This window comes from Mobula hypostoma, unplaced genomic scaffold (genome assembly GCF_963921235.1).
Source record: "Mobula hypostoma unplaced genomic scaffold, sMobHyp1.1 scaffold_36, whole genome shotgun sequence".
In the NCBI taxonomy this organism is placed as follows: Eukaryota; Metazoa; Chordata; class Chondrichthyes; order Myliobatiformes; family Myliobatidae; genus Mobula; species Mobula hypostoma.
In genome coordinates, this window is record NW_026948187.1 from 5,763,748 (window position 1) to 5,832,905 (window position 69,158).

A 69,158-nucleotide genomic window follows, 5' to 3' on the forward strand; every position below is an offset into this window, starting at 1 on the left:
GTCCTCGATGGAGGAGAGGGTTGTGCCCGTGATGGAGCTGGCTGAGTCTAGAACCTTCTATGGTCCATGGCGACCCTCTGCGTTGCAGCCCCCACACCAGGCGACCATGCGACAAGCCAGAATGATCGACACCGTACATCCCGAGAAATGTGCGAGTCTGGTTTTGATGTTAAAAACACTATCTTTACTAGTAACTACTTATAATATAGTAATTTTAACAAGATAAACAGAAGTTAACGGTGTTATGTGTAGATATGTGTGTAAATATAACTATTGAGCCTGGGGGCGGGCGGGGGAGGGCTTATTGTCTTGAGACGGTAAAGTGGGAATGTTCAGTGATCTACGAAATAGATTACGGGAGACAGACATTTGTAATCCAGGGTAAGACGTAGAGAAAAGGTAAGTACAAAATATTCCACAGGGTTCACACTGTTAAAACGAGATCACAGTGGCCTTATGTCTTGTCTGAAGTTTAATTCCAAATGCGCATACGAATTATCACCGAAAGTCACCTTTCACGGGAATATCGTCTTCCAACGGTTACCACAAAGCATATCCAGGCAAGGGCTACAAAAGCGGTCCCACAGGATACTCCAAAATCCACTACTATGGATTGTACGAAGTGACAGTCACACATTCGTTGTGCACTGTGTGCCGATGTTTAAAACACACTTCTGGGCACAGGAGATTTCCAAGCCTCAGCTGCGACAAGCTGAAGGTACCGGGGTCCCCACCCTTCCCCTCTCTCTACTACGACTGAAGGTCTCTCTCTCTCTCACTGTGTTTAATCTGCACAAACCACGGCAGCCAGTGACTGACGTCATAGTCCCGCCTCCCTCAGGCGCTCTTAAAGCGACAGTCCACAGTAAACGAAACCTGCGGGTTCGGAACAACACCGACCTACCACCCACGCCCGGGGTCAGACACAGGGTGAATCTCACTCCACACCGTCCGATCACACACATCCGGGGTCAGACACAGGGTGAATCTCACTCCACACCGTCCCATCACACACATCCGGGGTCAAACACAGAGTAAATCTCACTCCACACCGTCCCATCACACACTCCCGGGGTCAGACACAGAGTGAATTTCCCCCCATGCGGTTCCCTCACACAGTCATGGGGTCAAACACAGAGTGAAGCTCCCTCCACACCGATCCATTACACACTCCAGGTGTCAGACACACACAGCGAAGCTCCCTCCACACCGTCTCATCGCACACTCCCAGGGTCATACGCAGAGTGACTGTCCCTCCACACCGTCCCATCTCACAATAGCGTGATCCGACATCCAGTGAAGCTGCCTCCGCACCGTCCCATCACACACGCCCGGGGTCAGACACAGGGTGAAACTTTCTCCACCCAGTATCATCATACAATCCCGCGTTCCGACACAGAATGAAGGCGCCTCCAGACCGTCCTTTTACACAATTTGGTGGTCAAACACAAAGGGTGCAGCTCCCTCCGCACTCTCCCTTCACACACTCCTGTTGTAATAATCCGAGAGAGGCTCCGTAAATTGTTTTCCATTCTCGGCATTAATCAAAGGAATTTAATTTCACAGAGTTTTGTTAGCACGCTCATGTCATCCTTACTCCTGCCTACTGGATTGGAAAATGCGAAAAAGGGTAAGATTTGGACTGATCTGTGGGGTTAGAATTAGGGAATGACACAATACTGACGGGAGAAAATTGGATTAGTTTACGGACTGAAATATGTTTGTGGGAAGAAGTGGACCATCGGGATTGTTTGTAGTCTGTACGAGATTGTCGGGGGAGGGTGGCACAATGGGAATATTTTGGGGAACGATACGTGTCTGTCGAGGAAGGGTAGGGCTGTGGGAATATCTTGAGGACTGGCAGGAACTCTGGGGAGAGATCAGTACCCTGGGATTATTTTGCTGACTGACGCAGGGCTGTAGGAATGCAAGATGCGGCGGAATTAGTTTAGAGAGGGACACGAAGTTATGGGGAGATGGATGGAACGTGGGACTGAACTGATTTGTGAGGAAAACGTTGGGCAGCTGGACCTCTTTGGCGCAGGTGTGACCTGTACCAAAACGACGGGTTTCACTTGAATCCTAGGGGGACCAATATCCTGGCGGGGAGATTTGCGAAGGCTACTGCGGAGACTTTAAGCTAGAATCGTTAGCGGGTGGGAGTCGAATTGAAGAGACTGGGAGAGAGGAGGTTAGTTCACAATTAGAGAAAGCTAGTAGACAGTGTGTGAGGGAGGATAGACAGGGGACAGCGAAGGGGAGCACACAGACCGAAGATGTAGGGGAGAAGGAAGAAAAAGATAACAAAGTTGTTTTGGACAATTAGGGATAAACAGAGAGTAAGAGGTGGAGAGTTTCTTAAATGCATCTATCTTAATGCTAGGAGCATTGTGAAAAAAGGTGGATAGTTTAGAGCATGGATTGATACCTGGAAATATGATGTTGTAGCTATTAGTGAAACATGTTGCAGGAGGGGTGTGATTGGCAACTGAATATTCCTGGATTTCGTTGCTTCAGGTGTGATAGAATCGCAGAGACAAGAGGGGGAGGTGTTGCATTGCTTGTCAGAGAAAATATTACAGCGGTTCTTTGGCAGGATAGATTAGAGATAGAACATGATTTACTCGTCGGCAGCTACAAGATAGAAACTACAGGATAGAAACATGCACTGAGCTCATCTGCCTTTCGTACAATACTTCCTGCATTGAAACGCACTCAGCTCGTAACATGAGACCCAGCAGGCTCAACCTTTTACTTCCTGACTCTGTCTGAGATCTTAACAACATCTGTCCCAATAACCACTCCACCATCAGTTTTTGCATTCTACTTTACATCTCTCTGCATCTCCAGTTTAAACCGTTTCACTCCCCCTCTTATATGAAAACTTCCCGCTGGGTTATTGGTTCCCGTCCAGTTCAGGTGTGAACTGAGAGAGTTGCTCGGGGCAGAGAAAATGAAGGAGCTGCGCAATGTGGGGCGGTGTGACGTGGCCTCCAGGCAGGAGTATGTGCTGCCCCCTAGTGTTCGCTCGGCAGATGACAAGCTCTGTTCTGGTCTTCTGCGGATTTCAGTGGCAGTCAGTGGACCCAGAGCTGCAGGCTGCGTTGTCGCCTATTTTTATATACGACCCCACAGAACCTCTTTTCTGTCCTATAACATGAATCTGCTATCATCACAGCTGACCTCATCTCGTTCGTCCCTTTCTCTTCTGAATCACCAGAGCCAACCTCAGAGACGTCATCTGTCAAACTTGCATCTACCCGGTCATTTGGACCCCTCTCCCCCGCCCAGAAGTATACAAAGTATTATACCTGTTAATGAGGAGTTTGACCCGGGGCACTCTACACTGGGACTGGCTGTTTAACCCCTTTCATCCTCCTGACTGTTACCCAGTTCCCTGTGAACCTTGGTCTAACTTCCTCCCTATCACCCCCTCAGCTTCCCGCATGATCCTGAGTTCATCAAGTTCCATTTCCTTAACTCTGAGTGTTGGAAGCAGCATCCGGAAGCATTTCTCACAGGTGAAGTCGTCAGAGACACTGGAGGTCTCCCTGCCGTCCCAAGTCCTGCAAGAGGAGCGTTCAAATCTCACTCCAGACATGCCTACTGCTCTTACTGTGTTCTTACTAAATCAAACCTACAAACGTTTGCCCCTGTCTTATCTTTATTTGCCTCCGCTTGGGAATCTGCTTCACCGATTGGTTGTTGTTCAGAAAAACAACGCGAGACGCTGATTTTTAATGCACATACAGTGGTATGCAAAAGTTTGGACACCCCGGTCAAAATTTATTTTACTGTGAAAAGATAAGCGAGTAAAAGATCACCTGATTTCCAAAAGGCATAAAGTGAAACATTACACAGTTGGTTAATAGTTTAAGCGGATTACTTTTTCTTTATTTCCATCTTGTACAATTTAAAAATAACAAAAAAGGAAAAGGGCCCGAAGCTACAGTTTAGGCAGCCTGCTTGGCCAGTACTTAGAAACACCCCCTGTGGCAAGTATCACAGCTTGTAAACGCTTCTTATAGCCTGCTCAGAAACTTTCAATTCTTCTTCAGGAATATTCGCCCATTCTTCCTGCAAATCGCTTCTAGTTCTCAGAGTTGCTGGTGAACGCAGCAGGCCAAGCAGCATCTATAAGAAGAGGCGCAGTCGACGTTTCAGGCCGAGACCCTTCGTCAGGACGCCTGAAACATCGACCGCGCCTCTTCCTATAGATGCTGCTTGGCCTGCTGCGTTCACCAGCAACTTGGATGTATGTTGCTTGAATTTCCAGCATCTGCAGAATTCCTGTTGTTTTTGTTCTAGTTCTGGGAGATTCTTGGGCCATCTTGCATGTCTTTTCAGGTCTTCCACAGATTGTCCATGATGCTTGGGTCGGGGGACTGGGAGAGCCATGGCAAAATCTTCAGGTTGCGCCCCTTCAGGTAGACTATTGTGGATTTTGAGGTGTGTTTAAGATAATTATCCTGTTGTAGAAGCCATCCTCTTTTCATCTTCAGCTTTTTTACAGACAGTGTGCTGTTTTTTTTTCCTCCAGAATTTGCTGGTATTCAATTGAATTCATTCTTCCCTCTACCAGTGAAATGTTCCCAGTGCCATTGGATGCAACACAATCTCAAAGCATTGTCGATCCACCCCCGTGCTTAACAGTTGGAGATGTGTTCTCTTCATGAAATTCTGCACCTTTTTTTCTCTAAACATACCGTTGCTCATTGCGGACAATAAGTTCTGTTTTCACTTCATTAGTCCACGGGACTTGTTTGCAAAATGCATCAGGCTTCGTTAGATGTTCCTTTGCAAACTTCTGACCCTGAATTGTCTAGTGAGGACGCAGGAAAGGTTTTCTTCAGATGACTCTTCCATGAAGGTCATATTTGTGCAGGTGTCGCTGCACAGTAGAACCGTGCACCAGTACTCCAGAGTCAGCTAAATCTTCCTGAAGGTCTTTTGCAGTCAAACGGGGGTATTGATTTGCCTAACCTACGAGTAGATCTCTCGGAAAATTCTCTTTGTCTTCCAGCTCTCAACTTGACCTCCCCGTTCCCTTTAACTGCCATTTCTTAATTACATTACAAACTGAGGAAACGGCTTCCTGAAAATGATTTGCTATCTTCTTATAGCCTTATCTTGCTTTGTGGGCATGAATTATTTTAATTCTCAGAGGGCTAGGCAGCTGCCTACAGGAGCCCATGGCTGCTGATGGTTGGGACAAGGTTTGAGGAGTCAGAGTATTTATAAAGCTTTCAAAGTTGGATCAACTGGCTTTTCCTAACGATGATTGTGAACAAACCAGAACCCTAACAAGCTAATTAAGGTCCGAGACTTTGGTAAAAGTTATCTGAGAGCTGAAATGTCCTGGGGTGCCAAACCTTTGCATGGTCACCCTTTCCCTTTTTTTTCGCTCTAAAATTGTACAAAACAAAACAAATGCACTAATCTTGATTAAAATGTTGAAAAGATTGTTTAAACTTTAACTTAATGACTTTTGGAAATCAGGACGATTTCTTTTCTTGTACCCACACATTGCATGCCACTCTACTGGTCCCGCTCCTGATCTCTGTCTGGAGGCTGTCCCGTCACCAAAGTTATAAGAATCTATCACATATTCTTCAAATCATAGAGTGGAACTCCCAACGGAGCGTCCCATCACACAGTCCTTGGATCAGACACAGTGTGAAACTTCCTCCACACCGTCTCATCATACAGTACTGGGATCAGACACAGAGTGAAGCTCCATTCATACCGTCCCATCACACACTCCAGTGGTCAGACACAATGTTAAGCTCCATCCACACCATCTCATCAGACTTTGTCTGTCACAGACACAGAGCGATAATTCTTCTTCACTGTCCCGTTACTCACTTGCCGCCGTTCAAACTCTATGTGTGGCTCCCCTCCACCCATTAATTTCGAGAGGACTGTGATGTAAAAACAAGGATGGAATTTTACTGACCTGTGAGGTCATATTTGCATCATTGTGATCTCAGTGACCTGTACTCGCTGGGATTGAGAAGAATGAGGGCTGACTTTATGGAAAGTTCTCGGATGGTGAAAGGCTATGACAGAGTGGATGTGCACAGAATGTTCCCTATTGTAGGGGATTCCTGGACCAGAGGACACAGCCTGAGAATAGAAAAATATCTTTTGGAAAGGAGATGAGGAGGAATTTCCTCAACCAGAGTGTGGGGAATCTGCGGAATTCATTGTCTCAGGCAGCCGTGGAGGCTCGGCCATTTGGGTATATTTAAGGCAGAGTTTGATAGATTCTTGATTAGTCAGGGCATGAAAGGTAACAGGGAGAAGGTGGGAGAATTGGGGCTGAGAGGGAAATGGATCAGCCGTCATGAAATGGCGAGCGGACTCGATGGCCTAATTCTGCTCCTACGTCGCATGGACTTATTTGAAGTTCCTGGGTTCCAGGCTGTCAGTAACTCAGAGGATCTATAGTGGGCCCAACACGTTCATGCAAACACGAAGGTGTCATGTGTCTGACTGAACAGGACAGACATGGGGGTTTCCGCTACTCCTTAAACCAGAGTACGGTGAAGTCACTGTCCCTTTAAGACTCAGACTTGCAATTATTCCCTGCCACATTCCTGCAGGGGAAGTCTGTACTTAAAGGCCTCTTGCTGAGCACTCAGTGCTCAACCGTAAGAGTTACGATTCCAGTCCGACTGTTTGTGATGTCTTTCGATTGGTTTCGTGCCGTCGAGTTTATTTCGAGTCGATGCATTTGTTAATTCGAGACGTTACTATGTCAGTCTGTCGTTAAAGGACTCCAGCTGAGCACTCGGTGCTCAATCGTAAGAGTTACATTTCCAGTACTACTGTTTGTGATGGTTTTCGATTGGTTTCTTGCCGTCTCGTTTATTTCGAGTCTGAGTCTGAGTTAATTCTAGACCTCACTCTGCATTTGGGTACAACACCATCCATAGCTGTCTTGTTACAGAAGGGATCACAACTTTAGGAGTGTGAGCAGATGTGGGCTGTCATTGAAGATGAGGAAATTCCAATGGATGCACGTTGGGGATCATGTCGGATAGCCTCCTGGTGTGGAGGCTGCAACGCACAGAATCGCCAGAGGCTCCAGAGCGTTACAAGCTCAGCCAGCCGACACTATGATAGTCACACACCCCCCAACCACAGACAAAGCAGCTCAGCAGACAACCGAAGACCCTCGCGAAACTAATCTCATTATACAGCGCTCTCCTCACAGCCCTGATACCGTCCCCAAACAAATCACACTGACCCACTTGGTCTGGACAGCCCTGTGTCAGTCTCCAAACTAATGTCACAACACCGTGGACTCCTCACAGCCTCCGGTCCGTCGCCAGACTGATCCTACTGACCCACTTTCCCTTCACAATCCCACAAGAATCCAACAGACGAACTCTACCTGGCCCACAAATCTGTTTCAGTCCCCAAACAAATACCCCTGTCCCACCCTCTCTCCGCAGACTGATGACAGTCCCGAAATGAATCGCTCAGCCCTGCTCTCTTCCCGCAAAACTTTAGCGTTCCGCTAATTAATTCTATGGACCCTACCTCTCCCAACATTATCGTGTCAGTCTCCAAACTAATCCAGCTATACGGCGGTCAAACCACAAACACGGGTCCGTCGCTAAATTTGTACCACTGAAAAACCCTCTCCCACTTCCCTGCTTCAGTCCGCAAACTAACCCCACTGACGCACTCTTTACACACAGTCTCTAAGCTAATTCATTTGTCCCACTCTCTCCCCTCAGATCTCTGTCAGTCCCCAAAGTAATCCCGCTTCCGAATTTCTTTTTTCTCACAAATCATTTCTGTCCCACGTTCCCTCCATCTCCCCATAACTTCGTGTCACTCTCTAAATTAATTCCGCTGCATCTTGCATTCCCACAGCGCTGCGTCAGTCAGCAAAATAATCCCAGGATACTGATCTCTCCCGGGAGTTTCTGCGAGTCCTCAAGATATCTCCATTCCCCCACCCTTCCTCCACAGACACGCATCGCTCCCCAAAATATTCCCATTGTGCCACCCTCTCCCGACAACCTCGTACAGACTTCAAACAATCCCGATGGCCCCCTTCTTCCCACAAACCTATTTCAGTCCGTAAACTAATCCATATTTCTCCTCTCAGCACAGTGTCATACCCAAATTCTCACCCCACAGATCAGTCCAAATCTTACACTTTTTTCGCATTTTCCAATCCATTATGCGGGGATACGGGTGACATGAGTGTGCTGACAAAACTCAATGAAATTAAAATCCTTTGATTAATGCCGAGAATGGAAAACTATTTACGGAGCCTCTATCGAATTATAACAACCGAAGAATGTGAAGGGAAAGTGCTGAGGGAGCTTCACTGAGTGTCTGACTACCAAACTGTGTGATGGAACGGTCTGGAGGAGTCTTCATTCTGTGTCTGACTGCGGGACTGTGTGATGAGAGTGGGTGGAGGAAGTTTCACTCTGTGTCTGAACCCGGTAGTCTGTGATGGGACGATGTGGAGGGAGCTTCACTCTGTGTCCGATCGCGGGACTCTGTCATGCGACGGTGTGGAGGAAGCTTCACTCAGTGACTTACCCTGTCGGTGTTTTTACGAACCCACAGGTTTCTTTTACTGTGGACTGTCGCTTTAAGAGCGCCTGACTGAGGGGGGACTATGACGTCAGTCACTGGCTGCGGTGGCTTGTGCAGATTAACCACAGTGAGAGTGTGTGTGTGTGTGTGTGTGTGTGTTTCAGTGTGTGTGTGTGTGTGTGTGTGAGTGTGTGTGTGTGAGTGTGTGTGTGTGTGAGTGTGTGTGTGTGTGTGTGTGTGTGTTTCAGTGTGTGTGTGTGTGTGTGTGTGTGTGTGTGTGTGTGTGTGTGTGTGTGTGTGTGTGTGTGTGTGTGTGTGTGTGTTTCAGTGTGCGGTGTGTTTCAGTGTGCGTGTGTGTGTGTGTGTGTGTGTGTGTGTGTGTGTGTGTGTGTGTGTGTGTGTGTGTGTGTGTGTTTCAGTGTGTGTGTGTGTGTGTGTGTGTGTGTGTGTGTGTGTGTGTGTGTGTGTGTGAGTGTGTGTGTGTGTGAGTGTGTGTGTGTGTGTGTGTGTGTGTTTCAGTGTGTGTGTGTGTGTGTGTGTCTGTGTGTGTGTGTGTGTGTGTGTGTGTGTGTCTGTGTGTGTGTGTGGTGTGTGTATGTGTGTGTGTGTTTGTGTGTGTGTGTGTATGTGTGTGTGTGTGAGTGTGTGTGTGTGTGTGTGTGTGTGTGTGAGAGTGTGTGTGTGTGTGTCTGTGGGTGTGTGTGTGTCTGTGTGTGTGTGTGTGTGTGTGTGTGTGTGTGTGTGTGTGTGTGTGTGTGTGTGTGTGTGTGTGTGTGTGTATGTGTGTGTGTATGTGTGTGTGTGTGTTTGTGTGTGTGTGTGAGTGTGTGTGTGTGTGTGTGTGTGTGTGTGTGTGTGTGTGTGTGTGTGTGTGTGTGTGTGTGTGTGTGAGTGTGTGTGTGTGTCTGTGTGTGTGTGTGAGTGTGTGTGTGTGTGTCTGTGGGTGTGTGTGTCTGTGTGTGTATGTGTGAGTGTGTGTGTGTATGTGTGTGTGTTGTGTGTGTGTGTGTATGTGTGTGTGTTTGTGTGTGTGAGAGTGTGTGTGTGTGTGCGTGTGAGTGTGTGTGTGTGTGAGAGTGTGTGTGTGTTTGTGTGTGTGTGTGTATGTGTGTGTGTGTTTGTGTGTGTGTGTGTATGTGTGTGTGTGTGTGTTTGTGTGTGTGTGTGTGTTTCAGTGTGTGTGTGTGTAAGTGTGTGTGTGTGTGTGTGTGTGTGTGTGTGTGTGTGTGTGTGTGTGTGTGTGTGTGTGTGTGTGTGTGAGAGAGAGAGGGAGAGAGAGAGAGAGAGAGAGAGAGACGTTCAAAGTAGTAGAGAGAGTGAGAGACTGGGGAAGCCGATAACTTCACCTTGTCGCAGCTAATCATTGGAACTCTCCAATACCCACAGGGGTGGGTGAAACATCGGTACACGGTGCACAACGAATGTGTGACTGTCACTTGCAAAGATCCATAGGGTGGATTTTAGGTTGCCTGGGTATGCTGTGTGGTAACCTCTGGAAGACGATATTCCCGTGACAGGTCACTTTCGGTGATAATTCGTATGTGCATTTGAAACGACACGTCGGACAAGACCTACGGCGACTGTCATCTCGTTTTACCAGCGTGAACCCTGTGGAATATTTTGTACTTACCTTTTCTCTACGTTTTACCTTGGATTACAAATGTCTCTCTCACATGATTTACTTCGTGGATTACTGAACTTTTCAACTTTACTGTCTCAAGACGCTGAGCCTCCCCCGCCCCCAAGCTCAAAGGTTATATTTACACACATATCTACACATAACACCGTTAACTTTTGTTTATCTTGGTTAAGTTACTATATTATAAGTAGTTACTAATAAAGATAGTGGTTTTAACATCAAAACCGGACTCGCACATTTCTAGGGATGTACGGTGTCGATCATTCTGGCTTGTCGCATGGTCGCCTGGTGTGGGGGCTGCAACGCAGAGGGTCGCCATGGACCATAGAAGGTTCTAGACTCAGCCAGCTCCATCACGGGCACAACCCTCCCCTCCATCGAGGACATGTTCAAGAAGGAATGTCTCGGGAAGACCGCATCCATCAGCGAGGACCCTCTCCCGCCGGGAAATGCCCTGTGCTCATCGGTACCATCGGGGAGCGGGTACAGGAGCCGGGAAACACGACAATTTACAAACAGATGCCTCCTCTCCGCCATCAATTGCGAACGCTCCCTGAACACTTAAACACTCCCTCGGTATTCACGTTTTTTGTAGTATTTATTAATTTTCCCAATTGCCGTGAATTTTCTATTCTTTGCACAGCACTGAAGCCACGTTGTAGTTGTACAAATGGTCGGTGAGGCCGCGCTGGGAGTTCGGTGTTCAGTTCTGGTCGCGCTGCTGTAGGAAAGATGTCACTGAGCTGGAAAGAGTGCAGAGGGAGATTCACGAAGCTGTTGCCGGGACTAGAGGGTCTGATTTATGGAGAGAAGGCAAGAAGGCTGGGACTTTATCCTTGGAGAGTAGGTATGAAGCCAGGAGAGGCACAGATAGGATGAATGTGCACAGTCTTTGTCCCCTTGTTTGGGGTATCTAGAGCCAGTGCGCACAGAATTGAGGTGAGAGTGGGTGGACAGAACGGAGAAAGGAGAGCAGAGAATGAGTTCCGAGGGGGAGAAGGAGAGGGTGAAAGGGAAAAAAGTTAGAGAGAAGAAGGGGAAGAAGAGAAGAGAAGTGGAAAGGGGGAGTAAATAGGGGGAGCGAGGGAGAGCTGGGCAGGGAGGGGAGAAGTGTGGACTAGATGATGGAGAGGGAGAGCAGTGGAGGAGAATGGGGATGATAGTAGAGGAGGAGAATAGGTATGAGGGAGGGGCAGAGCCGGTAGGAGGGGATGAAAATATGGAGGAGTGAGAGTGGGTTAGATTGAATGGGGTGATGTGGGGTGTAGTCACTTGATTGAAGTCAGCCCGACAGGCTGTTGACAGAGACCTTGTATCTCTTCAGGGATATCCGGGTATAAATATGCAGACTTCTCGCAGATGAATCTGTATTTACTTTTGCAATTGTAACTCCATCTGTTCAGTGTCCCTTTGAAGAACATCTCCGTATCACAGTGAGGGCAGTCTGTCTCGTTCGCAGCTAATGCAAACGGTACTGTCCCTTCTGCAGTCAAGTTTCACTCATCTGCCCTTCGAACAAATCTTCCTGCATTGAAACGTACACCGCTCAGAACATTAGTCCCAGAAGACTCAACGTTTTGCTTCCTGACTTTGTCTGAGGTCTTAAAAGCATCTGTCCCAACAACCACTCAACTATCTGTAATGACCTTCTTGTTTATATCCTCCAGCAACTCCAGTTTATACCACCGCTCAACACTTTTAATGGCAAACCTGACCGCTGGGATATTAGTTCCAGCCCAGTTCAGGTGTAAACTGAGAGAGTGGCTCAGGAAAGAGGGAATGAAGGAGCTAAGCAACGTGGGGCCGGTGTGGAGCGGCCTCCAGGCAAGAATCTCTGCTGCCCCCCAGTGTTCGCTCGGCAGAAGACAATCTCTGTTGTGAACAATCGTCTATTACGGTTTCATTCAATGTGCCCTCAAGCTGCATAAATGTGTGTGTGTGTGTGTGTGTGTGTGTGTGTGTGTCTGTCTGTGTGTGTGTGTGTGTGTGTGGGCTTGTATTGTGCTTAGTAGCTTGGTCTTTGGCTGTATTCATGGGCTTTCATGTATGATGGTATTACAATTAAACTTAAGTTGAACTGAATTGAAATGAAATGAAACCGTCTCGTCTGTAGAGGTCGCACCTTCCGTGGAAGAGAGTCCAGCGATACGCATATCTGAGGATATTGATCCAACCCTAACTCTTCAACCACAATTGATTGAACGTTCTTTTTAATTTTGGCCACACCTGAAAATACATATGTTTGCAGAACCGGCTCCCTCTCCCTACCTATATACAGGTGTCTATAACGACCGCATACATCGAGAAATCTTGTTCTCGTCCACAGTACCACTTTTCTGTTCCCCATCAAATCCCTATCTATACAGCTCGCTACATCTAACCCCCTTCCCTTCTGAGCAACAACCACATTCTGTGCAGAGACATGACCGATGAGACATTGCTCTGATTAGTGATTTGCATCTCCCTCCTCCCATCCAGAAATATCCGAAGTGGTGTACCTGTTATACAGCGGGTTGGCCACAAGGGGTCTCTGCACTGGCTCTACCTTTTTAGCCCCTTTCACCTTCCTGAATGACACTCAATTTTCTGTGTCCTGCACTCAGCGTGTAAATATCTCTTGTATGTCCTCCCTATAAACCCCTCAGTTACTCGAACGGTCCCACGTTCATCCAGTTCCAGCTCCAACTCTGCAACACAGTGTAAGGCGCAGCTCTATGGCCATCTTACACGTGAAGTTATCAGGAACCCTGTAGAACCTCCGCCTCACCACATCCCGCATGGGGAGCATTCAACTGTCCTGCCATGCACTGCTACCGCTCCAGCTGTGCAATTATAAAGAAAGAAATGATAAATATACTGAAAACAAATCAATCAGCAGTTTTGTGCCTTCTCTCACTCGGGGCTCTCCTATATGAGTGAACCTAACCTGCTCTTCTCTGCAGCTCCATCCCGAGCTTCAACCCCTCACTCCCTATGTCTTTCTATCTCACTGTCCTTCTAGCTCAGCCCTCTCTTTTTCTCTTCCATTTCCCTTTCTCCACCACCCTGACGCTCATCATTTTTTTTCTCAGAGAGATATATATAGAGAGAGAGAGAGAAAGAGAGAGAGAGAGAGAGAGAGAGAGAGAGAGAGAGAGAGAGAGAGAGAGAGAGAGAGAGAGAGAGAGAGTTGGGGGAGTTGCGGGGTGGGGACCTCAGCACTGTCCAAACGCACGATCGGGGGTCAGACACAGAGTGAAGCTTCCTCCGCATTGTCGCATAGCAGACTTGTAGATCGAGAAACAGAGCGGATCTCCCTCTCTGGCCACTCTCCCTTCTCACCAATCACCTGCACTTCGGCGATCCCTGTAGTCTCGAATTCTGTGTCTGTCTCAGATTTAGCATGTGTTTGTGGCCAGATGTGGAGCAGAGGGAAGAGGAGGTTAGAGGAGGAGAGCGGAGGGCAGTGAAGGGATGTTGAGTTTGCAGTCCGTTGGACTAAGTAATGAGGAAACACACGACAACCCTACCAACAGAGGGAGGTAGAGAGGCTCAGAACCGAGAGATCGGTACACGGTGGAAAGGGAACTGGATATTACCAGACGTTAAAATCCCTCTTTATCCACGTAATTCACTGTGAACACAGACAGAGAGCCGTTTGAGCTGTGTGTACTGGAACCGGGATGCTGTTGGGGATGAGGCGCCGCACGGGGAATGAGGATCCGGAAGGGAGGGGGTGACGGAGAATGGTAGGGGTGTACGGCATTCAGGTGCTGACGGAGACGGGGAGGGGTGTAGATGAGGGATAACGTGACGGAGATGAGGAGGACTGTGAGGAAGGCCGAGTGTCGGAGTCGGATTTTCCGACCTGCTTCAAAAGGGCGACAATCACACCAGTGCCTGGGAAGCGTAGGGTGAGCTACCTCAACAACAATCGCCCAGTGACCCTCACAGCTACTGTGATTAAGTGCTTTGAGAGGCTGGTCATACCCGGAGTCAACTCCTTCTCCAGAAAGGACGTGGACCAGCCGTAATTTGGCGATCTGCACAAAAGGTCCACAGCGAATGCAATCTCATTTGCTGTCCCCTGGGCCCTGGACGACCTGGACAATACAACACCAACGCCAGGCTGCTTTTGACTGAAAAACAGCTCTGAATTCTGCATAATGAGACCCGCAGTTCTAATACATAAGCTCCAGGTCATGGGCTAGTGTACTCCCTCTGTCACTAGTTGATGGACATCCTGATCGGGCAATCTCAGTCACTGCAGATCGGCACTAACCTCACCGATCTACAGGTAGAGTTGAGGAAACACCGACGCTAGAGCGGGGTTCAGAGAGATTGGGAGAAAGAAGCGGCGGGTGGATTATAGAGCCGGTATGTCTGTGGTCATGCACTTCTGTGCAACAAAATAAAGGCGTGCACTATTTTCTGAATGGAGAGAAAATTCAGAGATTTGAGGTTCAAAGGGACTTGGGAGACAACGTACAGAATTCCCTAAAGATTAATTTATAGGTGGACTGGGTGGCGAGGAAGACAACCACGATGTTAGCATACTTGTCAAGAGGATTACAATATGAAGACAAGGAGGCAGTTTTGAAACTTTATAAAGCACTGGTGAAGCTGCACTTGGAGTATTGTGAGCGGATCTGTCTCCCTTATCTAATCCGGCCAGATGTGCTTGCAGTGGGAAGGGTTGAAAGGAAGCTCACGGAAATGATTCCGGGAATGAAACTCTTATCAAATCACGAGCTTTTGATGGCTGCAACTCAGAAGAATGATGGTGTGAGTGTGTGTGTGTTGGGGGGGGGGGGGGCGGTGGTGAAGTCGATTGCTGCAGTTGAAACCGATTGAAATTTTAGAGGCCACCGTAAAGTAGATGTCGAGAGAAATTTCCCCATGGAGGGAGAGTCGAAGACGAGTGGACCCATATCAGTCCTTTTAGAACGGAGTTTGGGAGGAATTTATTTAGCCGGAGTCTGGCAAGTCTGTGGAATATGTTACACAGGCGGGTGTGGAGGCCAATATTAGCTATATTGAAGTCATAGGTTGACAGATTCTTGATTAGTCTGGGCATGAAGGAATATGGTGAAAAGGCAGGAGATTGTGGCCTGGAGGGAAATGGATCAGAGTAGATGAAATGGCGCAGCAGCCTGAATGGGTCAAATGGCCTATCACTTCTCCCATATCTTACGGACTTATTTTAAGTTGTTGCGTTGCTGGGTGTCACTATCTCAGTGGAGCTATTCTGGGCCAAACAATTTCATTCAAACACATAGAAGGTGTCATGTTGCCGACAGAACAGCGGTGGGAATCAAGTGCCGGTGCGCCCATTCTGAGTAGAGTAGTTAGCTGTCACTTTCCCTTTAAGACTCAGACTGCCAATTATTGCCCGTCAACATTGCTGCATGGAAAGTCTGCAGGGAAACGCCCCCTGCTGAGCACTCGGTGCTCAACCGTAGGAGATCCAATACAGTACTATTCTTTGTGGTTTAAACTTTGCATATCTTTACTGTCGTTTTCTTTATTTCAATTCTGAGTATGAGTGTATTCCAGACCATGCTCTACTCGTCGTATCCCAACCATCCACAGCTCTGTTGTTACAGAAGAGATTAGACCGTTATCAGTTCGTGAAGATTTGGTCTTTCATTGAAGACCAGCAAATGGTCACTTGGAGCATTCGGTCTTGTTGCATCGCCGCCTGGTGTGGAGGCTGACACGCCCGACGTGGCAGGAGGCTGCAGATGGGTGTAGACCCAGCCAGCTCTGTCACGGACACAACCACCCCCAGCATCCAGGACATCTTCAAGTTGCAATGCCTGGAGAAGGCGGCATCCATCACTCAGACCCTCACCCCGGGATAAGCTCCCTGTCCATTTATATCATCGGGGAAGAGGCACAGTAGCCTGAAAACTCAACGATCGGGAAAACCTTCTTCCCCTCCGAAATCATATTTTTGAAAGCATGAGCACCACCTCGATATTTTTGCGGTCTTTATTATCTTTTCGTAGTTTACATTTTTTGCTCCGTACTAATCATGCAAAAATACAAATCTCAGGGCGATTTGTCACAGGTAATAAGTCAGGTGTCGGGTGGCACGAAACTGAGAGGAAGGAAAGTTGGGATGGAATAGGGGCGATGGGAGAGCGAGTTTGGGGGGAGGAAGGGAAAGAGAGGGAACATCGCGGGTAAGAATGCCGTTCGTAGAGAGAGGAGAATAGGGTAGGGGCGAGAGGAAGAGCGGATAGGATTGTCAGAGTCGGGGAGGGAGATGGATTTGGGGTAAGAGGATGATGTCACTTGATTTACGTCGACTCCACGGGATTTTGACAGAGATCCCAGATCTTTGCAGCAATGTCCGGGTACAAAGATGCAGACTTCTCACAGATGAAACGGTGCTGATCATTGTTACAACTGCTAAGCCAACCAGATTTACATTCACTGCATTCGAACTTTCCAGCGTCCATCTTGTACACGATATTAGAGGCCACTTTCCTGTCATGGAGGTGTAAGTAATTTCAAAAGGGACAGCACAACTCCCGCAGAAGTCCTGTATCAGTCGCCAAAATACAACCACTGACTCTATCTCTCCACACCGACCGGTGTCAGAACCCAAAATACTCCCACTGGGACTCAGTCTCTCCTCACTGACCGGTGTCAGGCCTCAAAATATTCTCATTGTCTCAATCTGTCCTCACCGACCCTGTATCAGTCCCTCAAATACTCCACTAAATCTATCTCTCCACGCCGACCGGTGTCCGTCCCCAAAATACTCCCACTGACTCAATCTCTGCTCACCGACCGGTGTCAGTTCCCTAATTACTCGCACTGACTCAATCTGTCCTCACCGACCTGTGTCAGTTCCCAAAATACTCCCACTGATCTTCTCTCTCCCCACACAGCTGGACCAATTCCCAAAACACTGTCACTGACCTACTCTCTCTAGCCCGGTTTCAGCCTCAGATTAATCCCTGGCCCAACTCTCTCTCCACAGAGCTGCGACACTCCCCAAAATAACCCCACGATACCTCTTTCTCCCCACAGGCCCGTGTTACTCACCAAATTACTCTCAAATCCCGGCCTCTCCCCACGGCCTCGTGTCAGTCCCCAGGATAGTCCAACAAGCCGACTCTCTCCCCACGGAAACGTGTCAATCTATAAACTGATTCCCTTGCTCCACTGTCCCCATAGGCCTGTCTGATTCCCCCAAATACTCCCGATGATCCATCCCTATCTCAAGGCCGCGTGTCTGTCCCCTAAATACTTGCACTGCCCACACTTCCATGACATTACACAATTAATTCCAGTGTCCACTCCCGTCCCGCAGCCTGTATCAGTCCACAAATAAAACCCACGACCCATTCTCTCCTGAAAAATCTAAATGATCGCAGATCTTACCCGGCTTTGCATTTTCCAATCCAATATGAGCTGTCTTGGTCGCCGACAGCTTTGTTAACAAAAATCTGTGAAAGTAAATGGCTGTCATTAATGATTGAAATCGAGCATAATTTAAGGAGCGTCACGCACTTTCTAACCCCCGGAGAGTGTGATGGGACGTTGTGGAAAGAGCTTCACTCTGTGTCTGAAACTGGAAGAGTGTGATGACACAGTCTGTAGGGAGTTTCAATCTGTATTTGATCCCGGGACTGTGTGATGTGATATTGTGAAGTGAGCTTCACTCTGTGTCTGACCCCGGGAGTGTGTGATGGGACGGTGTGGAGGGAGATTCACTCTGTGTCTGACCCCGGGACTGTGTGATGGGACGGTGTGGAGGGAGCTTCACTCTGTGTCTGACCCCGGGACTGTGTGATGGGACAGTGTGGATGGAACATCTTCTGTCGATCTGACACATACCTCTTCCTCTTCTGAATTTATTTCAAAAAGCATTGAATCAGAGTCAGAACAATGTTGTTTCGCTCCATCGTATGATCTTTTAAATGTGGATATGAAATAACACCGGCCTTCATTTTTGATCCAGTCCTGGGAACACGCATGATCTGGAAATCAGGAATAAGGAACAGTGAATCTCCGTCCATACCGTCCATTCTGTCCAGTCGGAATCAGACACGGGATGGGGATCCACGCCCACCGTCCCATCACACACACCCTGTGTCAGACACAGAGTGAAGCTCCCTCCAGACCGTCCCATCACACACTCCCGGGGTCAGACACAGAGTGAAGCTCCCTCCAGACCGTCCCATCACACACTCCCTGTGTCAGACACACAGAGTGAATCTCCCTCCAGACCGTCCCATCACACACTCCCGGGGTTAGACACAGAGTGAATCTCCCTCCAGACCGTCCCATCACACACTCCCGGGGTCAGACACAGAGTGAAGCTCCCTCCAGACCGTCCCATCACACACTCCCGGGGTCAGACACAGAGTGAAGCTCCCTCAACTCCGTCCCATCACAGACTCCCGGGATCAGAAACAGACCGAATCTCCATCCACACTGTCACGTCTCACATACCCGGGGTCAGACACAGAGTGAAGCTCCCTCCACACCGTCCCATCACACACTCCCGGGATCAGACACAGATTGAATCTCCATCCACACCATCCCATCACACACTCCCGGGGTCAGAAACAGAGTGAATCTCCCTCCAGACCGACCCATCACACACTCCCGGGGTCAGACACAATGTGAAGCTCCCTCCAGACCGTCCCATCACACACTCCCAGGGTCAGACACAGAGTGAATCTCCATCCACACTGTCACGTCTCACATATGCGGGTTCAGACAGAGAGTGAGCTCCTCCTCAAGGTCTATCAGAGACACCCGGTGTCAACAGCAGGGTGACGCACAGCTAGCAATAGACAAATGGCATTAGACAATAGGTGAAGGAGCAGGCCATTCGGCCCTGCGAACCAGCATCACCATTCACTGTGATCATGGCTGATCATCCGCAATCAGTACCCCGTTCCTGCCTTACCCCATATACCTTGACACCGCCGTCTTTCAGAACCTTAACTACTCATTCTTGAAAGCACCCAGAGAATTGGCCCCCACTGTCTTCTCTGGCATAGAATTGCACAGATACACATCTCTCTGGGTGAAAAGGGTTTTTTTTTCTGAACTCCGTTCCAAATGGTCTACTCCTTATTCTTAATCTGTGGCCTTTGCTTCTGGACAGCCCAACACCAGGAACGTTTCCTGCCTCGAGCGTGTCCATTCCATTAATAATCTTATGTGTTTCAATCAGATCCCCTTTCATCCTTCTCAATTCCATTATATAAAAGCCTAGTCCCTCCCATCTTTCAACATATGACAGTCCCGTCATCCCAGGAATTAACCTCGTGAACATGCGCTGCACTCCCTCAATAGCAAGAACGTCATTCGGCAGATTTGCAGACTAAATCTGCACATAATACTCCAGGTGTGGTCTCACCAGGGCCCTGTACAACTTCGGAAGGACCTCTTTGCTCCTATACCCAACTCCCTTTGTTATGAAGACCAACATACCATTAGCTTTCTTCACTCCCTGCTGTATCTGCATGCTTACTTTCAGTGACTGATGAACAAGGACACCTAGATCTCGTTGTACTTCCCCTTTTCCTAATTTGCCAGAATTCAGATAGTAATCTGTCTTCCTGTTTTTGCCACCAAAGTGGATAACCTCATATTTATCCACATATAACTGCATCTGCCATGCATCTGCTCATTCACCCAACCTGTCCAGGACACCCTGCATTCTCATCACATCCTCCTCACATTTCACACTGCCACCCAGAATTGTGTCACATGCAAATTTGCTAATGTTACTTTTAATCTCTTCCTCTAAATCATTAATGTATATTGTGAATAGCTGCGGTCCCAGTACCGAGCCTTGCGTACCCCACCAGTCACTGCCCGCCATTCAGAAAGGGACACCTTAGTTCCTACTCTTTGCTTCAGAATTTCCTTCAGTTTCCTCCGTTACCCTAGGTCCTCTGGCCACTCGGTCCATCATCTCTGCAGATTGTTTGTGTTTTCCCGAGTGAAGACAGATCCAAAGTACCTGCTGAACTCGTCTGCTATTTCTTTGTTCCCCATAATAAATTCACCCGTTTCTGTCTTCAAGGGCATAACTGTAGTCTGATCTATATTTTGCCCTCTTCACATACCTAAAGAAGCTTTTACTATCCTCCTTTATGTTCTTGGCTGGCTTACATTCCTACCTCATTTTCTTTCCCAGTGTTGCCTTTTCAGTTATCTTCTGTTGCTCTTTAAAAGTCTCCCAATCCTCTAGCTTGCCCTCATCTTTATAATGTTATACTTCTCTTTTATTTTATACTTTCCTTGATTTCCCTTGTCGCCCCTTACTCCCCTTAGAATCGTTCTTCCTCTTTGGGATGAACTGATCCTGCATCTTCTGTATTATTTCCAGAAATATCTGCCATTGTTGTTCCACTGTCACCCCTACCAGGGCGTCGTTCAGGTTAACTTTGGCCAGTTTCTGCCTCATGGCTCCATAGTCTCATTCGTTCAACTGTAATACCGACATTTCCAATTTTCCCTTCTCCCTTTCAATTGTAGATTAAAACTCATCATACTATGGTCACTACCTCTCAATGTCTCCTTTACCTCGAGTTTCCTTATCAAATCCAGTTAATTACACAACACTAGATCCAGAATTGCCTTATCCCAGGTAGGTTCCAGTACAAACTGCTCTAAGAATCCATCTCGGAGGCACTCCACAAACTGCCTTTCTTGCGGTCCAATACCGACATGACTTCCCCAGTCTACCTGCAGGTTGAAATACCCCATAAAGCCGCAGTATTACCTTTGCGACATGCCGATCCCCGAGCGAAACTATCTCCGTAGCGCCGCATCACGCTGTCCCGCGTATAGACACTTGGTGTCTCTCGCTCCACACCTTCCCATCACACACTCTCGGTGTAGGACCTTGGCTGTCGCTCCACCCCACCGTCCTATGACAAACATTCGATGTGACACTGTGGGTGTCGCTCCAATCGCACCTTCCCATTGCACATTCCCGAGATTAGCCACACCACAGAGTATAGATTCCTCTCTGTCTCTGTCCCTCTCTCTCTCTCTCTCTCTCTCTCTCTCTCTCTCTCTCTCTCTCTCTCTCTCTCTCTCTCTCTCTCTCTCTCTCTCTCTCTCTCTCTCTCTGCCGTGATTAGGAGAGAGAGAACGGTGGATGTTATCTCACCTTTTCTGCTGGTCAGCAGTTGGCAGATTTGAGCCTTGGTTTCGTTTAGAGTTCTACACTGCATTTCGAGGTGATTGAAGTAGTGACGGAGATCGGCTTGCGTTTGATGCTGATCAGAGAGCACGGTGCTCAGGGGGGACAGGTCGCTTTCCAGGACCATCAATTGGTTTTCAAGGATGGAGAGGTTGCATTCGCAGACAAATAATTTGTGTTCGAGCATGGAGAGGTTGTTGCTGGGGACGGAAACATTCTTCAGACAGGTGTCCAGGGAGAGTTTTTGGTTGGTATTCTTGGATGATCTGGACTGAAGGGTTGAGTTCGGCTCGTGTATTTGCAGCAGACATTGGCGCTGGGTCCTGTTCATCTCCTGATGTTGCTCCCAAAGTCTCTGGTACTTTTGATCGGAGGCGATCAGAGACTGACGGATCTGCAACACTGAGAGATACTGTGTAGGGTGTGCTCGTGTAACCGTGAGTGGCGTGTCGGGGTTACATTAAGGGATGTGTCGATATCACGTCGATGCGTGTGTTTGTGTTACGATCAGGTGCTTGTCAATGTCACGGTGAGATGCGTGTGCCGTCACTTTGAGGGCTTGTTAGTGTCACGGTCACGGTTGTTTTGGTGTCCCCGTAAAGGCATGTTGGTCTCACGGTGAAAGGTAAGTCGCCATCACTCTGAGAAGTATTTCGGTGTCATGGTGATAGGCGTGTCGGTGTCATGGTGAAGTGCGTGTAAGTGTCACGTTGAGAGGTGTGTCGGTGCTTGAAGAATTGTTGTGGGGCAGTAGTTTAGATTTTTTGGATCTTTGAGTTCTCTTCTGGCGGAGGTGCGACCTTACAAGTGGGACGGGTGGCACCTGAAGGCATGGGAAACTGTTCGGGAGAAGTTACAATAACTAAACGGTTGGTTGTAAATGGAGTGATATGGCGGACAACATTGCTCTTAACGGGATGATTTGCGACGTAAAAGGTGGACAGAATGGAAAAAAAAACAGATGTGTAAAGTGTTGACGGTATTATATTTGAACTACCATTGTGAACTGAATGAGGCAGATAAACGTGGAGCCCAGTTTTGGTTGGGATATATGAAGTTGGTGATATAATTCTAACATGGCCGCAGGAAGATTATAGCTGGGAGATTGAGGTCCAAGCATCGACATTGTATCGAATGTGGAGTCAAGCAGACGGAGGGAGCGGTGTGTCTCTGTTGGAAAACAGCTCAATCAAATCATTGGAAAGATATGACTTTTATCGTAAGGTGTAGAATCGTTGTGGATCGAGTTGCAAAACTGCAAAGATAAAATGACCCTGATGCGGGTTATATACAGATTCCCGAATAGTGACGAGGATGTAGTCTACAAATGCTGGTAGATCGATAAAATTAGGTTGGTGCTGTACCTAAAAAGGGGGAGGTGGTGGAGGGGATTTGTAGAATGCAAACGAGTTGAACTTTTAGAGCGGATCGTGGTTGAGCCCACGAGGGGAATAGTTATTCGGAATGCATGCTGTGCCATGGATTGGAATTGATTAGAGAGCTTACGGTAAAAGAACTCATCGGCGTTACAGATCACAATCTCACAAAATTCATCCTGCAATCTGAGAAGAGGAAGCTGAAGTCAGATGTATTTGTATTACAGTGGAGTTACGGAGAGCTGAGAGAGGAGCTAAACAAAATTTGCTTCGAGGGGAAAACGAGCGGGGGCAGGAATAGTTAGAATCTCTGGGAACAATTCTGAAGGCGCAGTATCGGAACATCCCAAACGGGAAGTCGAGGTATTCTAACGGCAGTATGCTGATGACCCAAACATGGTTGACAAGAGAATCGTATCCAGCATGAAAGCCAAAGATATAGAAAAATATTACAACAATAATGGGAAGTTAGACGATTGGGAATCTTCCAAAAACTAAAGGAAGGCAACAAGAAAGTCATAAAGGGATGGTGGACGAAGTTAAGCTAGCCAATGATATCAAAAGTGTCTGCAGATACATAAAGTGTAAAAGAGAGGACAGGGTAGATATCGGACCGCTGGACAGTGATGATGGAGAGGTGGTAATGGGAGACAAGGAAATTGCGAAGGAACCGAATATGTATTTTACATCAGTATTTACCGTGAAAGACACCAGCAGTATGCCCGAGATTCGTGATTGTCAGAGGGTAGGATAGGGTGACGGTGCCTTATCTATAGAGAAGTTGCTTGAGAAACTGAGATGTATGAAGGTCCGGAAGTCATTTTGAATAGATGGTCTACATCCAGGTTCTGAAGGGGGTGGATGAAGAGATCAGGGGTAGTTACTAACGCTTCTTCAGCAGGCATTGGATTCTGCCACGGTTCGGAATGACTCGGAAATTGCAGGTCTCACTCCACCCTTCAACAAGGGAGAGAGGCAGAAGAAAGGAAATCACTCGACTGTAGTTCTGACCTCTGAGGTTGACAATATATTGCAGTAGAGTATCGAGTGTGTGGTTTCGGGTTGGAGGCACCTCATAAAATAGGCCAAAGTCAGCATTGTTTCCTTAAAGAAAAATCTCTCATGATCAATGCGTTGAAATACTTTGAAGAAATAGGACACTGGATAAACGAAGGAGATTCAGTGGAGATTGTGTACTTGGATTTTCAGAAATCCATTGACAAGGTACCACACATGAGTCTGAATAGTAAGTTAAAAACTTATGTTATTACCGGAAAGATAAGCTCATGGATAGAGCAGTGGCGGATTGGCAGGAGGCAAACTATGAGAATAAAGGGAGACCCTTCTGGTTGGTGGCCGGCGACTACTGGTGTTCCTCATGGTCTGAGAGGGACCGCTTCTTTTTGCATTATATGTAAATAATGTGGGTGAAGGAATTGCTGGCTTTGTGACCAAGTTTGCGGACGATACGAAGACAGTTATTGTTGAGAAAGGGGAGAGGACATAGAAGGACTTACATTGACTGGGAGAATTGACCAATTGTCACATGATACATTGTCGGCACATGCACATTTGTAGCCGAAATAAAAGGGAAAATTATTTTCTGAACGGTGAGATAACCACAAAGGCGCTTGGCAGTCCTCGTTCAGGGTTAATGGTAAGGCAATGAGGAGTGCAGTAGAACATAGGGATCTCGGAATACAGATACAAAATTCACTAAAAGTGGCGTCACAGGTAGATAGGGTCGTAAATAGGAATATGGGACGGATGTGGAAGCATTGGAAAGGGTACAGAGGAGATTTACCAGAATGCTGTCTGGTTTAGAAAGTATGCATTATGATCAGAGATTAAGGGAGCTGGGGCTTTACTCTTTGGAGAGAAGGAGGTTGAGAGGAGACATGATAGAGCTGTACAGGATAATAAGAGGAATAGATAGAGTGGATAGCCAGCGCCTCTTCCCCAGGGCACCACTGCTCAATACAAGAGGACATGGCTTTAAGGTAAGGGGTGGGAAGTTCAAGGGGGATATTAGAGGAAGGTTTTTTACTCAGAGACTGGTTGGTTCGTGGAATGCACTGCCTGAGTCAGTGGTGTAGGTAGATACACTCGTGACGTTTAAGAGACTACTAGACAGGTATATGGAGTAATTTAAGGTGGGGCTTATATTGGAGGCAGGGTTTGAGGGGCAGAACAACATTGTGGGCCAAAGGGCCTGTGATGTGCTGTACTATTCTATGTCCTATGTTCTATGTAAAGAGAGGTTTTGGTACATTGGCCTTTATTAATCAAAATATTGAGTATAAGAGTTGGAATGTTATGATGAGGTTGTATAAGGCATTGGTGAGGCCGAATCTGGAGTATTGTGCTGAGTTTTGGTCATCAAATTACAGGAAGGATATAAATAAAGTTGAAAGAGTGCAGAGAAGGTTTACAAGGATGTTGCCAGGACTTGAGAAACTCAGTTACAGAGAAAGGGTGAATAGGTTAGGGCTTTATTCCATGGAGCGTAGAAGAATGAGGGGAGATTTGATAGAGGTATATAAGATTATGATGGGTATAGACAGAGTGTATACAAGCAGGCTTTCCTCACTGAGGCAAGGGGAGAGAAAAAACAGAGGACATGGGTTAAGGGTGCGGGGGGACAAGTTTAAAGGGAACATTGCCGGGGGCGGGGAGGCTTCTTCACACAGAGAGTAGTGGGAGTATGGAATGAGCTGCCAGATGAGGTGGTAAATGCGGGTTCTTTTTTAACATTTAAGAATAAATTGGACAGATACATGGATGGGAGGTGTATGGAGGGATATGGTCCGTGTGCAATTCAGTCGGACTAGGCAGAAAATGGTTCGGCACGGCCAAGAAGGGCCAAAAGGCCTGTTTCTGTGCTGTAGTTTCTATGGTTTATATGCTTTCCCTAAAGATGAATATGCTGGTTGAGTCTGTGGTGAGAAAGGCAAATGAGACCCTAGCATTGATTTAGAGCGGACTCGAGTACAAAAGCAAGGATGTCATGTTGAGTCTTTATTAAGCACTGGCGAGGCCTCACGTGGAGTATTATGAGCAGCTGTGGGCCCCCTTATCTAAGAAAGGATGTGTTGACATTGGAGATAATTCAAAGGAGAATCACCAAAATGACGTCAGGATTGAGAGGCTTGTCAAATGAAGAACATTTAATGGCTCTGGGCCTGTACTCATTGGAAGTCAGGAGCATGGAGGGCAAATCTAAGCGAAACCTATCGGTGACACGAGGTGGTACGTGATCATGCCCGTGACGCTGTAAAGACACTGCTGTTGTCACGGTGAATGGCATGTCGGAATCAGCATGAATAGAGAGTCGGTGAGGGGCCTGTTTGCGTCAGATGGGCGTATTGGTATCACAGTGAGGATCTTGTCGGTGTCATGTCGAGGAGAGTGACTGCGTCACTGTGAGGTTTTACGCGGTCACCTCACTCCACTCCGTTTCTTTAATGTCTGACTCCACACGGAGCCCATCTGACTCACCATGGATTGAGAGCCCGGCAATTATCGCGGCGAGAACGGACGTAACGAGGCAGAGTAGGCAGATCTTAAGGTACGATCTATTTCCGATGTTCTCTCTCGGCTCCTGTTTATGCGCACCTGTAGAGAGACCATTCAGCGTGTGTGTGAATTCAGCCGTCTCCCCCACTGGGATTTACTTCCACCCACCATCCACGCTCTCTCCATCCATCACGATCACACCCTCCCTCTCTCAATCCCATCTACATTCTAACCGTCGTCGCTGAGAGTGTTAAATCCTAAACTCGGCAAAGACTTTCTAATCTGGACTGATTTTTCGCAGTTGTAAATTGCTCAGAGGTTGGTAAATATTTGAACAAAGTAAGTTCATTTCATAATTAATGTATTTTGAATACTGAGCTTTTAACTTTGAGTTGACCTGCCTACAGAAGGTAGAGTGTGCTGGCGGATGGGACTTATTCTCGCTGGTGGTCTGTGATTAGTGGCGTTCCGCAGTGACCTGCGCGGGGACCTCCGGTATTGTTGATGGATCGGACTGACATGGATGAAAATGGAGATGGGTGGGTTGGTAAACTTGCAAACGACCCAAAGTTTGATCAAATTGTGGACAGTGTCGGAGATCGCCCACGGATTCAGTGGGATATGGATCGGTTGTAAATGTGGGTGCAGAAAAGGGACACGCAGTTTAACCCGGGTAAGTGTGAGGTTTTGCGCTTTTCCAAGTCAAATGTAAACGGCCAGGACACAGTTAACGGCAGGACCCTTAAATTCCGACCTTCGAAGGGATCCTGGGTTGATCGTGCAAGTGAGTAGGGCGTTAAAGAGTTGACTTATGACGGGTCTTTGACAACATCCCTTTCATGGGGGATTCACTCACAAGCTTGCCACGCATGGGATTCACATTGAACTGGGCATTTAGATTCTAATTCGGCCTGTCCACGGAACACAGCGCCCGCAGGTCGCTGGTTGGACGTCAGTGAGAAGTGGTGTTACGCACCGATCCGCAGTGGGACCGCTGCTGTCTATGGCAAAGTTTTCGATCAAAATCTGGCTAATCAACTTGGCTTTGTAGGTTTGGGACATTCTGACTGGTGGATTTGGTATATTGATTTATTATATTCACACATAAAAAACAGACCGACCAGTTCCGCACAGAACAGTCCCACAGTGTTTTCCCGAGTACATTCCCTCTGGTATTCGACATTTGAAGTTTGGTGAAATAGGTACCAACAGTCTGTTCTCTCAGTGTATCTCATAATCTTATAAAGCTCTGTCATATCTTCACTCAGCTTCCGTCGCTCCAGAAAAAACAGCCCAAGTGTCCGACCTCTCGTTGTTACACACGTCATCTAATCCAGGCAACATCCTGTTAAACCTCTCTGGAGGCTATTCAAATCCTTGACATCCTTCCTGTAATGTGTTGACAGGAACTGTATACACTGTACCTGATACAGCCTAATTAGAGGTTTATCAAGTTGCAACAAAGCGTTCTGACTTGTTAACTTAATTCCCCGAATAATAAAGGCAAGCATGCCATTACCCCTCTGAAACATCCCATCAAAACGCGTAGCCACGTACAATGATTCCGGAACTCATGACCCTCCTGAATTCTCTGCAAGTCCTCTCCGCTATCCACAACATCATCCATCTTCGTAGCATCTGCAAACCTGCTGATCACCCATCTACATGTTATAACCATATAACCATACACAATTACAGCACAGAAACAGGCCATCTCGACCCTTCCAGTCCGTGCCGAACTCTTATTATCACCTAATTCCACCTGCACTCACTCCGTAGCCCTCCTTTCCTTTCCTGTCCATATATCTATCCAATTTAAATTTAAACGACAACATCGAACCTGCCCCAACCAGTTGTGCTGGAAGCTCGTTCCACACAGCTACCACTCGTTGAGTCAAGAAGTTCCCCCTCATGTTTCGCCTAAACTTTTGCCCTTTAACTCTCAACTCATGGCCTCTGGTTTGAATCTCCCCCACTCTCAATGGGAAAAGCCTATCCACGTTAATTCAATCTATCACCCTCATAATTTTAAATACCCCTACCACCACCCCCAACCTTCTACGCTCCAAAGAATAAAGACCCAACTTGTTCAACCTTTCTCTGTAACTTAGGTGATGAAACCCAGGTCACATTCTAGTAAATCTTCTCTGTACTCTCTCTATTTTATTGACAGCTTTCCTATAATTGCAAACGCAATTTAGATCAGATAAGTGCGGGATATCTTACTTCAGTAACAATAACCCTCTTTCACAGGGTTCCGGTTGAATGCTGAGGAGTGTTGTAGAACAGAGGGACCCAGGGTTACAGGGACACGGTTCCCTGAAAGTGGAGTCACGGGTAGACAAAGATCCTGGGGAGTGTTGTAGAACTGAAGGACCCGGGGTACGGGTACACGGTGCATTGAATGTGGAGTCACAGGTAACCTGGGATCTATGGGAGTGTGGTAGAACAGAGGGACCCAGGGGTACAGGGACACGGTTCCCTGAATCTGGAATCACAGGTAGACAGGAATCTATTGGAGTGTGGTACAACAGAGGAATCCAGTAGTACAGGTACACGGTTCACTGAAACTGGAGTTACAGGTAGACGGGGACCCTGGGGAGTGTTGTAGAACAGAGGGACCAGGGGTACAGGTACACGGTTCCCTGAAACTGGAGTCACAGGTAGACAGGGACCCCGGGGAGTGTTGTAGAACAGAGGGACCACGGGTACAGGTACACGGTTCCCTGAAACTGGAGTCACAGGTAGACAGGGACCCTGGGGAGCGTTGCAGCACAAGGGGACCCGGGTTAAAGGAAAACTGTTCCTTGAAAGTGGAGTCGCAGGTAGCCAGAGACCCTGGAAAGTGCTGTAGAACGGAGGGAACGATGGGTAAAAGTACACTGTTCGCTGAAAGTGAGGTCACAGGTCATAGGACGGTGAGGAGGGGAGCAAAGAGAGCGGAAGGAGGGGGAGAGGGTGAGAAGGAGGGGAGAGTGAGTGGGAAACAGATGAGGCGGAGAGTGACAGAGGGTGAGAGAGAAGAAAAGAAGAAGAGGACGGGGTGATAGAGGATAGAGAGTGAAAGCTGCGAAGTTAAAACTGCCGTCCATCTATCCGGAGACGGGGCTCAGGCAGAGCCGTGACGTTACATCCCACGTACGGTGCACCAGGTTCAGCTGGAGACAGCACAGGGAGGGTCATAAACAGGGTGAGGCTTCCTGCACACCGTCCCAACACACACTCCCGCGGTCACACACAGAGTGAAGCTCCCTGCGCATCATTCCGTGACACACTCCCGAGGTCAGGCACAGAGTGAAATTCCAACTATGTCGTCCCTTCACAGACTGCTGGGGTCAAACACAGAGTGAAACTCCCTCCACACCGTCCCATAACACACTCCCAGGGCCAGACACAAAGTGAATCTCCCTCCACACCGTCCCATCACACACTCCCGGGGCGTGACACAGAGTAAATCTCCATCTCCCTCTACACCGTCCCATCACAAATTCCCGCGGTCAGACAGAGTGAATCTCCCTCCGCACCGCCCCATCACACTCTCCCGGGTTGTGACATAGAGTGAAGCTCCCTCCGCAGCGTCACATCTCCACTCTCGCATTCAGATAGAGAGAGAATCACCATCCGCACCGACCCATCACACACTCCTGCGGTGTGACACGCAGTAAATCTCCCGCCACGTAGTCCCTTCACACACTCATAGGGTCAAACACAGAGTGAATCTCCCTTCATATCGTCCCTTCACACACTCACGGTTTCAAACACAGAGTGAATCTCCCTTCATATCGTCCCTTCACACACTCCCCGGGTTAGACCTAGGCCGAAGCTCCCACTACATCGTCCCATCACACACTCCCGGAATCAAAAACAGAGTGTAGCTCCCTCCATATTTCTAGGGTCAGACACAGAGTGAATCTCCTTCCACAGCGTCCCATCACAAACTCCCGTGCTCAGACACAGAGTGATGCTAGCCCCTCTTTCTGCCCCACTCACCTCTGGAAGGAGACCGTGACTCCATTTTGATGAACTTCGCATTCATGTAAGTCCCGCACTGTCCTCCTTTCGAGGATTCTCTGCGTCTCTGAGCTCAGCGAGGGGAAGGAAGCGTTGTCAGGGGAAGCCCGTGTTGACAATTGGGTGAGACCGACACAAACAAACACCGGATGAACAGCTGATAAAGGGACCAGGGGGAGGAGAGAGATTGAGGGTGTTGGAGAGGGTGATCCGGAGAGACAAGAGTGGCGGGGCAAAGGATAGAGAGAGTGCGGAGATAGTGGGGGAGGGGGAGAGAGTGCAAAACTGGTGCTGACGGAGAGAGAGAAGTGGATAACGGGGCAGACTGGTTAGAAAGGGGTGAGAGAAGAAATTATGTGAGGAGAGAGCTGGAAATTAAGGAATGGGTATGGGGAAGCGTGAGGAGCAGGGAGAGAGTTAGAGAAATAGAGGCTCAGGAGACTTCGAGGGATTGGGAGAGACTGGCCGAGAAGAGAGGACGGAAAACAGGAGAAAGGGTGAGAAGGGAGACAGAATATGATGAACGGAGCAAGAGGGGAGGGAGAAGAGTGAAAGCGATAGAGAGAAATGGGGCTCATGGAAGGCCGGAATGAGGGAGAGAGAAAGTGGACGATGGAGGGAAAGAGTAATCGAGGAGGGAGAGAGAGAAGGTAGGAATGGAGGGACGGAGTAGAGAGGGTGGGTGTGTGTAAGGAGAAGCAAGTTAGGGGTGAAGAATGAATGTGATGGGGAATGCAAAGTTGGTGGTGTATAGAGGGTGTAATTATAGAGTTATCGGGTTGTGTGTACACCCGGATCGAGATAAGGAGTGGGGTAGAGGGCGGGGTTTCCCCTCCCTGAGAAGGAGGAGGATGTTCCCAAAAAAAGAGGGATAGACAAGGTAGAGGGCTGAGGAGTAGGACACAGGAATTGGGAGGGGTTACGGATAGCCCTGCTCCTCTTCTCTTACCGTCTGTGCCTCTCCGTTAAGGCTCAGAAAAGCGGGACAAGAATCTCCCGGCGCATGGAGAGGTGCGGGACTGAGTGGAATCCTCTCCACCCCCCTCCCCCGCACCCTCCAATTCTCTACCCGCCCTCTTGTTCCTGTAAATCTCTTTTCCCCTCTCCTCTCACTTTACCTCCCCTCTTCCTCTCCAGCATCACCCTCTCCTCCGTGTCTCTGTCTGTCTCCCGCGTCCCTGAGGAATTCGCAGTCTTTATCTCTTTCCCTCCCTCTGTCTCCATCTCACCCTCTCTCACCATCTCACCCTCTCTCTCCATTCTCCCCCCTCACTATAGCAGTTCTATCTACACCCTCTCTTTGAAGGCGTGCAAACCTTCACACAACACATCAAATCGGTGAATAAAAATATTAAATTTACAGCAGACCACGTCGACAACAATGTAATGTCCTTTTTTAGATTGTGGAGGACTTATTAAAGGAAATGGACAGCTGGATACTGAAGTTTACAGGTAACCAACACAGACAGATCACTCTTTAAGGTTTGACACTTCCCACCCATTGGAACATAATTGTACGTTATGCGAACACGAATATCACCGCGCCGAGAATAAGCCCACAGACATGACAGCGAAACGCAGGGAGCACAAATATTTGAAAGAAGTCTTGAAAGCTTGTGGCTTCCCTGACAGAACTTCGTCAAGACAGCAACAACAGAAACAAAGCAGTGACGTCAGCCCAGCAGACAGCGATAAGGAGCAATGTAGACGGGAAACACAGACTTCCCAGATGGAGCGGGAGTTTCAGAGTAACTCAGAAAGGTTTTCAACAAACATCAGGTCCCTGTGTTCTTTCAAGCTGCACACTCACTCAGAGAGAAACCCGTCCACTGCAAGCATCCTGAACCCAGATAGAAGCAGAGCAATGTTTATATGCTATCGAAACCAATGGGAACTGCACAGATCTGTGCATCGGCGAGACAAAACAACCACTTCACAAACGGATGGCCCAAGATTGGAGTGCTCACCCATCAGGTCGAGATTCGGCTGTATATCTACACCTAAAGGACAACGGACAGACCTTTGACGGGAACAATGTGCACATATTGCAGAGACAGGACAGGTGGCTTGAAAGAGGGGTTAAAATAGCCATCTTTGTCAAACTGGAAAACCCATCCCAGAACAGAGGGGGTGGGTACGACACCACCTATCAGCTACTTACAATGCGGTCCTCAGATCCCAACCCCGGCGTCCCCACAGTAGGTCACACCTCCGTTCGTGCAAAGATAAGACTCATGACCCTCTCATTATCTCTACGACTCTTACCGACCTTCACGCGATTTTTTCAAACAACTCTCAGGGTTTATCAGCCCGATAAGAGTCGCGATGTGATGAAGCAGCTCTATAAAACTTGGCCACACTTGGAGTACTGTGTTCAGTTCTGGCCGCCTCACTATAGGAAGGATGTGGAAGCATTGGAAAGGGTGCAGAGGAAATTTACCAGGATGCTGATGGTTTAGAGAGCATTGATTATGATCAGAGATTAAGGGAGCTAGGACTTTGCTCTTTGGAGAGAAGGAGGATGAGAGGAGACATGATAGAGGTGTACAAGATATTAAGCGGAATAGATAGAGTTGATAGCCAGCACCTCTTCCCCAGAGCACCACTGCCAAATACAAGAGGACATGGCTTTTAGGTAAGGGGTGGGACGTTCAAGGGGGATGTTAGAGGAAGGTTTTTTACTCAGAGAGTGGTTGGTGCGTGGAATGCACTGCCTGAGTCAGTGGTGGAGGCAGATACACTAGTGAAGTTTAAAGACTACTGGACAGGTATGCGGAGGAATTTAAGTTAGGGGCTTATATGGGAGGCAGGGCTTGAAGGTCGGCACAACATTGTGGGCCGAAGGGCCTGTACTGTACTGTAGTATTCTATATATATGTCTATGTAAAGCTACCCACCATGGATCAGAACTGAATAAACCTCATCCGGAGAGTGAGTGGCGAAACGTCCAATTGCCGTGATTTACTACTGCTTGTTAAACAATGACCTGTAAGGCTGACAACTTTCATAGACATATCTCTCTACGTTCCTGACATTGTCTCTATCCCATTTATCGCTCTCTCGCCATCATCGCCAGTTGTATCACAGCCGATTCTTCTCTTACAACCTTACGGCCCCCACCGCTCTTATCTCTCCCGCCCCTCCCCTCTCTCTACTCCCTCCAGATATCTCCTCCCACTGCCCCCATCTTCATCTCTCCCCGTCCCACTCTCCCACTCCCTCTCCCCTCCCTTCCCTCCCTTCCACACTCTTTCCCTCTTTCCCTTCCTTCACCCTCCCTATCAACCTTTTCCATACTCTACCTCTCTGTTTATGTCCTCACTCTCAAACTTTCTCTGTCACATTTTGTCTATCCCCTTCTCCCTCTGCATCCCTCAATGTCTCCCCTCACTACTATCCACTCTATCCCCACAGAAGCTCCAATTTTGCTCCTTTCTGAATCTCCACCTTCTCTATCCCTCTGCCTTTCCATCACACTGTACTTCGGAGCCGTCTCTGAATATCTCCTGTTTTCCTTTCTCCCCAACCCTTTCTACACTCCTTTCTCCCTTCCCATTCTGTACCGCTCCCACAGAATTTTCACCTGCCGGAAATGTGGCAGTCCGAGCTCACCACCCGGGGTCAGAGACAGTGACAACCTTCCTGAACAAGGCCCCATAACACACTCCCGGGCTCAGAAATAGAGTGAAGGTCTCTCCACAACGTCCCATCAGAGATAGTATCTGTGTGTGAGTGGATGTAATGCAGAAGGACAATTCCAGAGGGAGTGCAGTGAGGTGGTGCTGAGGTTGCACTCACAGGGAGGAAACCGTGTGGAACCACACGACCCGCCTGTTCATATAGACATGTAGAGAGACTCATCCCGAGAGATGGATATCAGGTGGACGGGAAGAAGTTGAACACCAGACAGCAACTCTACCCATTCTCCCCACAGTTCCTCTTCGTCTTCTTGCCTCTTCCCCAGGGCACCACTGCTCAATACAAGAGGACATGGCTTTAAGGTAAGGGGTGGGAAGTTCAAGGGGGATATTAGAGGAAGGTTTTTTACTCAGAGAGTGGTTGGTGCGTGGAATGCACTGCCTGAGTCAGTGGTGGAGGCAGATACACTAGTGAAGTTTAAGAGACTACTAGACAGGTATCTGGTGGAATTGAAGGTGGGGTCTTATATGGGAGGCAGGGTTTGAGGGTTGGCACAACATTGTGGATCGAAGGGCCTGTACTGTGCTGTACTATTATATGTTCAATGTTCCCTGTGAACACAGAGAGGGAGGCGTTTGGGTGGCAGTGTGTAGTAACGGAGACGTGGGGGCTGCAGGGAATGAGATGGGTATCGGAGAATGGGCATCGGGGACGACAGGAGATGACGGAGAACGGGCGGGTGCAGTTCCCTCAATGTCGCCAAAACAAAGAAGTTGTTTGTGGACCACAAGAGGAATGGAGCCAGGCTGATCTCTGTTGACATCATTAGATCTGCTGTTGAGAGGGTGAGCAACCTTTAGATCTTCGGCATAAAAATCACCGAGGATCTTATGTGGTCTATACCTACCGGCTCTGTGATGAAAACGTCACAACGGCGCCTCTTTCACCTCAGAGTTTGACGAAGTTTGGTATGAGCTCCCCAAACCTAAAAGCTTTCTACCCCGGTAGAATTGAGAGCATCCTGACTGTCTACATCATTGCCTGGCATGGGAACTGTAATTTCCTCAGTCGCAGGTAGCCAAATGTAATGTTAGCATTCATGTTAAGCGGATTAGAATATAAAATCACGGATGTAAAGTTGATGGTTTATAACGCACTGGCGAGGCCTCACGGAGGACTGTGAGTGTCTCTGGTTCCTGTAGCTAATCCGGCCAGATGTGCCTGCACTGGGAAGGATTGAAAGGAAATTCATGGGAATTATTCCGGGATTGAAACGCTTATCAAATCAGGAAAGTTTGATGGCTGTATCTCAGAATAATGATGGGGCGGTGGGGATGGGGGGTTGTTGGTGTTGTTGAAACCGAACGACCGTATAAAGGCTTCGATAAAGTAGATGTGGAGGGAAGTTTCCGTATGGTGGGAGAGTCTAAGGCCAGTGGGTTAACATGGTATAGAGGGCCGTTATTTTAGAATGGAGTTTTGGATCAATTTCCTTTGCCTGAGTTGGGTGCATCGATAGAATTTGTTGCCACAACCGGCTGCGAAAGTTAAGGCTTGAAATTTATGGCAGATGTTGAGGGATTCCTGATTAGTCAGGTCATAAAGGGATACCGGGAGACAGCAGGAGATTGGGGCTGAGAGGGAAATGGACCGACCGTAATGAAATGACGGAGACAGACCCAATGGGCCAAACAGCTCAATTCAGCCTCTCTGTCCTATGATTGGATTTCACGTTCCTGAATTGCTGTGTGTCAGCATCTCGAAGGATCTACACTGGGCATGCAAACACGAAGAAAGTATTTTTATCGGCATGGATTCAAGATTTGGAATCTCTATTTCCGGGAGTGTGGTTAGCTGTCACTTTCCCCTGAAGGCTCTCACTGCCAAATTTTGCCTGTCAGTAGTTAAAGGGCTCGAGCTGTAGGGGATCCATTTCTTGTAATACAGATTGTGATTTAATTTTTGGATCTCGTCACTGTCGGATTGTTTATTTCAAGTCTGAGTCTGAGTGCATTCCAGACAATGCTCTACACCAGTTCATCATCACCCATATCTCTCTCGTTTCAGAAGCTGTTGCACAGTCAGGAGTCTGAGAAGATTTGTCCTTTCATTGAAGACTAGGAAATGTCTACAAATGAACGTTGGGTGCATGCCGACTTGGAGCATCGCCGCCTGGAGTGGAGGCTGCAGGGGGCAGGGTCACGGGAGCCTGCAGAGGGATGTAGATCAACCGCCGTCAAAGGCCCCACATTCCCCAGCATCGAGGACATCTTCATCAGTAAGGCCCCTCACCCCGGGACAAATTCCCTGCTCAAAACTACCATCGGGAAAGAGGTACAGAAGCCTGAACACTCAGTGATTCAGAAACACCTTCTCCCCCTCCACTACCACATTTTTGAACTCCTGTGCACCAACATCGACATTTTAAGGTTTTTATTATCTTTTTTTTGTAATTCACATTAATTTTACATCTTTGCGCTGTACCAATGCTGCGAAAGAACACATTCAAGGCCGTATAAGTATCAGATAATAAAACAAATAACGACTCCGGTGGAAAACATCCGATCCGTGTGGAGAGGACACCCGGCAGGCTGGTCTTCACCAGTCAGGGCACTGAGTACAGGAGTCGGGAGATGACGTTGCAGTGCGACAACACGTCTGCAAGGCCGCTGTGCTTTATGGAAAATGCCATTGAACTGGATAGCGTGTACAGGAAGTTCTGCGGGGATATTGCCAGAACTCGAGGGACTGAGTTATGGAGAGAGTGAGGGAAGGCTGGGACTTTATTCCCTGTAGCGTATTTGTAAATAGATAAACACAAGAGGGGCACAGACAGAGGGAATAGGCATAGTCTTTTACCCAGGGTTGGGTTATCGAGAACCGGACAGCACAGGATTGAGGTGAGAGTGGGTGGAAAGGAGAACGAGAGAGAGAGATAAGGGAGACGGATGGTTCAGAGAGAACGGGGAGGGAAGTGAGAGAGAGGGGTAGAGAGTCGTCTGAACGGGGGATAGAGTTGAAAGTTGTGGACAGAGTGAGCAGAGGAAGAGTGGGCGGAGAAAGAGCGAAGACATAAGAGGAGATGAAGGGGTAGAGAGAAAGTTAGATGGAGCGGGAAAAAAAGCTGGAAGGAGGAAATGGCGAGAAAGAAGGAGATACAGAGAGGGAGAGGTGTGTCGGTGTGTGGTGGGGAGAATATGGTTGCGACAAGAGGAGGAGAGGGAGTAGGATGGAGGGGCAGAGAGTGTTGGGAGGAAAATTGAAAGGATCCAGGAGTGAGAGAGAAGGAGAGAGAAGGAGGACAAACTGGGGTTAGTCATTTGATTCACGTCGTCTCCACTGGCTGTTGACAGATATGGTGGATCTTTTCAGGAATCTCCGGGAGCAAAGGTGCTGACTTCTCGCAGATGAAACGCCGATCACGATTACAAGGGTAACTCCCTGGGTACGAATAACAGTCTTTGCAGTCCGACGTTACAGAAGACACCTTGTACAGGATAGCCAAGGCCACATTCCTGTCCAAGAGGGTTAAACAATTTAAACAGAGACAAAGCAACTCCAGCAGAGAACCCGAGCCGAGACCGTCCACAATCTAATCCCATAACATCGCTCTCTCCTAACAGCCTGTGTCAGTCCGCAAACTCATCCCACTCATCCACACTCTCCCCACAGCCCCGAGCCAGTACCCAGACAGATACCACTGTCCCAATGTCTCCCGACAATCCTGTGTCATCGCCCCAATAATCGTACTGACCCAATGTCACCCCACAGCCCCGTGTATTCGCAAAGGAACTCACAGAACCGCCTCCAAACCACAGTCCTCTGTCAGTCCCCATACGAATCGAACAGGCCCACCCTCTCCCCTCAGATCTGTTTCAGTCCCGGAACAAACACCACTGGCCCACCGTTTCACCACAGACGTTTGGCTGTCCCGAAATGAATACCAGTGGTCAGCACTCTTCCCTCAACCCTCTGTCGTCCCAGATTAATCCCGTTGCCCCTCCCTCGACCCAGAGCTTTGTGTCTGTCTGCGAACATATCCCAGTGCACCGCGCTCTCACCATCGCCTCTGGACCGCCTCCAGACTTACACCGCTAGCCCCCTCTCTCCCCATCCGTGCGTCCGTTCACAAACTAATCCCATTAACACACTCTGTGCCCACCGCTCTGTATCGGTCTCCAATCTAATCCGCTTGTCCTACTCTTGCCCCTCAGATCTATGTCATTCACCAAACTAATCCCGCTGTTGCTCCCTCTCCTTACAACCCAGCGACTATCTCCAAAATAATCCCACTTCACCGCGCTCACCACCCCGACATGCGTCAGTAACAAAATAATCTACGTGTACTGATCTCTCCCCACAGACTCCTCGCAGTATCGGAAATTATTCCACTGCCCTGTCTTTCCCCGACAAACACGCAGGCCCGAAAAAGTTCCCTTTGTACCACACTCTCCCGACAACCTAGTGTAGTCTAATCGTAAACTAATCCCATTTTCTCCCGTCAGAACTATGTCGATGCCCAACTCTCACCCCACAGATCAGTCCAAATCTCACCAGTTCTCGCATTTTCCAATCCAAAATGAACGGACTCCGTCCACAAGTTTGCGGGAGACAAAGTTCTGAGAAATTAAAATTATTTGATTTACGCCAAAAATAGAAAATTGTTGACGGAGCTTTTTTCAGTTTATTAACAACCGGATTTGTGATGGGACGGTGCGGAGAGAGCTTCACTCGGTTTCTGACCGCGGGAGTGTGTGATGGGATGGTGTGGAGAGTTCTTTACTCTGAGGCTAACCTCGGGAGTGTGTGATAGGGTGGTGAGGAGGGAGCTTCACCCTGTATATGGCCCCTGCAGTGTGTGAGGACATACTGTGAAAGGACTTAATAGTGTGCCTGATACCGGGAGTGTGTGATGGGACGGTGTGGAGGGAGCTTCATTCTGCATCTGACCCCGGGACAGCGTGATGGCATACTGTGAAGGGGACTTAATAGTGTGTCTGGTACCGGGAGTATGTGTGGAGGGAGCTTCACTCTGTGTCTGACCCCGGGAGTGTGTGATTGGACTGTGTGGAGGGAGATTCGCTCTGTGTCTGACCCCGGGAGTGTGTGATTGGACTGTGTGGAGGGAGATTCGCTCTGTGTCTGACCCCGGGAATGTTTCACGGGACAGTGAGGAGGGAGATTCACTCTGGTGTGAATCCAGGAATGTGTGCTGGGAGTGTATTGTGAGTTTTCACTCTGTATCTGACCTCGGTGGTGTGTGTTGATTCCTGTGTTACTGCGGGATCTTCTCGTTGCGTGACACATACCGCTTCATCCCTTGAATTGATTTCGAGAAGCCTTGAATCAACTGTTTGAACATTCTTGCATCGCTCTGAAGGAAGATGTTTCAAACGTGGATACGTAATAACACCGGTCTTTATTTCTGATCCAGTCCTTGGAACACGGTTGCTCTGGAAATCAGGAATACGGAACAATGAATCTCCCTCCACACCTTCCCATGGCAGCACACGCCCGGGGTGAGGCACACAATGAAGATCCCTCCACACTCTCGCATCGCACACACCATGGACCAGACACATCGTCAATCTCCCACCACACCGTTTCATCGCACACACCCAGATGAGACGCAGGGTGTAGCTCATTCTACACCGACCCATCACATATCCCGGTCTCTCTCTCTCTCTCTCTCTCTCTCTCTCTCTCTCTCTCTCTCTCTCTCTCTCTCTCTCTCTCTCTCTCTCTCTCTCTCTCTCTCTCTCTCTCTCTCTCTCTCTGATGAAGAGCGGGCAAGGGCGATGTCGCTTTGCCGCTGCTACTCGTCAGAAATTGGCAAATTTCAGCCTTCGATTCAAGAGTTGAGTTCAACTCATAGTCCTGCTGTCGATGTTGGATCTGTGTTCTGTTCATATCCCTGTACTGTTCCCGAAGTAGCTGATATTTTATGTCGGAGATGATCTGAGACTGACGAATCTGTGATACTGAGAGAGATGGTCAAGGATGTTTAGCCTTTATAGTGACGTGTGAGACAGCGGTATTGTGCTGGGCGGGTCGCGGTAATAGGTGTGTCAGTGTCACGGTGTGGTGGTGTGGGGTTCATACTGAGGAGTGAGTAGGCGTCACGGTGACGAGGGCTATGTTACAGTGAGGATGTAATGGTTTCGTGTCCCGGTGGAAGGCGTGCTCTGTCACGGTACAGATCTTGTATGTGCCACGGTAAGGGGCTTGTTAGTATCAGGAATGAGGGGCCTATCGGTGTCACAGTCCAGAGCCCGCTGCCACCGCGAGGTGTGAGTTTGCATCAGTATCACGGTGATGGTTGTTTCCGTGTCACAGTGAGGGGCATGTCGGTGTTGCGTTGAGGGCACAAGCAACAGGGACAGTTGAGCAGCAGTGGCTAGAATTTCTGCGAAAACTGAGCGAAGTGCAAGACAGATATATGCCAAGCAAGAAGACATTATCGTATAGAAGAATGACACTACCGTGGCTGACAAGTGAAGTCAGAGCCACAGTAAAAACAAAAGAGAGGGCACAGAAGGCAACCAAAGCCAATGGGAATATGGAGGACTTCCGAGTTTTTTGTTTTTTTTAAATCTTGCAGAAAGGAAACTAAGAAGGTCATAAGGAAGAAAAAGATGATTTATGAAAAGCAGCTGGCGACCAATATCAAAGAAGATATTAAAAGTTTTTTTTGAGTATATCAACGGTAAAAGGGAGCCGAGGGTAGATATGGGACCAATAGAGAATAATGCTGGAGATATTGTAATAAGAGACGCAGAGGGAGCATCGGAACTGAATGCGTATTTTGCATCAGTTTTCACAGTGGAATTCGTCTTCTGTATACCGGACATTCAAGAGTGTCAGGGAAGTGAAGTTTGTGCAGTGACAATTACGACAGAGAAGGTGCTCAGGAAGCTTAATGGTCTGAGGGTGGATAAATCTCCTGGCCTGATGGAATGCACCCTCGGGTTATGAAGGAAGTCGCTGGAGAGATTGTGGACGCATTGCCGATTATCTTTCAAGAATCGATAGATTCTGGCATTGTACTGTCTGACTGGACAATTGCAGATGTTATTCCGCTCTTTAAGAAGGGTGGCAGGCAGAAAAAAGGAAACTTTAGATCTGTGAGCCTGGCATCTTTGATTTCGAAGTTGGTGGAATCGGTTGATCTGAGTAGGACTGCAGAGTACCTGGAGGCACAGGAGAAGAGAGGCCAAAGCCAGCGTATTTTCCTCAAAGGAATATACTGCCTGACAAACCAAGTGCAATTCTTTGAGGAAATTACAAGCAGAGTAAATAAAAGAGATGCAGTAGACATGATGTACTTGGATTTTCAGAAAGCCTTTGACAAGGTGCCGCTCATGAGGCTGCCTATAAAAATAAGAGACCAAGAAAATAAGAGACTCAGAGACTTAGAGAACAAGGGCTTTACTCTTTGGAGAGAAGGAGGATGAGAGGAGACATGATAGATCTGTACAAGATAATAAGATGAATAGATAGAGTGGATAGCCAGCGCCTCTTCCCCAGGGCACCACTGCTCAATACAAGAGGACAAGGTAAGGGCTGGGAAGTTCAAGGGGGATATTAGAGGAAGGTTTTTTTTCTCAGAGAGTGGTTGGTGGTGGAATGCACTGCCTGAGTCAGTGGTGGAGGCAGATATACTTGTGAAGTTTAAGAGACTACTAACAGGTATATGGAGGAATCTAAGGTGCGGGGTTATATGAGAGACAGGGTTTGAGGGTCGGCAATATTATGGGCCCAAGGGCCTGTACTGTGCTGTACTATTCTACGTTCTATGTTCTCTAAAATTATAGGGAAGTTATTAGCGTGGTTCGGGCATTGGCAGGTTAGCAGAAAATAAAAAGAATGGGCATAAATGAATTAATTTCTGGCTGGCTGCCGGTTACCCGTGGAGTTTACACCCGTCGGTGTTGGGACCGCTGATTTTTACGACGTATGTCATTGATTTCGACAACGGTATTGATAGATTAGTGCCTAAACCGACCGATGATACAAAGATAGGTGGAAGAGCGGGTATTGCTGAGGAGACAGAGAGCCTGCAGAGAGACTTAGATAGATTCAGGGAATGGGCAAAGAAAAGTTCAACGAAATACAGTGACAGAAAGTGTATGATCATGTATTTTGGTGGCAGAAATAAACAGGCAGACTATTACTTAGGCTCGGAGGGAATTCAAAATGCAAAAATGCGAAGGGACTTGGGGGTTCTTGTACAAGATATCCAACAGATGAAAACCCAGGTTGAGTTGATTTTGAAAACGGGAATGCAATGCGGGCATTCATTCCTAGAGTTATAGAGGTATGCAAACCCGGTTTCGCTCCCTCTACAAAGACTCGTCACACATTGCCTGGATGAGAGACAGAGTGAATCTCTCTCTCCATGGCCTCATCACACCTTCCAGAAATAGTAAGGGACAGAGGGTCCAGTGAGATGGAGGAACTGAGCGAAATACATGTTAGTAGGGAAGTGGTGTTAGGTAAATTGAAGGGATTGAAGGCAGATAAATCCCCAGGGCCAGATGGTCTGCATCCCAGAGTGCTTAAGGAAGTGGCCCAAGAAATAGTGGATGCATTAGTGATAATTTTTCAAAACTCGTTAGATTCTGGACTAGTTCCTGAGGATTGGAGGGTGGCTAATGTAACCCCACTTTTTAAAAAAGGAGGGAGAGAGAAACCGGGGAATTATAGGCCGGTTAGCCTAACGTCGGTGGTGGGGAAACTGCTGGAGTCAGTTATCAAGGATGTGATAACAGCACATTTGGAAAGCGGTGAAATGATCGGACAAAGTCAGCATGGATTTGTGAAAGGAAAATCATGTCTGACGAATCTCATAGAATTTTTTGAGGATGTAACTAGTAGAGTGGATAGGGGAGAACCAGTGGATGTGGTATATTTGGATTTTCAAAATGCTTTTGACAAGGTCCCACATAGGAGATTAGTGTGCAAACTTAAAGCACACGGTATTGGGGGTAAGGTATTGGTGTGGGTGGAGAATTGGTTAGCAGACAGGAAGCAAAGAGTGGGAATAAACGGGACCTTTTCAGAATGGCAGGCGGTGACTAGTGGGGTACCGCAAGGCTCAGTGCTGGGACCCCAGTTGTTTACAATATATATTAATGACTTGGATGAGGGAATTAAATGCAGCATTTCCAAGTTTGCGGATGACACGAAGCTGGGTGGCAGTGTTAGCAGTGAGGAGGATGCTAAGAGGATGCAGGGTGACTTGGATAGGTTGGGTGAGTGGGCAAACTCATGGCAGATGCAATTTAATGTGGATTAATGTGAAGTTATCCACTTTGGTGGCAAAAATAGGAAAACAGATTATTATCTGAATGGTGGCCGATTAGGAAAAGGGGAGGTGCAACGAGACCTGGGTGTCATTATACACCAGTCATTGAAAGTGGGCATGCAGGTACAGCAGGCGGTGAAAAAGGCGAACGGTATGCTGGCATTTATAGCGAGAGGATTCGAGTACAGGAGCAGGGAGGTACTACTGCAGTTGTACAAGGCCTTGGTGAGACCACACCTGGAGTATTGTGTGCAGTTTTGGTCCCCTAATCTGAGGAAAGACATCTTTGCCATAGAGGGAGTACAAAGAAGGTTCACCAGATTGATTCCTGGGATGGCAGGTCTTTCATATGAAGAAAGACTGGATGAACTGGGCTTGTACTCGTTGGAATTTAGAAGATTGAGGGGGGATCTGATTGAAACGTATAAGATCCTAAAGGGATTGGACAGGCTAGATGCAGGAAGATTGTTCCCGATGTTGGGGAGGTCTAGAACGAGGGGTCACAGTTTGAGGATAGAGGGGAAGCCTTTTAGGACCGAGGTTAGGAAAAACTTCTTCACACAGAGAGTGGTGAATCTGTGGAATTCTCTGCCACAGCAAACTGTTGAGGCCAGTTCATTAGCTATGTTTAAAAGGAAGTTAGATATGGCCCTTGTGGCTACAGGGGTCAGGGGGTATGGAGGGAAGGCTGGGTTCTGAGTTGGATGATCAGCCATGATCATAATAAATGGCGGTGCAGGCTCGAAGGGCCGAATGGCCTACTCCTGCACCTATTTTCTATGTTTCTATGTTTCTATGTTTCTATTCCAGCGGTCAGACCTGGAGTGAAGATCACTGCACACCGTACCGTCACGCTTTTCCGGGGTCAGATACTGGGTGTTTCTCCTTCCACACTGTCTCATCACAAACTCCGTGGGTCAGACACCGCGTGAAGCTCCCTCCACAGCGCCCCTGAGACACTCCCTGGGTCGGAGAACAGAATATAGATCCCTCCACAAAGTCCAATCACGCATAGCCTTGGTCAGATACAGTGCGAATCTCTTTCTTCACGACCCCATCAAACACTCCAGCGGTCAGACACGGAAAGAAACACCCTCAGCACACACTACAAATGTCAGAGGGAGAGTAATTCTCCCTCTACGTCTTCTCACCGAGCAAAGTGTCAGACACCCCTTGGTGAGTCACAGATTAACGCTCTCTCTAAGCCGCCCATACCATCCCAGACACACTCACGGGGTCAGACTCCCTTCACAACATCCAATTACCCAATCCGGTGTCACAAAGAGTGAATAGCCCTCTGCACTATCCCATCACACATTCCTGGATTCAGACACAGAGATTAACTGCCTCTCCACGGTCCCGTCACACACTCCCGGATTCAGACACAGAGTGAAGCTCCATCCACACAATCCCATCAGACACTCACTGATTCAGACACTGAGCGAAACTCCCACTGCACCGTCCCCTCACTCACTCCCGGAGTCAGAGACAGACAGAAGCCACACCGTCCCCTCAGACACTCCCGGGGTCAGATACAGAGTGAAGCTCGATCCACCCAGTCCCATCAGAGATTCCCTGATTCAGACATAGAGTGAAGCTGTAATGTTACGTCTCAAATTCCCGTCATCTTTCACAATGAATCCACGTCCACAGCGTCGCATCACACTCTCCTGGGTTTCGTGATAGAGTTAAACTTCCACCAGGCATCGCCATCACACACTCAGCCTGTCAAACACAGAGTGAATCTCCCTCCATACCACCTCTTCACACGCTCCCGAAGTCAAGCACAGAGTGAGCTTCCTCTCTCTATGCCTACCCTGTGATGAGGAGCGGGTTAAAGAGGGGGATGATGTCTTACCTCTTTTGCTGGTCAATAGATCACAGATGTGAGCCTTGATTTCGTTGACAGATCTGTCTTTCCTTCCTGTCTCAGTACAGTTTCGGTCAGAGGTGATCGTAGACTGACGAATCTGTGATACTGGGAGAGATGGTGAAGAATGTGTATCGTTTACAGTGACACGTGAGTCAGCGTCATGCTACCGAACGGGTCACAGAGAGTGTTGTGTGATTGTCACGGTGAAGGGTGTCAGAGTGAACGATGTGCTGGTGGCACAGTCTGAGGCGTCTGCGGAAACCTCAGGAACGTGCCTGTCTCAAGCTGAGGGATATATCAATGACCTGGTAAAGGTTTCGTTGTTGATACAATGGGGTCTGTGTCAGTATCGTGGTAATGATTGATTCCCTGTCTCAGCACGGGGCGTGTCCGAGCTGCTGTGAGGGACGTGTCGGTGTCACTGTGATAGGAGTTTCTGTGCCCCGGCGAGAGGTGTGCCGGGTGACAATGAAGTGTATCTCCACGTCACGGCGAAGGAAATGTCAGAGTGAGGGAAATTTTAGAGTGACGGTTCTGGCGATGTCACAGTGAGTGGAGTATCTGTGTATTGTGTGGGTGTTGGTCTCATTGAGGGGAGTGTGTCTGTGTCATCGTGAGAGGCATGTCATGGCCACGCTGTGTGTGACAGTCTCAGGCTGACGCTGTGTGTGTGTCGGTGTCACGGAGAGTACTCTGTCTGTGTCATTGTGAAGTTAGGTGCCGGTATCACGGTAAGGGGTTTGCCTGTGTCAGGGTGAGGTGTGGGTAGTTGCCTCAGTGAGCGGTATATCAGTGTTAAGTTGAGGGGCAATGCTGTCTCGGTAAGGGGTGTTACAGTGAGGTGTCTTTGTCACGGCGCGGAGCTGGGCGGTTCGCTTTGAGGAGCCTGTCGGTGTCACAGTGCGTGTGTCTCAGTGTCACGGTAAAGGGCATGTCGCTGTCACTGTCAGCTGTGTTTGGGAGTCCCATTAGCCAGGTTCTCTGGGAGAGATCCGGCTGGGAAATCGCAGGTATCTTCGATTCAAAGGTTGAGGTTAACTCATGGACTGGTAGTCGACATTGTCGTTGGGTCCTGTTCATCTCCTGATATTTTTCCCTGAGGAGTTTGTAGTTTCGGTCGGAGCTGATCTGAGATGGTGAAGGATGTTTGGCGTTTACACTGTGTCAGCGTTAATCTGCTGATCGGGTCACGGAGAGTGCTGTGTCAGTGACACGGTGAGGGTGTCACAGCGAGTGATGTGTTGGTGGCACAGCGAGGGGCGTCGGAGCCACCGTGAGGTACGTGTCTGGGACACGCTGAGGGGTATATCACGGTACCAGCGTGGTTTTTGTTGGTGTCACGATCGGGGCTCCGTCAGTATCGCGGTGATAGTTGATTCCCTGTCACAGCGAGTCGCTCTTTCAGTGAGGGACGTGTAACTGTGACTGTGACAGGCGTTTCTGGGTCCGAATGAGAGGTGTACCGGGTCACATCGCGGTGTATCTCTGTGTCACGGTGATAGATATGTCGGGGTCACAGCACCAGGCTGGTTGGTGTTACAGTGACACGAGCGTCTGTGTCGTAGTGTGCGGTGTATTGGTGTTTAAGCGGGAAAATGTCGCTGTCACGGTGAGACGCGTGTCTGTGTAACGGGGAAGGATCTGTTGTGGTCACAGTGGATGTGTCAGTGTCATAGTAAGTTTAATGTTGTTGTCACGGTGAGGACTGAGTGGGTGACACACTGAGGGGCTTTTCGGTGTCATGGCGCGGGATGAGTCTTTGTGATGGTGACTGTTATGTCGGTGTTTTGGTGGAGCGGCTGCCATGATAAGAGATGAGTCGGTTTCAAAGTGATGGACGTGTCTGTGTCACAGTGACGGATGTGTCCACGTCACAGTGGGTGACGTGTCGGTGCCAAGGCGAGGGGCGTGTCAGTGTTACAGTGAATCGTTATTACATTATGTTGTGTGTTGGTATCACGTTGCGGGATTTATCGGTACCATATTGAGGGATGTGTTGGTGGGGGTTGTGTCTGTATCACAGTGGGGGGTGAGTCGTGGTCATGCTGAGAGACCCGTCAGTACCACAGTGAGGGATGTGTTGATATCACCGTAAAGGGTGTTTCTGGGATATGTTGAGAATGTGTCGCTATTACAGTTGCCATTTTCATTCTCTACGGTTTAGTCGTTCCGACCGTTGTTCAACTCACCATGAATCCACCAGCAGATACCCGTGATAACGAGGGCCGTTGTTAAAACGCAGATTAGCCATATTCTTGAGTCTGATCCGTCTCTTCTTGCGGGTCGTTCATTGCCCATGTGGTCTGAGGAAAAATCGTTCCTTGACATTGTCAATCCATCATCATATTCCCTGATCTACCCCACCTCTGCTCTTCCCACCTTCTGAGTTCAAATCACTCTCTTTCGCTGATGCAGAGCAGTGAGAATAAATCACAGAACACAACAGGCAGGCTTATTCCACGGAGATTCAGTGGGACCACCACCAGAGGTCACAGATTAAGGTCAGAGTTCGCTGGTCTATAATGTAACCCGAAGAACATGGTCATACATTTCTTATTCCTTATTTCCACCCATAATGCCTCACTTCGACGACTTCCTTTGTCTGTCCTGACTGCGCACTGCGGTGATATTTTCTCTGCCTTGTACCGTCACCCCTCCACCTTTAATTCCTTACGCCTTTTGACGTCTGAAAATAGCGAACCCCGAAACATTGAGCTGTCCTGCCTGCTACTCCTGCAGGCAAGTTTCAATAATGACTACAATATCAAACTGTAAAGTGTTGATTCATGCTCTGAGCTCACCTGACTTTATTTAACACTATGTAGAGCAAGCTGTTGCCATGTAGCAGGCCCCCCTCTCCATGTTTCTGTTTAACCCAAAGGAAAGGCAATGACTGATACCGTTTGGTACCAGCGGCATCACAGGATTTGCCAGTCAGCATTGAACTCCATGTAGGACTGCCTAAGGGACCTCAGCTCCCGATTTATCCCTCAGGATTTAATCCCGAAGCCTTGCCTGTGAGTCGGTATAGCAGCAGGGCAGTGGAGATTTGAATTCATAGTTTTCCTTCTCCTCTATGAATGACCGACCTTGACTGATTTCAATGCGCCAGGAACCTGATTTTGCCCCTTCTCCTGTCAGTAGAAATGTTTCTACCGGGTTTAGTAGCTAAGCCACAAGTGAAGACCCAGAGCTGGTCTTGCTTGTGAGAGGCTATTAAGGTGCACGCCATTGGGAGTATTTACTAGGTAGTGGAAGCTTGTTCCCATTACCTCCCCCTGACGATAACAACTTTAAGGAACCATCGATATGAGGTTGGATAAATTGGGTTGCTTTGCTGGAGTTGGTGGAGAACGAAGGGAGATACGTCAAAAATTTATAAAACTCTGTGCGGCATAGAGAAGGCAGGCAAAAGCTGTTTCCCCAGGGTGTAAATGTCAGACACTAGTGGGTATGTTTTTAAAGATGAGAAGGCGGAAGTTTTTTTTTGCACAGGGGTAATGCTAGAAGCAGAAGATGTTCAAATGGGTTTTAGCTTGCCACATGAATATGCAGGGTATGGAGGGAATTTAAGGTGATTTGGTACGTCACTTAAAACACTTTCTACAGATGCACCATGGAGAGCATTCTCACTTTATTGAACACATACTCCATAAGTTCCAACTTTCTCGTGCAGTCTGATTAAACGCCGAACTATCGCCTCTCACTCTACCGGTGTGAAAAAAAGGGCGAAGCTCCCTTCCTCCCCAACGCTCCCCGCTCATCAATCCCAAGTAATTCGGCATTCAGTAATCCCGAATTGTGTGTGTCTCCCGGGGATTGTGAATGTATGGAAGCCGATGGAAGCGGAGGAAAGTGGAGGCCAGAGAAAGGGTGTTACGACTGCAGCCTTTTGTGCAAGTTTTAACTGTCCAAACGACCGGCCTGGGCATTCAGATATGTGGAGACACTCAGAACCGAGAGCCTAGTAACCCGTGGAAGGGCAGTTGAGAGCTCTAAGATGTGGAGGTCTCCAGGGGATGGAGTTGGTCACGGAGACGGGGAGGAGCGTAGTGGAGTCAGGGCGTGACGGAGACATGAATGTGTGAGGAGGAGGACGTGTGTCACGGAGTTCGGAGGTGTTTTTGAGGGAAAGGGTTAATGTAGCCGGGGAGGCGTGTGTCGGTGTGACGATGCAGGACATGTCGGTGTATCATTGTCACGATGAACAACGCGTCGGTGTCACGGCGATGAGTGTGTCAGTGCCACCTCAGGGGGTTTCTGTGCCCCGTTGAGGGCCGTGCGCCCTGTCCCATTCACAGTGTGTATACCCCCCGCCCCCGCTTGTACAGCAAAGTCCGTCTCTCCTTCAACATTTCTCACTATTCATTATCCGTTCCATTCTACGCTAAATTTAAAGACTCTTGGGCTCCAAATTACCAAATACACCACTGCCAGAACACAGCTTGTCGAAATCCACACGTACCAGATCCTTTCTGATCCCAACAATTTTGGCCTTGCGGCAGTTTAGAACCTAAACCCGGGAACCGGTCCTATTCTCTTCCATATTTAACTTGAAACTAATGCCTTTATGATCACTGAATACAAGGTGTGCCTCTGCACAAATCTTTAACACCTGCCTTATCACATTCCGCAGCTGGCTATCAAATATTCCACTCTCTTTGTGACTTCTGCTTACTGATTCAGAAATCTTCCCTGAATATTTTTGACAAATTCTATCCCACTGGTCCTTTTGCAGTATGGGACGTACAGTCAACACGTGGAAAGCTAAAATTAAATGTTATCACAATCTTATATTTTAGTTATATTTTCTGACGGAGATCGACCCCAGGGAGGCCAGGGAAGATGCTGCATAGTCTCTGGCGATGATCATTGAATCATCAATGGGGACCAGAGAAGTTCTGGAGGATCGGAGGGTTGCGCATGTTGTTCTCTTATTCAAGAAAGGGAGCGGAGATAGCACATAAAATTATTGACCAGTGAGTCTTAATTCAGTGGTTGGTAAGTTGTTGGAAAGATCCTGAAAAGCAGGATTTATGAATATTTGCAGATGCAAAATATGATTAGCTAGAGTCAGTATAACTTCGTCAACAGTAGGTCGCGCCTTACGAATACGACTGAATTTTTTGAGGGTGTGATTAAACACACTGATGAAGGAAGAGCAGTAGATGTGGTGCATATGGATTTCAGCAAGGCATTTGATAAGGTACCCCATGCAAGGCTTATTGGGACAGTGAGGAGGCATGGGGTCCAGCGGGACATTGCTGTGTGCATTCGAATTGGTATGCTCACAGAACGCAAAGAGGGGTTGCAGAAGGGTCATATTCTGCATGGAGGTCGATGACCAGTGGTGTGACTCAGCGATTTGTTCCAGTGCCCCTTCTCTTCGTGATTTTTATAAATAACCTGGATGAGGAAGCGGAGGGATGGGATAGTAAATGTTCTGATGACACAAATGTTGGGGGCGTAGTGGGTAGTGTGAAGAGTTGTCAGCGGTTACCGTGTGGGACCACGATAGGATGGAAAACTGGGCTGAAAAGTGGCAGATGGAGTTCAAAACAGGTGGCTCATTTTGGTAGGTCAAATGTGATGGCAGATGACATGTTAATGGTAAGATTGTTGGCCGTGTGGAAGGTCAGAGGGATCTTGGGGTCCGAGTCCATAGGACACTCAAGCTGCTGCGCAGGTTGACTCTGTGGTTAAGTAGATTCACGGTGCATTGGTCTTCATCAATCGTGGGATAAGTTTAGGAGCTGACCGGTAATGTTGTATTTATATAGGACCCTGGTCCGACCCCACTTGGAGTAATGTGCTCATTCTGGTCCTCTCTCTACAGGAGCCATGTCAGAATCATAGAAAGGCAGCAGAGGGGATGTACAAGGATGTTGCCTGGATTGGGGAGCAATGCCATATGAGAATAGGTTGAGTGAACTCGGCCTTTTCTCCGTGGAGTGAGGGAGGACAGAGGTGATCTGACAGACGGTATAAGATGATGAGAGGCACTGCTCGTGTGGATAGTGAGAGGCATTTTTCCAGGGCTTTTAAGGTACTTGGGAGTAGGTACAGAGGAGATGTCAGCAGTAAGTTTTTAACGTAGAGAGTTGTGAATCCGTGAAACGGGCTGCCGGGGACAGTACTGGAGGCGGACACGATAACGTCGTTGTAGAGACTCCTGGATAGGTACATGGAGCTTAGCAAAATGGCTGGCTATGGGTAACCATAGGAGGAAAGTGTAAACTCTGAGATGTGGAGATCTCTAGGGGATAGATTTGGTCACCGGGACGGGAGGGGGGTGGGGGTGTGGCGTAGTGGAGTTAGTGGATTCCGAAGAAGAGCAATTGCGCACGGCAGACAGTGTCACATGGAGATCGGAGGACTTTATGAAGGGAAGGGGTAGTGGAGTCGGGAAGGGGTGTGTCAGTGTTACGATATAGGGCGTGAAGTTATATCGATGTCACGATGACGGACGTGTCGGTGTCACGGTGATATGCGTGGGGCAGTATCACCGTAAGGGTTTTAACAGTGTCCCATTCGGGGCGCTGGCGCCCTGTCCCATTCACAGTGTGTGTTTCCCAGCCTTGTACACCAAAGTCCCTCTCCCCTTCAACACTTCTCACAATTCACAGTGTAGGCTGTTCCCTTTAAAACCGACTTTAAGCAGAGCGGTAGGATTATTCAGAAAGTCAGAAGGCATGGGATCCAGGGAAGTTTGGCCAAGTGGATTCAGAATTGGCTTGCCTGCAGAGGGCAGAGGGTCGTGGTGGAGGGATTACATTCAGATTGGAGGATTGTGACTAGTGGTGTCCCACAAGGATCTGTTCTGGGACCTCTACTTTTCGTGATTTTTTTTAACGATCTGGATGTGGGGGTAGAAGGGTGGGTTGGCAAGTTTGCAGACGACATAAAGGTTGGCGGTGTTGTAGATAGTCTAGCGGATTGTCAAAGATTGCAGAGAGAGACATTGATAGGATGCAGAAATGGGCTGATAAGTGGCAGATGGAGTTCAACCCGGAGAACTGTGAGGTGGTACACTTTGGAAGGACAAACTCCAGGGCAGAGTACAAAGTAAATGGCAGGATACTTGGAGGTGTGGAGGAGCAGAGGGATCTGGGGTACATATCCCCAGATCCCTCAAAGTTGCCTCACAGGTTGATCGGGTAGTTATTAAGCTTATGGGTTGTTAGCTTTCATAAGTCGAGGGATAGAGTTTAACAGTCGCGATGGAACCATGCAGCTGTATAAAACTCTGGTTAGACCACACTTGGAACAATGTGTCCAGTTCCAGTCGACTGACTGTAGGGAAGATATGGGAGCATCGGAAAAGGTAAAGAGGAAATTTACCCGGATCCTGCCTGGTTTGCAGAATATGCATTGATCAGAGCTTAAGGGAGCTGGGGATTTACTATTTGGAGAGAAGGAGGATGAGAGGAGACATGATAGAGGTGTACAAGATAATGAGAGGAATAGATAGAGTGGATAGCCAGCGCCTCTTCCCCAGGGCACTACTGCTCAATACAACAGGACATGGCTTTAAGGTAAAGGGTGGGAATTTCAAGGGGGATATTAGAGGATTGTTTTTTACTCAGAGAGTGGTTGATGCGTGGAATGCACTGCCTTAGTCAGTCGTGGAGGCAGATACACGCGTTAAGTTTAAGAGACTACTAGACAGGTATATGGAGGAATTTCGGCTGTGAGCTTATATGGGAGGCTGGGTTTGAGGGAGGGACAACATTGTGGGCCGAACTGTTCTATGTTGTATGTTTTTGTGCCGGCTGTATTCAAGGGTATTCATGCATGATGTAATATTTAAACTGAAATTGAATTCAATTGTACTGAAATTAAAATGTCTCGTCTGTGGACGTCGCACATTCTTTGTACGAGAGCCCAATGATCCACGTAGAAGAGAGAGTTGTATTGCATGTTGCATTCCTGGTTTGAGCGTCAGCGCTCCCATTGCTCTGCTTATCGCCGGGGCTTGAGATCCTCTGTGCTTTAGAAACCAAGGCCCCGGGACAAACCAAAACACCCACCAAAGCAAGCGAACCCCTTCCTTCCAAGAAGACGGTACAGCAATAGTTTGCCATTTTTAGACTGTGTAGCACTTATCAAAGAAAGCGGACATTTAGGTATTAAAGTTTACAGGAAACCAGCGCACGCTGATCAGTATCTGAGGTTTGACTCTCTTCACCCATCGGAACATTAGCCTGTGGTTACCATTATTTCAGAGAAATTTTGAAAGCGTGCAGATACACTGACTGAGCCGCCATATAGACAACAAACAATAAAAATAGCACGGACTTCAATGGAGTTCAGGAGCTCCTTCACAAACCCTCCATCACTTTCTGTCCACACCTTTCGCTCTCAGCATACGTCACTATCCCCCTATCTATCCCCGTGAATGTATCTACCCGCTTCAATTTCTCTCCTCTCCAGCTCTCTCCCTCTCAGTACCCTATCTCCATATTGTTATGTAGCACTAGGAGTCATATTGTATCAGGGACTATACCTTTAGAAAGAGAGAGAGTGATTTGTTCCGCACAAGCACCAACATAATAAATGACACAGAGGCGACGACAGCTGTGATATGGTCTTACGGTTTCTCTGCAACATGTTTACACTTTTGCAAAGATACTGCCAGCTTCTCTGTCTCACAGAGTGAGAAGGGAGGAGCTATTTGATGGACAGCTGTTATTCAGCATGGTGGGATAAATAGAAGTTCAGCTGATAGACACACGGACACATGGTTTTAGATACTGAATGAGTTTTGTTGTGCCCACAGACAAAGTGGGTTTTGGAGGATCGATCAGGTGGACCGATCAGTGGCGCTCCCAGTGTGAAAAGGGTGTGAACGGTGGGGAGTTATTTGCCTGTCTGACTCTTGCCTGGGTTGTTAATTCCACCACAGAAGAATTGCCCCCTTTGTTGTGCTCACAGTCGGTGACTTCTAAGGATTACGGAGGACAACGGGAAGATGGACGGCGTCAGCTCACCTGAAGACTCAAATCTTTCTCTCTCTCTCTCTGTCTCTCTCTCTCCATCACTACTCAGCTCAATACCACGAACTGAACTGAACTTTAAAGCTTGGTTTTCATATATTTCCACACTTATACATATCTAATCATTGTTAACCTGTTTTATATATCTGATTTTATATGATGGATATGTATATATACGACTGTATTGCATAGTTAATAATAAATACCATTAGGTAATAGCAATTCTGGACTCAAAAGTGTTTTCCATTGCTGCCCGGTTCTTTAATCCGTCACGAGGTACGGGACAATATGTCTTCCAATCTCACTGTCCTCCTAAGTAAGCCTTCTCTTTCTATCTCTCCACAATTTCTACACTGCTTTCTCCCTTCCCACTCTCCCCCTTTCACACTGAACGTTCACCGGCAATGAATGTGACTGGGCCGTCAGTCCCGTTCACAAGAACGGCCCCGCTCACTGGACAGCCGGATTAGTTACATCCTCCACAGTAAGTAAAGGAGGAGGTGAAATGAAATGGGGACTTTGGAAATGTGGGTTGGGTAGTTACTAAGGAGCTGGTGGTGCGGCAGGCGATGTGCTGGAGCGGCTGATGTGCGTGTGTGTGTGTGTCTGAGAAAGAGGGAGAGAGAGAGAGAGAGAGAGAGAGAGAGAGAGAGAGAGAGAGAGAGAGAGAGAGAGAGTCTGAGAGTGAGAGAAAGATAGAGAAAGAGAGAGGGAGAGAGAGAGAGAGAGAGAGAGAGAACCTCCGGGGTCAGAGACAAGTGCAGCTCCCTCCAGACCTCCCATCTCACAGTCCTCAAGATCAGACACAATGTGAAGCTCCCAGCACAGCATATCGCCACACATTCGCGGGCTCACGGGGTGAGACACGGAGCGAAGCTCCCTTCACACCGTCCCGTCACATGCCCCCGGGTCAGAAACAGAGTGAAGCTCCCTCTGCACCGGCCCATCACACATACCCGGGGTCAGACCGAGAATGAACCTCCCTACCCACCGTCCCATCACACATACCCGGGGTCAGACCGAGAATGAACCTCCCTCTGCACCGTCCCATCACACATACCCGGGGTCAGACCGAGAATGAACCTCCCTCTGCACCGTCCCATCACACATACCCGGGGTCAGACCGAGAATGAACCTCCCTCTGCACCGGCCCATCACACATACCCGGGGTCAGACCGAGAATGAACCTCCCTACCCACCGTCCCATCACACATACCCGGGGTCAGACCGAGAATGAACCTCCCTCTGCACCGTCCCATCACACATACCCGGGGTCAGACCGAGAATGAACCTCCCTCTGCACCGGCCCATCACACATACCCGGGGTCAGACCGAGAATGAACCTCCCTACGCACCGTCCCATCACACATTATAAAACCATAGAAAACCATAGAAAAACTACAGCAAAGAAACAGTCCTTTTGGCCCTTCTTGATTGTGCCGAACCATTGCCTGCTTAGTCCCACTGACCTGCACACGGACCATATCCCTCCATACACCTCCCATCCATGTATCTGTCCAATATATTCTTAAATGTTAAAAAAAAAAGAACCCGCATTTACCACCTCGTCTGGCAGCTCATTCCATACTCCCACCACTCTCTGTGTAAGAAATCCCTCCACCTAATGTTCCCTTTAAACTCCCCTCCCCCATCCTTAACCCATGTCCTCTGTTTTGTTTTCTCCGCTTGCCTCAGTGGAAAAAGCCTGCTTGCATTCACTCTATCTATACCCATCATAATTTTAAATACCTCTATCAAATCTCCCCTCATTCTTCTACGCTCCAGGGAATAAAGTCCTAACCTATTCAACCTTTCTCTGTAACTGAGTTTCTCATTTCCCGGCAACATCCCTGTAAACCTTCTCTGCACTCTTTCAACCTTATTTATATCCTTCCTGTAACTTGGTGACCAAAAATGAACACAATACTCCAGGTTCGGCCTCACCAATGCCTTATACAACCTCATCATAACATTCCAGCTCTTATACTCAATACTTTGATTTATAAAGACGAATGCACCAAAAGCTCTATTTACGACCCTATCTACCTGTGACGCCACTTCTAGGGAATTTTGTATCTGTATTCCCAGATCCCTCTGTTCCACTGGATTCCTCAGTGCCCTACCATTAACCCTATATGTTCTACCTTGGTTTGTTCTTCCAACGTGCAATACCTCACACTTGTCTGTTTTAAACTCCATCTGCCATTTTTTCAGCCCATTATTCCAGTTGGTCCAAGTTCCTCTGCAGGCTCTGAAATCCTTCCTCACTGTCCACTACACCTCCAATCTTTGTATCTTCAGCAAATTTGCTGATCCAATTTACCACATTATCATCGAGATCATTGATATAGATGACAAATAACAATGGACCCAGCACTGATCCCTGTGGCACACCACTAGTCAAAGGCCTACACTTGGAGAATCAATTCTCTACTATCATTCTTTGGCTTCTACCACTGAGCCAATGTCTACTCCAATTTACCACCTCTTCATGTATACCTAGCGACTGAATTTTCCTAACTGACCTCCCAACTGACCCCATTCCCGGGGTCAGACATAGAGTGAAGCTCCCTCCAACCCGTCCCATCCCTCACTTCTGGGGTCATAAACAGAGGGACGCTCCGTCCTAGCCGTCCCATCACACACCAACGGATTCAGAAACAGAGCGAATCGCCCACTTTACTCCCTCTCTCCCTTCTCAGTAAAGGACATGACATCAGCGTTCCTGCAGTCTGTAATTGTGTGCCTGTCTCAGAGACAATATGTGTTTCTGACCAGACCTAGAACTGAGGAGGGAGTCGTGGGGAGAAACGGCTGTGAAGGGCTTGTGGGTCTGCAGTCACTGGGAGGAAGCGATGTGAAACCACACGACCATCCTGTACACACAGAGAAGTAGAGCTGCTAGGAACCGAGAGACAGATATCCGGTCGAAGTGTGCAGATGTATCACCAAAGGTGTGGAGGGAGCTTTGCTCAGTGTCTGACCCCGGGAGAGTGTGATGGGACGGTGCGGAGGGAGATTCAGTCTGTGTCTGACCCCGGGAGTGTGTGATGGGACGGTGTGGAGGGAGCTTTACTCTGTGCCTGACCCCGGGAGAGTGTGATGGGACGGTGCGGAGGGAGATTCAGTCTGTGTCTGACCCCGGGAGAGTGTGATGGGACGGTGTGGAGGGAGCTTTACTCTGTGTCTGACCCCGGGAGAGTGTGATGGGACGGTGCGGAGGGAGATTCACTCTGTGTCTGACTCCGGGAATGTCTAATGGGACATTACGGAGGGAGTTTCATTCTGGTGTCGATATGTCTTCTCTGTATCTGACACATATCTCTTCCTCTTTGGAATATATTTCGAGAGGCTTTAAATCAGATTTTCAAATATGGTTCTTCGCCACATCACCTACTCTGGAAAATAGAAGCAAGGGACAGGGAATATCTGTCCGCATCGCCCATTACATCCGCCTGTCGTCAGGCACAGAAGGGGATTCCCTTCAGACCGACCGGTCACAGATTTCTGGGATCAGTCTTGAAGTGAAGAATTCTCCGAACCGTTCGATCACACAGATTTGCCGGGTCAAAGAGAGAGCGAAGTTCCCTCTGTATTGTCCCATCAAATAATACTCGTGTCAGACATAGAGAAGACATTCCCAACACACTCTCCCAAAACACATTACCGGATAAGACACAGAGTGAAGTTCCCAAAACACAGTCCCAGTACATATAAACTGCGTTAGGCACAGAATGAAGTTGCTTCCATACTGGCCGATCAAAAAATCCCGGGGTCAGAAACAGAGTGAATCTCCCTCCACACCGTCCTATTACACAATCCCGGAGTCAGACACAGAGTGAATCTCCCTCCAGACCGTCCCATTACACAATCCCGGGGTCAGACACAGAGTGAAGCTCTCTCGACATAATTCCATCATGCACCCCCGGGGTCAGAGACAGAGTGAAGCTCCCTCCACACTGTCCCTTCATACACTCCCGGGTAAGACACATATGAAGCTCTCTTCATACCGTCCCATCACACTCTCCAGAGGTCAGGCACAGAGTGAAGCTCCCACCGCACCGTCCCATCACACACCCCCAGGGTCAGTATAAAAATAAAGGAGAAGAAGTATAACACAGCAAAAATGAGCGGCAATGCAGAGTATTTGGGAACTTAAGGAGCACCTTAAGGTAACTAAAAAAGGAAAAGAAAAAAATCAGGTACGAAGCTAAGCTGGACAAGAATATAAAGAAGGATAGTAAAATCTTCTTTAGGTATGTGAAGCGGAAAAAAACAAAAATAGTAGTTAAGCTAAAGTTGGGCCCAGAAGACAGAAACGGGTGATGTTATTCTGGGGGAAAAAAAAAAGAATGGCAGGCGGCTTGAACAGTTACTTTGGATCTGTCTGAACTTGGGAAGGCACAAACCATCTCCCAGATGTAATACTGGCCAGAGGACCTCGGGTAACGGAGGAATTGAAGTAAAGTCATATTAGGCAGAAAATGATATTGGATAGACTGATGGGACTGAAGGCTGGTAAATCACCAGTGCCTGATGGTCTGCATCCCAAGGTACCTAAGGAGGTGGCTTTACAATCGTGGACAGAATGGTAATTATTTTCCAATGTTCTATAGATTCAGGATCAGTTCCTACGGATTGGAGGGTAGCTGATGTTATGCTACTTTCTGAGAAATGAGGAGAGAGAAAGCAAGAAATTATAGACCAGTTAGCCTGACATCAGAGGTGGGGAACATGCTGGAGTCAAATATAAAAGATGAAATAGCGGCACATTTGGATCGCAGTTACAGAATCGGTCCGAGTCAGTATGGATTTACGAAGGGGAAATCATGCTTGACTAATCTGCTGGAATTTTTTTAGACGATGTAACTATAAAAACGGACAAAAGAGAGCCAGTGGATGTAATGTACCTGGACTTTCAGAAAGCCTTTGATGAGGTCCCACACAGGAGATTGGTGGGCACAACTGGAGCACAAGGTATTGAGGGGAGGGTACTGACATGGATATAAAATTGGTTGGCAGACAGGAAACAAAGTGTAGGGATTAACGGGTCCCTTTCAGACTGGCAGGCAATGACTAGTGGGGTACAGTAAGGATCGGTGTTGGGACTGCAGCCATTAACAATATGCATTAATGACTAACACGAAGGGATTGAAAGTGACATTAAAAACAATGCAGGTGACATAAATGTGAGGTTATCCACTTTGGTGGCAAGACCAGGCAGGCAGATTACTATCTGAATAGTGTCAAGTTGCGGAATGGGGAAGTACAACGAGATGTAGGTGTCCTTGTTCATCAGTCACTGAAAGTAAGCATGCAGGTACAGCAGGCAGTGAAGAAAGCTTACGGCATGTTGCCCTTCATAATAATGAGAGTTGACTGCAGGAACAAAGAGGTCTGTTTGCAGTTGTACAGTGCCCTGGTTAGACCACACCTGGGGCATTGTGTGAAGTTTTGATCTCCAAGTTTGAGTAAGGACATTCTTGCTATTAAGGGAGTGCGGTGTAGGTTAACGAGGTTAACTCCCGGAATGGCGGGACTGTCATATGTTGAAAGATTGGAGCGATAGGGCTTGTATACACTGGGAATTAGTAGGATAAGAGAGGATCTGATTGAAACATACAAGATTATTAACGAATTGGACACGCTGGATGCGGCGTGAATCCAGAACTGGAGCCCACAGTTTAAGCATAACGGGTAGGCTATTTAGTTGAGGAAAAACGTTTTCAACCAGAGAGTTCTGAACTGTGGAATGCTCTGCCTCAGAAGGCAGTGGAGGCCAATTCGCTGGATGCTTTCAAGAAAGAGTTAGATAGAGCTGTTAAATATAGTGGAGACAAGGGATATAGGGAGAATTCAAGAACAGGGTACTGATTGTGGATGATCAGCCATGATTAAAGTGAACGACGGTGCTGGCTGGAAGGGCAGGTTGGCCTACTCCTACACCTAATGGCTATAATCTGTTGTCAGGCACAGAGTGAAGCTCCCTCCACACCGTCCCATCACACACTCCCGGGGTCAGACACAGAGTGAAGCTCCCTCCACACCGTCCCATCACACACTCCCGGGATCAGACACAGACTGAAGCTCCCTCCCTCCGTCTCTCTGCCCCACTCACCTCGGGAAGGAAACCGTGAGTCCGTTTTTGTGAACTTCACATTCATGTAAGTCTCGCTGTCGTCCATCCTGTCGAGGATTCTCTGCGTTCTGAGCTCAGAAAGGGGAAGCAACCGTTGTCAGAGGAAGCCAGTTGTGACAGGGGGTCAGATCGACACCAGCAAACACCAAACAAAGGCCTATAAAGAGAGAGGCCGAGCGCTTGGGGAGGATGTGCCGGCCAGGACGAAGATTAAGGGTGTGAGAGCGGGTATTTTCGAGAGGTGGAAGCGGCGGGGGTAGGAATTGTTAGAGTGTAGAGAAAGAGGGGGAGGGGAGAACGAGAGAAGTTTGGGGAGATCGGGGATAGAGAATTGGGTGACAGGGGACAGAAAAGGAGGAGCGGAGAGAAAGACGGGTGTGGGTCCGAAATAGGAGAGAATGGGTGCAACGTGGGGGTAAACGCGGGGGATATTTGAAGAGAAATTACGGGAGAGAGGGAGAAAACACAGGGAGAGCCGACGGGGGAAAGAAAGGGAGAGAGAGAATGGGACATGGAGGGGACGGAGAGAATGAGAGGGATGAGAGGGAGTGTTACAGAGAGGGGGGAGGGATACAGGGCAGGGACGTTAGAGGGAGGTAGAAAGAGAAGGGATGGGGAAATGAGTGGAGGAAGGAGATTATTGAGGGATGCAATGAGTGAAAAAGGAGTGAAAGACGGAGGGAGAAGTGTCACTGATGCAGGGCCCTATTATCCGGCTCGACATCTCTCCACCCGCGTTTGGATCCTGGTTTGATCGTCGTTCTCTCCCACTGCTCTGCTCATCGTTGGGGATTCGGACCCTTTATACACGGAATACTTTCTATGTATGTATCCATGTATACACTCTATAGCTGGATACATAGATGGAATTATGATGTAGTGGTCATTACAGAGACCTAACTGGCACCAGGGCAGGAATGGATTCTCTATATTCCTGGAGTTCAGGGCTTTAAAAGGGAATGAGAGAGTGGGAGAAGGGGAGGAAGCTTTTCATTACTGGTCAGGGAAATTATTACAGTCTCAGAAATGGTTGGAAATGTAGCAGGATCCTCATTTGAGTCAGTATCGGTGGAAATCAGGAACAGGATTGGAGCAGTTACTCTATTGGGAGTATTCTATAAGCCCCCTCGTAGCAGCAGAGATACCGGGGGGCAGATTGGGTGGCAGATTTTGGAAAGGTGCGAAAATAACAGGGTTGTTATCATGGGTGACTTTAATTTCCCTAATGTTGATTTGTACCTGATTAGTTCCAACGGTCTGAACGGGGCAGAGTATGTTAAGTGTGTTAGGACGGATTCCTGTCACAGTGTGTTGACAGGCCGGCTTGGCGGGGAATGCCATACTAGATCCATTATTAGGTTGCGAACCGGGTCATGTCAGAGATCTCTCAGTGGGTGAGCATCGGGCGTACAGTGGATGACCACAGTTCCCTGGCCTTTAGCATTATCATGGAAAAGGATAGAATCTGAGAGGACAGATAAAAAAAAACTTATTTGGAGAAGCGCAAATTATGAGCCGATAAGGCTAGAACTAGCGGGTGTGAATTGTTATGATGTATTTGCAGGGAAATGTATTCCAGATGTATGGTCGATGTTTAGGGATCTCTTGCAGAATTTTAGAGATACATTTGTCCCGGTGAGGAAGATACAGAATGGTAGGGTGAAGGAAACATGAGTGACAAGTGAGGTGGAAGATCTAGTCAGGTGTAAGAAGGCAGCATACATGGGGTTTAGGAAGCAAGGATCAGATGGCTCAATTGGGGAATAAATGGTAGCAAGAAAGGAGCTTAAGAAGGAGCTGATAAGAGCAAGAAGGGGGCATGAGAGGTCTTGGTGAGTAGGAAAAGAAAACCGAGTGAAGGAAAACTCCAAAGCCTTCGTCAATTATGTGAAGAACAAAAGGATGACAGGAGTGAAGGTAGGACCGATTAGAGTTAAAGGTGGGAAAATGTGCCTGGAGGCTGCGGAAGTGAGCGAGGTCCTCAATGAATACTTCTCTTCGGTATTCACCATTGAGAGAAAACTTGATTACGGTGAGGACAATATGAGTGAGGTTGATGTTCTGGAGCATGTTGATATTAAGGGAGAGCAGGTGTTGGAGGTATTAAAATACATTAGGACAGTTAAGTCTCTGGGACCTGACGGAATAAACACGAAGCTGCTCCGAGGGGCGAAGGGAGAGATCGCTGACCATCTGGCGATGACCTTTATGTCCTCGTTGTCTACGGGAATGGTACCGGACGATTGGAGGAAGGCGAATGTTGTCCATTGTTCAAAAAACGTAGTCGGGATAGTCCGGGTAATTATAGAACAGTGAACCTTACGTCTGTGTAGGAAAGCTGTCGGAATAGATTCCTAAAGATAGGATATCTTGGCATTTAGATAATCATGGTCTGATCAGGGACACTCAGCATGGCTTTGTGAAGGGCAGATCGTGTCTAACAAACCTGATAGAGTACTTTGAGGAGGTGACCAGGCATATAGATGATGGTAGTGCAGTGGATGTGATCTACATGGATTTTAGTAAGGCATCTGACAAGGTTCTATGCGGTAGCCTTTTTCAGGAAGTCAGAAGGCATGGGTTCCAGGGAGGTTTGGCCAGGTGGATTCAGAATCGGCTTGCCTGCAGAAGGCAGATTGTCGCGGTAGAGGGAATATATTCGGATTGTGGAGTTGTCACTAGTGGTGTCCCACAAGGATCGGTTCTGGGACAACTACTTTTCGTGATTGTTGTTAACGACCCGGATGTGGGGGAAGAAGGGTGGGTTGGCAAGTTTGCAGACGACACAAAGTTTGGTGGTGTTATAGATAGTGTAGTGGATTGTCGAGGACGACAGAGAGATATTGATAGGATGCAGAAGTAGTCTGAGAAGTGGCATATGTACAAGTCCCCAGATCCCTTGAACGTCGCCTCACAGGTAGATCGGGTAGTTAAGAAAGCTTTTGCTTGTTAGCTTTCATAAGTCGAGGGATAGAGTTTAAGTGTCCGGAGGTAATGATGCAGCTCTATAAAACTCTGCTGAGGCCACACTTGAGGTACTGTGTCCAGTTCTGTTCGCCTCGCTACAGGAAAGATGTGGAAACATTGGAAAGGGTAGAGAGGAAATTTATCAGGATGCGTCCTGGTTCAGAGAGTATGGATTATGATCAAAGATTAAGGGAGCTAGGGCTTTACTCTTTGGAGAGATGGATGACGAGAGGAGACTTGATAGAATTATATAATATATTAAGAGGAATAACTAAAGGGGATAGCCAGCGCCTCTTCCCCAGGGCACGACTGCTCAATGCAAGAGGACATGGCTTTAAGGTAAGGAGTAGGAAGGCTTTTTACTCGGAGAGTAAAGTTGGATTCGCAGCCTGAGTCAGTGGTGGGGGCAGATACAGTAGTGATATTTAAGATACTACTAGACAGGTATATGGAGTAACTTACGGTGAGGAGCTATATGAGAGGCAGAGTTTGAGGGTAGGCACAACACTGTAGGCCGAAGGGCCTGTACTGTGCTGCTATTCTATCCATCTCTCTCTCTCTCTCTCTCTCTCTCTCTCTCTCTCTCTCTCTCTCTCTCTCTCTCTCTCTCGCTCTCCCTCTCCCAGTGATGGGAGATTCACTGTGTGTCTGAAACCGGGAATATGTGATAGGAAGGTGCGGAAGGAGCTTCACTCTGCGTGTGACCACGGGAATGTATGATATGACGGCGTGCAGGGAGATTCTCTCTGTGTCCCATCCAGGTAGTGTGTGAAAGGGCGGTGTGGTCTGAGCGACACTTTGCTTCTGACCCCGGGACTGTGTGCTGGGACGGTGTGGCGTGAGCTTCACTCTATGTCTGTCCCCGAGAGTGCGTGATGGGACAGTGTAGAGGGCGGTTCACTCTGTCTGCCTGACCTTGGGAGTGCGTGACGGGACAGTGTGAAGGGAGGTTCACTCTGTGTCTGACCCCGGAAGTGCGTGATGGGACAGTGTGGAGGGAGGTTCGCTCTGTCTGTGACCCCGGCAGTTTGTGTCGGGATGGTGGGGAGCGAGTTTCACTCTGTGTTTGATCACGGGAATGTGTGATGGGGCGGCGTGCAAGGCGATTCTCTCCGTGTCTGCCTCCGCGAGTGTGTGTTGGGGCAGTCGTCTCCATTGTGCGCCGAAGGGGCGGTACTACTATCTCTCCCTCTCTCCCTCCCTCCCTCTCTCTCTCAGATATACACCAAATTTACACCAGAAGAATTCGCTAAAAACAGATATGCCGTTTTTTTAGACTACGCAGTGATTAACAAAGAAAATGGACATGTGGCTATTGAAGTTTACAGGAAACCAGCGCAGGCTGAGCGGTATCTGCGGCCTGACGCTCATCTGCAATTAGAAAATAAGTCGGCGGTTATCAGTTTTTCAGAGAAGTCTTGAAATGATGTGCCTACACTGACTGGGCCTACATCAAACCACTATCTCCATATCTATCACCCATGAATGTATCTAACCCGCTTCAATTTCGCAGCTCTCTACCGCTCCAACCCTCTCTCTCCCCTCTCTCCCCTCTCTCTCCCCTCTCTCTCCCCTCTCTCCCCTCTCTCTCCCCTCTCTCTCCCCTCTCTCTCCCTAACCATTTCGATCTCATTTCCTCCATCACTGATCCTTCTCTTTCAGTCCTCCCACCCTCTCGACCCCACTTTCTTTCTTCCCACTCTCTCCCGCTCACACTGATCTTTCACCTGACGGAAATGTGACAGGGTGGTTTCCAGGAAAGGTGACGCCCGCTGAACAGCTGGGATCGGTTACATTCTCCACAGTAAGTGGGGCCGGAGGCGACTGGAGAAGCGGGGTTTGGAAATCTGGGGGCGGGCAGTGTTGGCAAATAGTGTGATGGCGTTCGTGGCGACGTGCTGGAACGTGTGTGTCCGTGTGTGTGTGCGTGTGTTTGTGTCTGTGTGTGTGTGTGACCACACTGTCCCATCACGCACTCCCGCGGTCAGACACAGAGTGAAGCTCCCTCCGCACCGTTCCATCACACACACTGGGTGTCAGACGTGTGGTGCGAGATTTACTCTGTGTCTGACCGTGCGATTGTGTGATCAGACGATGTGGAGGGATCTTCACAGTTTTTTCTGACCCCGGGATTGTGTGATGCGGCGGTGTGGAGGGCGCTTCACTCAGTGTCTGACCACTGAAGAGTGTCGTGCGAGGATGTGACGGGAGCTTGACTCTGTGTCTGCCCCAGGCAGTGTGTGATGGGACGGTGGGGAGCGTGTTTCACTCTGTGTCTGACAACGGGAATGTGTCATCTGAAAGCGTGCAGCGAGATTCTCTCTGTGTCTGACTCCGTGAGTGTGTGAGGGGGTGGGGGGGGGCGTGGTGGGGAGCTGTGAGCTACACTTTACCTCTGACCACGGGAATGTGTGATGGGATTGTGTGCATGGAGACTCTCTCTGCGTTTGTCTCCGTGAGTGTGTGATGAGACGTTGTGGAGAGAGCTTAACTCTGTGTCTGACCCCGGGAGTGTTTGGTGGGCCGGCGTGGAGGGAATTTCACTCTGTTTGACGCCGGGAGTGTGTGATGGAATTATTGGAGGCAGGGTTTGAGGGTCGGTCATCATTGTTGGCCGAAGGGTCTGGACTGTGCTGTACTGCTCTCTCTCTCTCTCTCTCTCTCTCTCTCTCTCTCTCTGTCTCTCTCTCTCTCTCTCTCTCTCTCTCTCTCTCTCTCTCTCTCTCTCTCTCTCTCTGTCTCTCTCCCTCTCTCTCTCTCTCTCTCTCTCTGTCTCTCTCCCTCTCTGTCTCTCTCTCTCTCTCTCTCTCTCTCTCTCTCTCTCTCTCTCTCTCTCTCTCTCTCTCTCTCTCTCTCTCTCTCTCTCTCTCTCTCTCTCTCTCTCTCTCTCTCTCTCTCTCTCTCTCTCTCTCTCTCTCAAATCTAAACCAAATTTACACCAGAAGAATCCGCCAGAAACAGATTGCTTTTTATTTTAGAGTATGTTTAACAAATAAAATGGACATGTGGCTATTGAAGTTTACACATAAACAGCGCAGGCTGAGCGGTATCTGCGGTTTGATGCTCATCTCCAATTAGAAAATAAGTCGGCGTTTATCAGTTTTTCAGAGAAGTCTTGAAAGCGTGTGCCGGCACTGACTGGGCCGACATCAAACCACTACTTCCCTATCTTTCACTCATTAATTTACCTATCCCGCTTCAATTTCGCAGATCTCTACCGCTCCCTCCCTCTCTCTCCATAAACATTTCCATCTCATTTCCCCCTTCACTGAGCCTTCTCTTTCAGTCTCCCCACCTGCTCTAACCCACTTTCTTTCTTCCCTCTCTCTCCCGCTCACACTGACCTTTCACCTCACGGAAATGTGACAGGGTCGTTTCCAGGAAAATTGCCGCCGGCTGAACAGCTGGGATCGGTTACATTCTCCACAGTCAGTAAGGGCGGAGGCGACAGGAGAAGCGGGGTTTGGAAATGAGGGGGGGAGTTGGCGAAGAGGGTGCTGGTGTGCGCGGCGATGTGCTGGAGCGGCTGTGTGTGTGTGTGTGTGTGTGTGTGTGTGTGTGTGTGTGTGTGTGTGTGCGCGCGCGCGTGAGGGAGAGAGAGAGAGAGAGAGAGAGAGAGAGACAGAGAGAGAGAGCCTCAGCATCGGCAGAGGGAACACTCAAGCACTCCCGGGATCAGACACACAGACGCAGAATAAAGCTCGTTCCAGCTTCCACCCCTACCCAGCACACACTCCCCGGGTCAGACACAGAGCGAAGCTCCCTCTGCGGGAAATGCGAATCAAACCGTAGATACCGATCAGCCTGCGCTGGTTTCCTGTAAACTTCAATGTCCACATACCCATTTTCTTCGTTAACTATTGCATAATCAACAAAAGACAATCTGTTTTTCCCGACTTCCTCTGGTGTAAACTTGGTGCAGCACACACTCACAGAGTCAGACATAGAGACAATTTCCCACCACGCCGTCCCATCACGAACTCCCGGGGTCAGACACAGAGTGAAGCTCCCTCCACACCGTCCCATCACACACTCCCGGGGTCAGACACAGAGTGAATCTCCCTCCATACCGTCCCATCACACACTCCAGGGGTCAGACACAGAGTGAATCTCCCTCCTCACCGTCCCATCACACACTCCAGGGGTTAGACACAGAGTGAATCTCCCTCCACACCGTCCCATCACACACTCCCGGGGTCAGGCTCAGAGTGAAGCTCCCTCCACACCGTCCCATCACACACTCCCGGGGTCAGACACACAGAGTGAATCTCCCTCCACACCGTCCCATCACACACTCCCGGGGTCAGACTCAGAGTGAAGCTCCCTCCACACCGTCCCATCACACACTCCCGGGGTCAGACACACAGAGTGAATCTCCCTCCATACCGTCCCATCACACACTCCAGGGGTTAGACACAGAGTGAATCTCCCTCCACACCGTCCCATCACACACTCCCGGGGTCAGACTCAGAGTCCACACTGTCGCGGGCGGAGGAAGTGCTGAGGAAGAGGGAGATTGAGGGCGAGGGAAGGGGTGGTCTGGAGCGATGAGAGTGGCGGGGTGAAGAATAGGGAGAGAGTAGAGATTCAGAGGGAGGGGAGAGTCAGGGAAAGGCTAGGACTTGGCGGAAAGAGAGACGTGCATAACAGGAGTCAGAATGGGGGAGCGGAATGTAGGGATAGAGGGCGAGAAGTGGGAGGGAATATGGACAGAGAGGGGTTAAAATAGGGAGGGTGGAGTCTTGGAGAAAAATTAGGGGATAGAGTGAGAAAACAGAGCGCGAGCAGGACAAACAGAGAGTGAGAATAAAAAAAACGGGCAGGGACGGGGGCGAAGGGAGAAAGGTAGAAGAGAAAGCGCTACAGAGAGGGAGGAGGGATGCAGGGAAGGGTCGATTGAGGGAGAAGGAATATAGAAATTGGAATGACATAGGAAGAGAAGAAGGGAGAGAGAAAGCAATGGAAGAAGGGGAAGATTGAGGGATGACGAGTGAACAAGGAAAGAATGACAGATGGATATTTTGTCACACACGCAGAGACTTTATTGTCCGACAAATTTACAACGAACACCACCCTCACACAGCCCCAACCCCCCGGTGATTCCTGGTTTGAGTGTCAGCGCTCCCATTGCTCTGCTTATCGCCGGGGCTTCAGACCCTCTGTGCTCCTAGAAACCACGGCCCCGGGACAAACCCGCAACACCCACCGAAGTAAGCCAGCCCCTTCCCTCCGAGAAGACGTCAGAGCAATAGTTTGCCATTTTTAGACCGTGTAGTATTTAGCAAAATAAGCGGACGTTTAGATATTGAAGTTTGAACCAACGCACGCTGATCAGTATCTGAAGTTTCACACACTGCACCCATTGGAACATAAGCGGGGGGTTTTCATTATTTCAAAGAAGTCTTGAAAGCGTGCGGTTACACTGACTGGGCAGTCATACAGGCAGCAGAAAATATAAATAGCAGGGACGTCAGCCAAACAGACTGAGTCCAGGAGCTCTCAAAAACCCCCCATTACCTGCTGTCTGATATTTTCTCTCTCTGCGTCCCTCACTCTCCGCTCACTATCTCCCTATTTCTCTCCCATGAATGTCTCTAACCCGCTTCAATTTCGCTCCTCTCTCCAGCCCCCTCCTTTTTCCTCTTACCCCTCTCCCTCCTATGCCTTTCTATCTCACTGCCCTCCTCATGAAGCCTTCTCCTTTGTCTCCCCACCCTCTCTACCCTACTTTCTCCCTTTCCACTCTCCCGCTCACACTGAAAGTTCACCGGACGGAAATGTGGCCGGGCCGTCAGTCCCGTTCACAGGAAAGGCGCCGCGCACTCTACAGCCGTCAGGATTAGTTACACCCTCCACAGTAAGTAAGTGGGGGTGGGGGAGGAAATGGGTATGAGCGTAATAGCTAAGAAGGTGGTGGTGCGGGAGGTGATGTGCTGTACCGGCTGTGTGTATATGTG

At 48.5% G+C, this 69,158-nt stretch overlaps 2 protein-coding genes across 3 annotated transcripts; both read right to left on the bottom strand.

Moving 5' to 3' along the window:
* Positions 1-16,182: 16,182 nt before the first annotated feature.
* LOC134341680 (C-type lectin domain family 4 member G-like) lies at positions 16,183-30,332 on the bottom strand. Of its 2 annotated transcripts, XM_063039604.1 has the most exons (6): positions 30,260-30,332; positions 26,252-26,368; positions 21,345-21,779; positions 18,041-18,183; positions 17,585-17,649; positions 16,183-16,681 (listed from the first exon to the last, which is right to left on the bottom strand). In XM_063039604.1, exons 1-6 carry the CDS (start codon positions 30,303-30,305, stop codon positions 16,492-16,494), a joined length of 996 nt encoding a protein of 331 aa, XP_062895674.1. In that variant the 5' UTR covers positions 30,306-30,332; the 3' UTR covers positions 16,183-16,491. The 2 variants fall into 2 exon arrangements, with proteins under 2 accessions (XP_062895674.1, XP_062895675.1); XM_063039605.1 differs by lacking the exon at positions 30,260-30,332 and having other exon boundaries at positions 21,345-21,771; positions 26,252-26,351.
* A 6,011-nt stretch (positions 30,333-36,343) lies between these two features.
* On the bottom strand, positions 36,344-60,388 carry LOC134341560 (killer cell lectin-like receptor subfamily B member 1B allele A). Its single transcript, XM_063039426.1, is given in 7 exon segments — positions 36,344-37,434; positions 38,474-38,538; positions 39,229-39,267; positions 39,269-39,372; positions 45,085-45,204; positions 47,289-47,402; positions 60,214-60,388. Coding segments are annotated over 7 exon segments (699 nt in total). The 5' UTR covers positions 60,281-60,388; the 3' UTR covers positions 36,344-37,244.
* Between the last annotated feature and the right edge of the window lie 8,770 nt (positions 60,389-69,158).

Excerpts from the sequence above, each read along its gene's own strand:
- LOC134341680 (XM_063039604.1), bottom strand. The coding sequence starts at position 30,305 with ATGAATGCGAAGTTCATCAAAATGGAGTCACGGTCTCCTTCCAGAG. Across the intron at positions 21,780-26,251 it reads TGCCGGGCTCTCAATCCATG|TGTTGCAGATCCGTCAGTCT; the intron begins GTGAGTCAGATG and ends AGTATCTCTCAG. Across the intron at positions 17,650-18,040 it reads TAAATTCAGAAGAGGAAGAG|ATTTTTGTTAACAAAGCTGT; the intron begins GTATGTGTCAGA and ends TTACTTTCACAG.